This window comes from Mustelus asterias, chromosome 11 (assembly GCF_964213995.1).
Source record: "Mustelus asterias chromosome 11, sMusAst1.hap1.1, whole genome shotgun sequence".
Classification (NCBI taxonomy): Eukaryota; Metazoa; Chordata; class Chondrichthyes; order Carcharhiniformes; family Triakidae; genus Mustelus; species Mustelus asterias.
This window is the reverse complement of record NC_135811.1, coordinates 22,356,577-22,417,524: the sequence shown is the minus strand read 5'-3', so window position 1 is coordinate 22,417,524 and position 60,948 is coordinate 22,356,577. Positions and strand designations below refer to the sequence as shown.

Genomic DNA, 60,948 nt, shown 5'->3' with positions numbered 1-60,948 from the left:
TCGAATGAAGCACACAAAGAGTTGTTATTCGACCCAGGACAAAGAGAAACAAACACACTGGTAAACGCACGATATTCTCCATGACAGTGGGGAGGGACTATCCTGGGTATATATCCAGGCACATTGCATTGTCTGAGTATAGATGAAACTGGAAAATCAGCAGGGTCAGTAAAGGACTCTTGTCAAATTTTCTTACACTCTTTGATGCTTTGAAGTATGGTCATTTGAAGAGCTGAATTTGAGGCCCCTCCGGCTGTTCTAAAAGACAGATAAAAATCCCACTGTACCAGCAGAGGAATAGATATACATATCAGTAAATTTTGCTAGGTCACGCACTATCAGCAGGACCTCATTGCAGGAAATGTGAGTTTTAAAATTGGGTGCCTAATCTGTAATTGGGCAAACAATCTGTAATAATGAGGTGACCTAGCTTCTGTGTTTGGGGCAATTTCTGCTCATCTAGTGCTAGAATGCAGATAAACAATTTAATAATTTTCAACAATGGAGGCATCAAGAGAGGTAGTGGCGAGTCAGAGCTGGGTGGCATGTGAAAATGAATGCTGTACTTTCAGATGATGTTACCCAGGGACAACATGTAGATGAGAAATGGGGAGCCGGAGAGGTTAAGGATGGATCTTTGGAGGACACCAAAGTAATGTTGCACAAGCAGGAAGAGAATCAATCATCTCAATGGGAGCAGACAGGTTGTGAGGATGAAGTGTCACAGTCACATAGGATGACATTTATGAGAAACAGGAGTGTGGCCAGAAAATGCCCAGGTTAAAAATATAATTTATTTTTAATTATTTCTTTGTGGGCCAGAAGGAGGACAATTTCTCCCCCAGGACCCAGGAAATCTTGATTCTTCCGTGCACTGGGCATTCCCTGACATTCTCCAATCAAATCCTGCAGACCCTCCTCTTTACCTATTGCTGAAGTCCATTCCTGCAGGTTGCCAGCAGCAGCTTTACTGATATTCCACTCACAGCTGCTGGCCAGCTGGTGATTCCACTCTGTTCAGATAGGAATTCACACGGCAATGAAGTCTGGGGTTTAACATCTCCAGACCACATGTGATGCCATCACACGAGCTTCCCAAATGCCTGATTTCCATTCACTACTCCATACACCTCCTTTATGTTCTGATTTTAAATCAGGGTTTTGATATCTGTAGTCTATCAGAGAGACTACAGATATCACCACCAGAGAGACCGATTTAAAAAGATAAAAAATGTTAAAATAATTCTTACCCACATTTATCATTCTGTTTATTGAAGAATGTTAAATTGAAAGCATATTTAAAGTATGCATTCTGGTAGAGTACGCATGAGTGCACTCTGTAATGAGGTTGGGACGTATTGTTAGAGATCTATATGTCTCAAGTAGGATTTTATACAGGTGGGGCAGGCAATCTTGCAATTTTACTTCTAGCAATCTGAAACTTTGATATATTTTGAATTGCAATCCCATTGTTTTGGATGATTTAAAAATATATATATATCAATGTTACTCTGCCAGCGTTACCTCTTTAGTTTAACTGGGGTGAGGAACCACAATTGTGCATCCCTATACACCTACAGGTGAACACATTTGCAAAGCAGTATGTTATATGAAGTCGATTTAGGATCATTTCTGACAGTGATATCAGACCTTGACAATGCCCAAAGAGATGAGACTGGCTGCATTGAAGGTACATTTTTTTCTCTTTTTAAAAAATTTATTAGTCACAAGTAAGGCTTACATTAACACTGCAATGAAGTTACTGTACAATTCCCCTAGTTGCCACAGTCAGGCGCCTGTTCGGGTCAATGCACCAAATTCCACAATCTGCCCGGGATTCGAACCCGGGTCCCCAGAACTTCAGTTGAGTTTTTGGGTTCATAGTCTAGCGATAATACCACTAGGCCATTGCCTTCCCTTACAATAGTGACTAAATTTAAAATGTCCTCATTGGCTATAAAGCGCTTTGGGACATCCTGCAACAATGAAAAGTGTTATGTAAATGCAAGTTCTTTCTTTATATAATGGCTGCACTTTCTAGAAGAAAAATAAATCAAGACTGAACAAATTTGTTTTTCTTTCTGTCCCTGTGGGTGTGGGGGGCAGCTGACATTAACTTTAGATCAAAATGAATCTTCTCCATTCTTCATTACCATGTGCTGGTGTTCCAATATGTAACATTGTCCTGCAATTGAACACTATATTATAAGTGTGGCCTCACTAAGGTTCTATAAAGCTGCAACATGTCTTGCCAATTTTTAAACTCAATGCCCTGGCCGATGAAGGCAAGCATGCTGTATGCCTTCTTGACTACCTTCTCCACCTGCGTTGCCATTGTACATCCAGATCCCTCTGCCTATCAATACTCTTAAGTGTTCTGCCATTTACTGGGTAAATGGATAGAGGATTGGCTGACTGGCAGAAGACAGAGAATGGGTAAAGGGGTCTTTTTCAGGATGGCAGCCAGTGATCAGTGGTGTGCCTCAGAGGTCGGGTGCTGGGACCACAACTTCTCACAATATACATTAACAATTTGGAGGAAGGAACTGAAGGCGCTGTTGCTAAGTTTGCATATGATACAAAGATATGTAGAGGGACAGATAGTATTGAGGAAGCCGGAGGCTGCAGAAGGACTTGGACAGGTTAGGAGAGTGGGCAAATAAGTGGCAGATGGAATACAATGTGGAAAAGTGTGAGGTTATGCACTTTGGAAGGAAGAATGGAGATATAGACTATTTTCTAAATGGGAGATGTTTAGTAAATCAGAAACACAAAGGGACTTGGGAGTCATTGTTCAAGATTCTGTTAAGGTAAACGTGCAGGTTCAGTGGGCAGTTAGGAAGGCAAATGCAATGTTAGCATTCATGTTCAGAGGGCTAGAATACAAGAGCAGGGATGTACTTCTGAGGCTGTATAAGGCTCTGGTCAGACCCCATTTGGAATAATGTGAGCAGTTTTGGGCCTCATATCTAAGGAAGGATGTACTGGCCTTGGAAAAGATCCAGCGGAGGTTCACAAGAATGATCCCTGGAATGAAGAACTTGTCGTATGAGGAACGATTGAGGACTCTGGGTCTGTACTCGTTGGCGTTTAGAAGGATAAGGGGGGATCTTATTGGAACTTACAGGATACTGCGAGGCCTGGATAGAATGGACGTGGAGAGGACATTTCCACTGGTGGGAAAATCTAGAACCAGAGGACACAACCTCAGGCTAAAGGGACAATCCTTTAAAACAGAGATGAGGAGGAATTTCTTCAGCCAGAGAGTGGTGAATCTGTGGAACTCTTTGCCGCAGAATGCTGTGGAGGCCAGGTCATTGAGTGTCTTTAAGACAGAGATAGACAGGTTCTTGATTAATAAGAGGATCAGGGGTCATGGGGAAAAGGCAGGAGAATGGGGATGAGAAAAATATCAGCCATGATTGAATGGCAGAGCAGACTTGATGGGCTGAATGGCCTAATTCTGCTTCTATGTCTTATGGTCTTATGGTCTTATTCTCCTTCACTGGTAGTGCAAAACTCCCCCACCCCTTTTAATCCCTCTCTATCCCGCCTGAAACATCTGTATCCTGGAATGTTAAGCTGCCAATCCTGTCCTTCCCTTAACCAAATTTTTGTAATAGCAATAACATCATAATTCCAAGTCCTAATCCAAGCTCTAAATTCATCTGCCTTACCTGTTACACTTCTTGCTTTGAAACAAATGCACTTCAGTCCACCAGACCCTCTTTGATTAGTAACCACATCCTGCCTGCTGTTTCTCTGAGTCTTACTGGCCCTACTCTCTGGTTCCCCTTCAGTTAATTCACCTTTGCTTTTGTTCCCACCCCCTGCCAAACGAGTTTATATCCTCCCGTGTGACACTAGCAAACTTCCCGGCCAGAATATTTATGCCCCTTCAGTTTAGATGCAACCCGTCCTTCTTGTACAGGTGCCATCTGCCCCGGAAGAGACCCCAATGGTCCAGATATCTGAAACCCTCCCTCCTACACCAGCTGTTTAGCCATGTGTTGAGCTGCACTATCTTCCTATTCCTAACCTCACTGGTACGTGGCACAGGGAATAATCCTGAGATTACAACCCCAGAGGTCCTGCTTTTTAACTTTCTACCTAACTCCCTAAACTGCTGCTGCAGGACCTCATCACTCTTTCTCCCTATGTCGTTAATACCAATATGTACCACTTCAGAATGCTTTCTACCCATTCAGAGGCATCCTGGACTCTGGCCCCAGGGAGGCAACATACCATCCTCGAGTCTCGTTCACGTCCACAGCAGTGCCTATCTGCACCCCTAACTATAGAGTCCCCTATAACTATTGCTCTAGTGCTCTTTGTTCCTCCCTGCTTAACAACAGAACCAGCCATGGTGCCACCACTTTGGCTTCTGCTGCTGTTATCCTCTGATCGGCCATCCCCCGCAACAGTATCCAAAATGGTATACTTGTTAGAGAAGGGGACGTCCACAGGGGATTCCTGCACTGACAGCCTGCTCCTTCTAGCGGTCACATCTATCTGCCTGCACCTTGGGTGTGACCACATCTCTAAAGCTCCTATCTATGACGCTTTCCGCCACCTTCATGCTCCTAACTGCATCCAACTGCTGCTCCAACCTATCCATGCGGTCTGTAAGGAGCTGCAATTGGGTACACTTCCGGCAGGTGTAGTCATCTGAGATGCTGGAAGCGTCACAGATCTCCCACGTTTCACAAGTGCAGCACTTAACCCCACTGACCGACATTTTGAGCTCCAATTAAATTATTTAAGAACATTTGTAAAACTCTTACCTTCACTTTTACCTGCTCACAGTGGCTGTTTTGTTTTTGGTTAGAGGAGGAGGGAGGGAGGGAAACACTAATGTAGTGTTTCGGCTTACTGCTCCTTGACAACAGATTTTCTGCTTCCCACTTCTTAGTAGATGTTGCTGGGCCGACTTCAAGTTCAAGATAAGGGGGGAAAGGTTCAGTAGAGATGTGCGGGGGAAGTTTTTTTACACAGAGGGTGGTGGGGACCTGGAATACACTGCCAAGTGAGGTGGTTGAGGCAGATATGTTAGCGACATTTAAGACTTATCTGGATAGACACATGAACAGATGGGGAATAGAGGGATATAAGTGGTTGGTTTAGATAGGATAATGTGATCGGCACAGACTTGCAGGGCCGAAGGGCCTGTTCCTGTGCTGTGTTGTTCTTTGTTCTTTTTTTTCTTTGCAATGAAGTTACTGTGACAATCCCCTAGTCACCACACTCTGGATCCTGTTCGGGTACATTAAGGGAGAATTTTAGCATGGCCAATGCACCTAACCAGCACGTCTTTCAGACTGTGGGAGGAAACTGGAGCACCTGGAGGAAACCCACACAGACACGGGGAGAACGTGCAGGTTCCATACAGACAGTGACTCAAGCCGGGAATTGAACCCGGGTCCCTAACTCTGTGTGGCAGCAATGCTAACCACTGTGCCACCGGTCCACCCTGTGATAATTGTGTAGGCAGAGAAGTAAAATAGATAATTGGGTGAGGAATCCATATTGATTGAATGATAAATCAGACAGTATCCATGTGGAATGAAGATTCAATTTGCACTGGTATATTTTTGTTTACCAAAATCCTGAGTCTGAAGTTGATAATTCGATGTTTCATTCAGAGTGAGGGTTCGGTATCAGCTCTGGATTGGTGGTATGACTCATGCCTTTTGAGGTAGAGGTTTACGGGTACAAGTCCAACTCAAAATGCTTTGGCGCAAAATCCATACTGACACCTCAGAGAAGTACAAGGAGAGTGCTGCACTGTTGGAGATGCTGTTTGTCATTAAACTGTTAGTTTAAGGTCATGTTTGAGCAGTCAACTCAGGAGGTAAAAGATCTCATGGCATGACTTGAAAAAGAGCAGGGAAATTGTCTCGACCAGCGTCATGTAAAACAAATTATTTGGACATTGAGCTCACTGCTCTTTGTGGAGCATTTCTGCGTGCAAGTTGGCAGCCACCTCCATTACAATGACGACTGCACATCAGAAATACTTAATTGACTGATGAATCACTTTGGGACATCTTAAGGTGCTATATAAATGCAATCTTTTCTCAATGGGCTGACCCATCTGACTGCATGGACAACATTTTTCACAGAGCTTTTCACTTCTGCTGCAGTATTTCTGAAACAGTGGAACCCAAACTTTTCACTGTCGTGTCAAGTGTAGTTTAAGGGTATTCACCATAGCAGAGGTTAATGTGAGATGGGAAACAGTACCACCTACACTATGATGTGGAAAGGCACATGATGGACCGCGTACAGTAGTCCTCTAGCAGAAGCCACCATGGATATTGTACCGAGTCAGGACTATACACAAGAGATGTATATTGTTCTGCGTAACCAATCAACATTACTGTTTAACCATACAAGCCTCCAAAGCTATTAGTGAGACACTGAGCAAACCCGTAGAACTCAGTGGCAGCTACTAAATGAACCCAGAATCAAAGAAGCTGGTGACGGATGCTGGAGTCTGAAACAAAATCTAAAGAAACAGCAATCAGCCCCCACTGAAGTGCACCCGAACTAAAGACTCAAGTGAAGATCGAAAGATGTGCAGGTTAGGTTAATTGGCCATGCTAAATTGCCCCTTAGTGTCATGGGGATTAGCAGGGTAAATACATGGGGTTCTGCGGATAGGGCCAGGCCACCCTGTTGACAGTGCAGACTTGGTGGGCCGAATGATCCCTTTCTGCAGTGTAGGGCTTCTATTCTATCCTGTTCTGTTCTATCACTTAGAAGAAAAATCCACTGTGAAGTTAAAGGAATCCACCAGAGCACATGGAGGTCCATTATGAATCCCCATCAATTGCAGAGTCAAAAGACCTAGCACGGGTGGGCAAATATTCAGTTCTAATGCTAAACTATCCTTTAAAAGTCTTCAGGCTACCAATCAGTCAGAGCGGTCTGTTTCATCAATCACCACAGCCAGTACGGTTGAAAAAAAATAGACATTTTAAAACGATGTCCAGAGCCAAGAATTATCTTTCAATTAGTTTCCCACACTCTGAAAATGCAGCAGCTGGCCCAAACCTTTAAATCAAAGATTTGCTGCAAGCAATCGGTCCATTTGAAATCGGGCTTGCGATCATGGTGGGAGTTTGCCAAAACCTGACAAGCATGGGAAAAAGTTTTTAAAAATCTTTAAAAGTGGAACGACACCTTAGTGCCCTGTGCTAAAAGACAGCCATGAATAATAAATCAACACCACCAGATCAATTTGAGCTGATACAAGCACCAAACCAGATGCAAAACTGAGTGTTACAGAAAAGCAATAGGAAATTAGAAAAAGTCTAACTTAAAAGTATTAAGTTTGCTTTTAAAGTCTAACAATACTTTTTTTGGTGAACTTGCTGATGAAGTAATCCTAATTCAAGGCATTGATGAAGCCCCAGCCAACTCTGATGAGATATTAAAAGCCTTTGACAAATATTTAATCTACAAGTGGTGGAGCATGCAGGGAGATATAATACCCCCAATAAAGCAACAAAATGGCAAACGATTATACCCAAACAAACCACATAAGGACTATGTCATTGCAATGAAGTGCACAAAGCAAAGAGGTTGGTGCAGAAGAAGGAGGTTGCTGAGGACCAGCTGGAAGGGTTAAACACAGATCTTTTTGAAAAGGCTGACGTATTATCCAACTGCGACAGCAGGTTGCAGTGCTAAACCTGTTGCTCTGATCAAAGGGAAAGTCATTGAGCATTCCAAGCTGTGAGCAGATAATTAAGCCCTCAATAGCACGATTACAGAACTGAAACAAGCAAAAACTTCACCAGAGATAGACCGGGTAACAGTGAAACCAAAATTAAGGACAAAGACAAATCTCTGCTACAGGCAGAGAATGAAAGACAAAAATAAGATTGAAAAGCGTTCATATCAAAGGTAAATTAGAAGATTTGAAACACAAGATAAGAGCAAAGTACAAGAATACATCTGAAAACGTATGATAAATTAAAATCTTAATTGACCCAAACTGGTCAAAATCTTAAATAACAAATTTCTCAGGTGTCATAGCAATACAAGGAAGCTTTGTATGAAACAAAAGATTGAATTTTGTAAAGAATGCAATAAGTAAAAATCTAAACTGTATGCAGAGCCAATATTTATCTCCAGAAAAGCACAAAGATGAAATACCAATTCTGAATTCCGTTATTGGCAAATTGAAGGGGGAGTTGGAAGAACTCAACTAGAAATACAGCCAGGCACCGCAGCAAGCAGAAGATGTATTTGAGGAACTCGCTGCCCTGAAAAAACATGAGTTAAGAAAGATGTGGAATACTATTTCAGAAAAAGCTGTGTTGGCATCATTAGTGATGACAAAGCAATGCACTGAAGCACAGGATGAGATGGCAAAAGTTGATCAAGAAAATAAAGAACAACTGATAACCCTTCAAAATCAAATGCAAAACATAAGAACATAAGAAATAGGAGCAGGAGTAGGCCATCTAGCCCCTCAAGCCTGCTCCGCCATTCAATAAGATCATGGCTGATCTGATAGTGGGTTCAGTTCCACTTACCTGCCCGCTCCCCATAGCCCTTAATTCCCTTAATGGTTAAAAATCTAACTTAAACACATTTAACGAGGTAGCCTCAATTGCTTCATCGGGCAGAGAATTCCAAAGATTCACTACCCTCTGGGAGAAGAAGTTCCTCCTCAACTCTGTTCTAAACTGACTCCCCCGTATTTTGAGGCTATGCCCCCCAGTTCTTGTTTCCATTGTAAGTGGAAATAGCCTCGCTGCTTCTACCCTGTCTAGCCCCTTCATTATCTTATATGTCTCTATAAGATCTCCCCTCAACCTTCTAAACTCCAATGAGTACAAGCCCAGTCTACTCAATCTCTCCTCATAAGCTAGCCCCCTCATCTCTGGAATCAACCTGGTGAACCTTCTCTGTACCCCCTCCAAAGCTAATATATCCTTTCTTAAATAAGGGGACCAAAATTGTACACAGTACTCTAGGTGCGGCCTCACCAGTACCGTGTACAGTTGCCGCATGACCTCCCTACTTTTATACTCCATCCCTCTCGCGATAAAGGCCAACATTCCATTTGCCTTCTTGATTACCTGCTGCGCCTGCAAACTGAGTTTTTGTGATTCATGCACAAGGACCCCGAGGTCCCTCTGCATAGTAGCATGTTGTAATTTTTCACCGTTTAAATAATAGTCCATTTTACCATTATTCCTTCCAAAGTGGATAAATTATTCCTTCGAAAAGTGGTACATAACCCTTCAGTATCAAGAAGAAATAAAGACTGTGGAACGGAGGAACATCAGAACGAAGTTGAGGAGATTCTGTTAAATTACAAGGAAATCCAACAGGAAATAACTGAGCTCTGCAAAGAAAAGCCTGAGCTTCAAACACTCTAAGATTCCTTCATATCACAGTTTGTTCTTCTGGAAAATTACAAAAAGAGGCAGAATGTATTTAATGTCACCCTGAAAGAACTGAAGAGCCGGTTTGCACAGAAGACTAAGCAATGGTCTATATTGCAGGAGGAAGCCAAGAAAGATTGTGCAGAGCTCAAAAGGCAAAGTGAAAAGTCAAAGGAGGAAAATGCCAGGCTGCAATCAGACATCCTGGCATTGAGAGAAGAAATACAGTTACAGCACATTCCTGTTGAAGAGTTGGAGACAATAAAAATATTACTGTACAACACAGTTTTGAAACAGCGGGGGCGGGGGATGGTGGGGGGGGGGGAGGTGAAGAATGATTGTGTTCAGGAGCAACTAAGCGTAGAAAATTTGCAGCTTCAATTCAACAGTGCGAAAAAGAGTTCTCTGCAACTTCTGCAACATAACCAAGTGAAAGTAAAATTCTGACAGAGGAGCAGGAAGAGTCACAGAAACAATTAGCAGAAGTGCAAGTGTAGATTGTGAGCATGAAGAATTCCACAGGAGGAATTAAGCTCTGCAAAGGGAACACTGTTCAGTGCCGAGGACCGGTGTTCATGGACGAGAGATGAGATTCTAATGGAAAAGCGAGACTTGGTGAGAACCCTAGACTGTCACTCAGATAATAACCTTGTGGAAGCAGGTTCAACAAAAAGATCTTTAATTAGAACTTGATGAATTTCAAGTGTCAGAAGTCTCTATTAAGTATTGTGGAAATTGCCTGGAGCAGGAGAATAAATTGCGGGTGAATCAAAATGGTTGATTGAGGGCAGAATTAACAAGCAAACTGCTGAAATTCTTGAACTTTGATCCAACCTAAAGATGATGAAAAATGAGATAAAGGCAAAACACCGCGGATGCTAGAATCTGAAATAAGAGCAGAAAGAAATTGGAAAATCTCAGCAGGTCTGACAGCACCTGTGGAGAGAGAATACAGCCAATGTTTCGAGTCTGGATGACCCTTTGTCAAAAAGATGAGATGAAAGATGAGATGTACAGTATGAAAGAGCAAGTCCAGACTTTAAAAGCAGAAGAAGGAACAGATTGAAGATCTAACGAGTGAATTGGATGAGTCTAAGTAGCAGTCAGTGACCATGGAAGGAAGATTTCAAAAGGAACTGAATGCCCAGGTGAAGTTGTTATGCAGATTCAGAAGAAAACTCTGAAACAAAGACAGTTGAGTTCACCGGAGCAATTGTTGAGTTGAATGTAAAGATACATAAGCTGGAAAAAGAATTGGAAAATAAGGGAGTAAACAGAGTTCGGGTGAAATTGTGAAACAAGCGTAAATGAAGGCTTCATTTTTGAAACGTCAACTTGCAGCAATATCATGGTGGACCCAATGGAAAAAAAAGCACCAGAGTCCACTCTATGAATGAATGGAGTGAACATTTCCTCTGGATGGAACAGGACATATCCATGAAGTCCAGACAAATATGTTTTCCTGTATTGGCTGCTCCCAGGTGAACTAATAGCGCTAGGTACAATAAGGAGAAATTCAACTCCAATGAGCGCAAAAAGGATATGAGGTGGAGATAACCAAGTGACCTAAGCACTCAATAGTATGATTTTAACTCCAAACCAAGAAAATCAGCTTCAGAATATTAATTATAATTTAAGAGGTAGCACCATACATTGTTACACATTTTACTGCATTTGATGGTTTGAGCTATAAGGAAAGGCTGGATAGACTTGGACATTTTTTCCCTGAAACATAGGAGGCTTAGGGTGATCTGATAGAGGTCCATAAAATAGAGGGACATAGATAAGGTAGATAGTCAACATTTTCCCCAAAGCTAAAGGAGTCTAAAACTATAGGGGGATTGGTTTAAGGTGAACAGGGAGAGATACAAAAGTGTCCAGAGGTGCAATTTTTTCACACAGAGGGTCTGGAATGAGCTGTCAGAGGTAGTAGTAAAGGTGGGTGCAATTTTATCTTTGAAAAAGCATTAGACAGTTACATGTGTAAGATTGGTATAGAGGGATATGGGCTAAACGCGGGCAATTGGGACTAGCTTAATGGTAAAAACTGGACGGCATGGACAAGTTAGGCCAAAGGGCCTGTTCCATGCTGTAAAACCTCTATGACTCTAAATATGTACCATACAAAGCCAACCCCAATACAGCTTTACACAAATCCAATACTTTAGAAATGATTTATTGTTTCTACTAGCTATACCATCAACCGGTATTAATATTAAATGTATTATTATTTTAAATTCATGTTACATTATTGAGTGCCTTCAAATGCAAATCAAGATGGAATTCAGTAACTCACCAATGACTTGATTTTCGGAAATAGCTTGGAAATGTAATTTTAGACCAGCAAAGGGTACAAGCAAAACAAAACAATGGGCGGCACGGTAGCACAGTGGTTAGCACTGCTGCTTCACAGCTCCAGGGACCTGGGTTCGATTCCCGGCTGGGGTCACTGTCTGTGTGGAGTTTGCACATTCTCCTCGTGTCTGCGTGGGTTTCCTCCGGGTGCTCCGGTTTCCTCCCACAGTCCAAAGATGTGCGGGATAGGTTGATTGGCCATGCTAAAATTGCCCCTTAGTGTCCTGGGATGCGTAGATTAGAGGGATTAGCGGGTAAAATATGTAGGGATATGGGGGTAGGGCCTGGGTGGGATTGTGGTCGGTGCAGACTCGATGGGCCAAATGGCCTCTTTCTGTACTGTAGGGTTTCTATGATTTCTATGAATATTCAAAACCATTGTTTTTTTTTAATATGCGCCCACCAACAGCATACATTATTTTAGGAAAGTACAGCTGCATACTTATAACTACAATCACTGTTAGCAATAACTGATGTGAGGCACACAGCAACAAAGAATTTCCATGCAGAATCCAACTAACAAAATAAACTTGCTCACAAGCGACAGAAATTATGAAATGTGGTCACAGCAAAATGAGTAATTACTGCATAATTAGCTGTTAATTAGTAGAACCTCTGAGCAAGATATGTTTGTGGTATCAGTGTCAGTACTGGTTCATTTGCATATCAACAATTAATTGAACAATGTTATTAAAAAATGGGTTCAACTTGCTGATGGAAGTTTATTGCTGACAAATGGAAGTAGAGATGTCTCAAACCCGGCTTGGAACTGTGATTTTCTATTCCTGCTGTTATGAGAAATCATGTCTTTGAGTGGAATGTTAAGTTGGTTAAAGAGAGATTGATAAATTTGTATAAAGTAATGAAATATGAATATCAGTATAGCATCGCTGTTCAAACAGGAGAAAGCACACAGTGTTAATAATATCAGGCCAAAAAACTGAACACCTTAATGAATATTTGCTCCTCCTTGCCCTATTTTCCTGTATTGGCTGCTCCCAGGTGAACTAACAGCCCTAGGTATGAGACTATAAAAAGCTATCTGAAAGTGCCGCTTTGTGTGTCTCTCTGCTCATCTCCCTCTTTCTTTCATTTTGTTTGTTTCTCATACCTTGTCTCCTTCAACTGAGTCCCTCTTTCTTCTGCAAATCTCCCATTCACTGTGTACACTCAACACAGATTGCTGTACTGTTTGAATACACATGTACCTTCTTTGTTGTTAAAAACCCAGAAAATGGTGTAGAAAATGGTATCTACATATATTGTGGTTAGAAGTGAGTGCAAAGCCTAAGGGCGGAATTTTACAAAAAAGATTCTAAGCCTTCAACGAGCGAGAAAATGGGAAAGTTTCAGACTCACCTTTTTGGGTGAGTTTGAAAATGCAATTTTATGGCACTTGTGCAATAAAAGTGCCAGGATGTGATTATTGCCAGCTGTGCAGGGGATGGGAGTGGGTATTATGTAGGGCCTCAACTTGCCGGGAGTGCCGGCTGTTGAGCTCTAGGGGCGCTAGTAGTGAGAGATCTCCTGCCTCACCCCTCCACCTGTCCCGGGGATATCAGGACCCCCCCAGTAGACATCAGGATCCCCCCACAAACATGGTCACCCTCCCCCCTACCCCACCCCGCAGATTTCCCTCCCTGCCTCTGTAATCGCTGATCGCCCCCCCCACACCCCCGCAGAGATCCATCTCACTTCCCCTCCTACTGATTGCCCCCTGTCAGAGTTCTCCCCACCCCCACCCTAGCAGAGTTCCCTCCCTCCCACTCCTGCAGAGCTCCTCACTTGTCTCCACTCCCTGTCTTGGCTCCGCCCTCACTCTGGCTCCACCCTCACTCTGGCTCCGCCCTCACTCTAGCTCTGCCCTCACTCTGAGCAGTGCCAGGGTGCCCGGTGGGCAAGGCAGGTACTGCTAGGCTGGCACTGCCCCATGGGCACCACCCGGCCCTGCCCCATACCACCCAGGGGCTCAATGGCTTCTGATTCCCCCCGGCGAGGCCATCACGTCTGGTCCTCATTAATGGGGATCATACGTGATTCTTGTAAGGGTGAATCTCGACCAGTAAGGTGGTAAAGGTAAGTGAGCTTGGACAATAGCGTCCTGGGCTTGTTAGTGGCATGCAAATTGTTATTAGTATTTAAATTGGCTTTGTGCCCTTTTGTAAAACAGTGTCGGTACAATCGGGGGAGACAAAAGATTGGGCACGAACCTGATTTTTTGCCTTCTGCCTGATCCTACCACCTCACCTTGCTGGAAGGAGGGCGGGATGAGGTCATAAGATCACAGTCTAAGTGGGAAGTTGCCGTATCGATCCTTTGGTCGGAACTTTCCAGCTGTTCTGGCTACCCACGTCACGGGTGTCCGGGTGGCAAGGGGATGCGTTCAACGTGAAACCCTGTTGACAATGGTGGGACCAGAAGATCCCACCACCAACCAATGGTGGGCCATCTCTGCTGCTGCGAGGAAATTCCAGCCGTATATCGCACGTGGATGAGTTATAAACTGGTGACTCAGGTTATATGTGGCTTAATCCTGGCAGTAAAAAGTAGCCTGAACCACATTCTGATATAATTTGTTATTTATCTTATATATATATATCATATGGGAGTGAATAGTATGAATTTTATATAGCAGTGTAAATATTACATGTTGTAAACCATTTGTATAACCAATGGCATATAGTTTATACAAGTATCCTTTTCATGAAAAAAATGTAAGTTCTAAACTATATGTGCAATTCCAAAATCTTGTTAAATGACATGACCTCCAACAGGTACAAGACGGAAACACAGCTACAAAACTTCAGCCAATTCTAATACCTTCAAGTTCATCTTCCTGTTGGGAGAGCAGGATCTGTGAATTCACCCGTTAATGTTGTGCCTGGTATGTGTTCACCACACTGCCATCGTCACACATCAGATGTCATTATTCCCGGTATGAAACAGATGAGAAAAAGAGAGAAAGCCAGCCACTCATTTTCTGCTATATTTTCTAACTTTGATGACCTACCCTCTCCCCAAGGCTGCAGCCAGCAGTTTACAACCGATTCCCAACCTCCAGTAACTTCTCTCTGCAGCTATCCTCTAATTGGCTTCAAGTTGAGCCAATTTGAAATGCAACTGCATTTTACCTACATCAGATCATCATTAGCAGTGACTGATGTGAAGGGTACAGCAACAAAATATTAGCTTGTATTTTAACCTCTTCCCGTAGAAAATTCCCAGGCAAAAACAGGAACAAAACAACATGCAGTATTCAAAAAGAAATAGTTTGAGTACAGAGGCGACACATTAATAACAACTTGCATCTCTATAGCACATTTTAGGTAATAAAATCTCTCAAGGTATCTCACAGGAATATTATTAAATTAGATTTTACAATAAGCCACATAAGGAGATAAGAGACCAAAAGAGAAAATGTTGGAAAATCTCAGCAGGTCTGGCAGCATCTCGAAGGAGAGAAAAGAGCTGACATTTTGAATCCAGATGACCCTTTGTCAAAGCCCCAGCGCAGATTCCTGAGTTGTAGATGCTTGTAGTAAGGAGATATGAGGACAGTTGATAAAAAACTTGGTCAAAGAGGCAGGTTTCAAGTAGCCTCTTAAAGGAGGACACTGAGATAGAGAGGGGGAGGGATTTCCAGAGCTTAGGACTTTGGCAGCTTTTTGTAACCCATTTATAGGATAAAAACTGGCCATGGTTTATTGTCAATCCCTAATTGTCCTTGAGACGGCGTTTGCGAACTACATAAGCATACCCACAATGCTGTCAAGGGAAGGAGCTCCAGGTTTTAGACTCAGTAACAATGAAGGAACAGTGATATAAGGCAACAATCTTCTGCTCTCGCTGAGGCCTCATACTGCCCTCTTGCTATTAACCCAGCTGCCAGCAGGCCTGAGACCATGCAGCATCTACAACACGGGAACCTGTGCTGGTCGCTTGTTAACTCTGGTACAGGGAGCTGGATGGTGGTTTGCAGTGTTGTCCCTCGATCAAAGGCAGTTAGTGTCTGATCGAGGGGGTTGACAATTGGGGGAGAGGCTCCTCCTGGGGCGGGAAATAACAGCCATGGGTGGCAGGGTCCAAGGTCTCTGAAGACCATGGCTGAGGGCCTCGGGAGCATGCTCGGGACACAGCGAGTTATTGCAGAGTGCCCCCAGACCGTGGTCCAGATGCAGAGGGCCATGGTGCAGATGATGTTGGGCCTTCAGGACTGGCAGCGCCAGGAGGGGCAGAGGTTTCTGGAGCTCACCCGGCTGCCCCTCCATGCCATGGAGTGTCCTGGGGGCCCACGGGCACCCTGACGGAGGAGGAAAGAGGCCATTTCAGGGCCTCCCCCTAGGAGATGCCAGCCATCTCCAGCCCTTCCAAAGACCCCCTTCTTGATACTAGTGCATCTCATGGGCAGCGGACTGAACTGGGTGCCACGACTGAAAGCTGGTCTGGGCTCCCCAGGTCTCTGCCCTCCAAGGGACATTCGTGAAGGCATCAAAGGCAATGGGGCATGGAACACAGCAGACAACCTCCATCTCCAATGTGCAACCTGGGGAAATCACCTAGATGTATGAAAAAGAAGTTCTAGGGTCAACAAGAGGGCATGGGTGGTTAGGGATAGGGTAATATGCACTGTACAGGAGAATGATTAAAGGATACTGCACCCTAAAGCCACAACTTCTATGTCTGTGACCCGTCTCCCACAGAGAGTTTCATACCCCATCCGCACCCAGAGGGGCATAGAGTGTCGTACAGCACGGGAAGGTCCTCCAGCCCATCGAGTCTGCACCGGTGATAACTGCCACTTAATCCCATTTACGAGCACCTGTGCCATATCACTGAATGTCGTGGTATTCCAAGTGCTTGTCCAAATACTTTGTACTGGTTGTACGATAATCAGCCTCCACTACTGTCCTAAGCAGTGCATTCCAGCTCTGCTCCACCCGCTGAGTGCAAACTGTCGTCGCAAATTCTTTCTGTGACCCTGGCCCCTCATGCTAAAGCCATGAACCTCGTGGCTGCCCCTCAGCCAGGGGGGTCTGCCACACCCTAGTCACCCTGTCCATACCCCACGCACACTCACACACCTCAATCATGTCCTCCGTAGCCTTCTCTGTTCGAAAGAAAATAATCCAAACCCATTCCCATCTCTCCTTATGACACACTCGATCACTGCTTTGGAATATGCAATCAAATTCGTTAGGCCTGACCTCCCTCTGCCAAAGCCCTGCTGACTAACCCAAAGCACCCACACCGTTCCAAGTGGGGCCTGACGCTCACCATCTGAATCTTCTCTGACAGTTCCAACTGCTGATCTGCGACTCACCGGTCTGTAATCCCCCGGTTCATTCCCCGCTGACCCCCCCGAGCAGTCCCAGATATGAGGGCCATGGAGGCCTGCATGGACCGACAGCCTGGTATGGCATCCTCATCACCCACCTTACCCTGTGCCTGGCTTCCCCCTCCCCCCCCCCCCCCCCCCCCCCCCCCAATCCCTCCCCGGAGCATCAGGCTGCACGTTGGTGCCGCTGACCCTCACTCAGATACGGGCCTGGCGTCGGTGTGCAGTCAGAGGACTAGCAGGAGTCAGACTTCGGCAGCATCACAGCTTGTCTCATGGTGAGTCATCATCATCCTCCTGCCTGGACAACTCATTCGCTGACGCAACCAATCCAAGCCCATAACCTGGACGCATTGTCAATGAGACTCTTGGAGTGGGGGAGGGGGATGTGGACATGGGGTCTGGTAGGGGAGGTTGAATGCTCTCTGGGTGGCAGGGGAGGGGGGGAGTGGGTGGAGGTTGGAGGTGGGACACCACGCCTCCTGAGTGAAAAATTTTGCAGAAGTGAGGGTTTCCCTGGTACCCCTGGCATTATTATTCCAACCACTATTCATGTAAATTGAGTTTGTGTCTTTATATGCTCTGTTTGTGAACAGAATTCCCACTCACCTGAAGAAGGGGCTTAGAGCTCCAAAAGCTTGTGTGGCTTTTGCTACCAAATAAACCTGTTGGACTTTAACCTGGTGTTGTTAAACTTCTTACTGTGTTTACCCCAGTCCAATGCCGGCATCTCCACATCATGACTACCATTGACACCGCAAACTGCCAGCTCCAAGTGGAGAGGATCTCCAAGAAGATCGCGCATATCGACATAGACATCAAGTTTCTACAAAGATGCAAGAAAGCAGACAAGATACCGAAAGGACTACGGATCACGAATCCACTCAGGTCAACCTATAACACAGACTACGCTGAGAGACTTTGCCGTCGCACCTCTCACCCTCCTCAACCACCTCATACACCAACTCTACAGCAAACACCGCAGCCTGGAAACCAAGATAGAGTCCATATTCTCAACTTGCGCTCAGGATGCAGACCAGCTGCGAAACTCTGCCAAGCAGACGAAGCAAAGGAGCTACACCATCTACGTGCACACCAAGAACAGGAAACTTGAGAAACTCGGCATCTCCACCAGCAGCAACCAAGCCACCCCCCGTACCACAGTAGAAAACAGTACCACTGCAGGGAAGTCCATTGTCAACTTGTCCGACTACACACTTCAACCAGATGAAATCGAAGTTCTCAGCCGAGGGCTTAATTTTTGCCCCACCACCAAAATAGACCCCATCAGTCTCGCAGCAGACACAGAGGAATTCATCAGGCGAATGAGGCTGAGGGAGTTCTTCTACAAACCCCAAGAGGCCAACAATGAACATAATGAGACAGCCAATGAACCGGAACAGCCGACAGAGAGATCCGCAGTGCATCCGAAGAAGAAAGAGTCGAATTGGACTCCTCCGGAAGGCCGCTGCCCTCGACTTGACATGTATGCCCAAGCCGTCAGGAGGTGCGTCAACACCAAATTCATCAGCCTCACTCACAAGACAGCCCCGAACATCACCCAAGCACAACGTAACGCCATCCACGCTCTCAAGACCAACCGCAACATTGTCATCAAACCAGCAGACAAAGGAGGGGCCATCGTCATACTGAACAGAACGGATTACTGCAAAGAAGTGTACCGACAACTCAACAACGAGGAACACTACAGACAGTTACCTGCAGATCCGACCAAAGAACACACCCGTCAACTCAACACTCTGATCAAGACCTTTGATCCGGACTTTCAGAACACCCTCCGTGCTCTCATCCCACGTACTCCCCGCGTTGGAGATCTCTACTGCCTCCCGAAGATACACAAGGCAAACACACCCGGCCGTCCCATCGTGTCGGGCAATGGGACCCTGTGCGAGAACCTCTCCGGCTATGTCGAGGGCATCCTGAAACCCATTGTACAAAGAACCCCCAGCTTTTGTCGCGACACGACGGACTTCCTACAGAAACTCGGCACACATGGAGCAGTTGAACCAGGAGCGCTCCTCGTCACAATGGATGTCTCGGCACTCTACACCAGCATCCCCCATGACGATGGCATTGCTGCAACGGCCTCAGTGCTCAGCGCCAACAACTGCCAGTTTCCAGATTCAATTTTACATCTCATCCGCTTCATCCTGGACCACAATATCTTCACCTTCAACAACCAGTTCTTCATCCAGACACACGGAACAGCCATGGGGACCAAATTCGCACCTCAATATGCCAACATCTTCATGCACAGGTTCGAACAAGACTTCTTCACCGCACGGGACCTTCAACCGATGCTATACACTAGATACATCGATGACATTGTCTTCCTTTGGACTCATGGTGAACAATCACTGAAACAACTCTATGATGACATCAACAAGTTCCATCCCACCATCAGGCTCACCATAGACTACTCTCCGGAATCGGTTGCATTCTTGGACACACGCATCTCCATTAAGGACGGTCACCTCAGCACCTCACTGTACCGCAAGCCCACGGATAACCTCACGATGCTCCACTTCTCCAGCTTCCACCCTAAACACGTTAAAGAAGCCATCCCCTACGGACAAGCCCTCCGTATACACAGGATCTGCTCGGATGAGGAGGATCGCAACAGACACCTCCAGACGCTGAAAGATGCCCTCATAAGAACAGGATATGGCGCTCGACTCATTGATCAACAGTTCCAATGCGCCACAGCGAAAAACCGCACCGACCTCCTCAGAAGACAAACACGGGACACAGTGGACAGAGTACCCTTCGTTGTCCAGTACTTCCCCGGAGCGGAGAAGCTACGGCATCTCCTCCGGAGCCTTCAACATGTCATTGATGAAGACGAACATCTCGCCAAGGCCATCCCCACACCCCCACTACTTGCCTTCAAACAACCGCACAACCTCAAACAGACCATTGTCCGCAGCAAACTACCCAGCCTTCAGGAGAACAATGACCATGACACCACACAACCCTGCCACAGCAACCTCTGCAAGACGTGCCGGATCATCGACACAGATGCCATCATCTCACGTGAGAACACCATCCACCAGGTACACGGTACATACTCTTGCAATTTGGCCAACGTTGTCTACCTGATACGCTGCAAGAAAGGATGTCCCGAGGCATGGTACATTGGGGAAACTATGCAGACGCTGCGACAACGGATGAATGAACACCGCTCGACAATCACCAGGCAAGACTGTTCTCTTCCTGTTGGGGAGCACTTCAGCGGTCACGGGCATTCGGCCTCTGATATTCGGGTAAGCGTTCTCCAAGGCGGCCTTCGCGATACACGACAGCGCAGAGTCGCTGAGCAGAAACTGATAGCCAAGTTCCGCACACACGAGGACGGCCTCAACCGGGATATTGGGTTCATGTCACACTATTTGTAACCCCACAGTTGCCTAGACCTGCAGAATTTCACTGGCTGTCTTGTCTGGAGACAATACACATCTTTTTAGCCTGTCTTGATCCTCTCTCCACTCACATTGTTTCGTTTCTTAAACACTTGATTAGTTGTAAGTATTCGCATTCCAACCATTATTCATGTAAATTGAGTTTGTGTCTTTATATGCTCTGTTTGTGAACAGAATTCCCACTCATCTGAAGAAGGGGCTTAGAGCTCCGAAAGCTTGTGTGGCTTTTGCTACCAAATAAACCTGTTGGACTTTAACCTGGTGTTGTTAAACTTCTTACTGTGTTTACCCCAGTCCAACGCCGGCATCTCCACATCATGACCCCTGGCATGCCAGACCCTTCTCGCCACTGGTCCCCCATTCTTTGGCTCCTCTTCAGCCTTGTCCTCCACATCCTCCTGGTCCCTGGTCCCCCCCCTCCTCAGAGGAATCTGTATAGTCCTACTCCTCCAGAACGTCGCCCCCTTGCTGCGCCAGGCTGTGGAGCAGCAAGGGGGCAATCACCACAATGCGGGAGACCCCCTGGGAGCTGCACTGCAGAGCACTGCCAGAGTGGCCCAGACAGTGGAACCGCATCTTGAGCAGGCCAATACACCGCTCAATGATGGCCCGGGCGGCAGATGGAGCCTGTTTATAGTCAGTCTCTGCCTTGGTCTCAGGCCTCCGCACTGGCGTCATCAGCCATGTCCTCAGCGGGTAGTCCTTGGCCCCCATGAGTCATCCTGGCAGTCTGGTGTGGTCCTCGAAGACCCAAGGGATATCCACGTGCCCCAGGATGTAGCTGTCATGCACGCTCACTCGACAGCATGCACCTGCATGATGTTTAGTAGGTGGCATGATGGTGCAGTGGTTAGCAATGTTGCCTCACAGCCCCAGCGACCCAGATTTGATTCCCAGCTTGGGTCACTGTCTGTGTGGAATTTGCATGTTCTCCCTGCGTCTGTGTGGGTTTCCTCCGGGTGCTCTGGTTTCCCCCCACAGTCCAAAGATGTGCGGATTAGGTTGATTGGCCATGCTAAATTACTCCTGAGTGTTAAGGGGATGTCATGGGGATTAGCAGGATAAATATGTGGGGTTATGGCGATAGGGCCTGGGTGGGATTGTTATTGGTGCAGACTCAATGGGTCTGTACTATAGGCATTCTATGATTCAAGGTGATTGCACACAGTTTGGACATTCAGGAAGTGGAACCCCTTATGTATCTATAGCCTCCTACACATGAAGCATATTGGCGATGGCGGAAATTCCTGCAGCCCGAGCATCCTGTTGGGCCTGGCCCAGGTCAGAATGGATTTAGTGGGATGCTTGGGCGTACAGGGCATCCATGACCTCCCGGGTACGCTTGTGGGATGATGACTGGGAGATGCCACACAAGTCCACGCTTGAGCTCTGGAATGATCCAGTGACAAAGAAGTTCAGGGCTGCCGTGACCTTCATGGCCATTGGGAGCGGGTGTTCTCCTCCCCCGTGAGGTGCTAGGCCTGCGAGGCTGTGGCACAGGTATTGCACTGTCTCCATGCACAGACCAAGGAGTCTCCAGCGGCACACGGTGTCAGGCAGCTCACTGTAGGACGTGGCCTGTACAGCCAAGGTCTCCTCCGCCATCTTCATTCCCCCTCCTCGGGCCGAGTGGGCAATCCAGGCCCCAACCAGCAGCCCACTGTTGTCCTGGTGCAACCTCCATCCTGGGTTGGTCTTGCTGCAGGTGGCGACATCTGTCAGTCACTATAGCAGCAACAATGATAACTGCCAATAACCCCAACAACCCCAACACTCATGTTTCCTCTGGGGCAGTGGTGGGGGTGGAGGGGAGAGGAAGAGACAATCAGTAAGGTTATCTGTCTGGGGCCCCTCAATCCCTCCCAGCACCCCTTGTCCTCATGGAAGCTGACGACTCTACACCATCTCCAGTGCCATGTGCCACCTCAGTTGGCTGTCGACTTACCACATAATCACCTCAGCTAATGGCCTCCTAAATGGGTGTAACCTCCCTTCACATGATGCAGTATGATGCCTTCTGCATCCCCAGTCCTGTCGTGTGCTCACTAGTGTGAGGCACAAAGCTCCCCCCCACCCCGGATGGCCAACCCCCCAGATACTGACCCATAGTGGCAGACTGGGCTCAGCCCTTTGGCTCTCACATAGAGTATAATGGCGGTTGTGAGAAGGTCCTCATTGAAGAATCCGTGAAGCATAAGCCTGCGTGTGCCCACCTGGATGTATGGCGAAAACTGACTTCCAGACATGGCATCCAGGTCAGACAAATGTCCTGCCTTTCATGCAACGGGTGCCCAATGTAGGGAGCACTGCAGAATTTGCGCAGTGTGCAGAGCTGTGTTAACACCTGCCAAGCTCCCTTGATTGAGGCAACCTGGGGGCTAAACCTGGTGCTTGTAACTGTTGGTGGGGCCTGGGATGGAATGTCCGCGATAATCCACAGAGCCTTTCCAGCTGACAGGTGGCAGGGTGAATGGTGTGACACTGGTGGGGTTTGAACGCAATCTCATATGAGACCCCTCTTTCGGCGGGCAGGGAGAATGTGTGCCACACGAGCCCCAAACCAGCGGCGGCCCCCAGTCCAACTCACGCCCTACCCAAGCCCTGCGCCTATGAGGGCCCCCCCACCCAGCACCATGGCAAAGCTGACTTGCCCTCTCGCAAGCTAGAGGTTGGTGCTAAGCGGCACTCACCTCCGCGCTCGCGTTCATGACAATGGCACCTGAACCACACTTCAAAGGACCGGTAACGATTCAGGCCCGTGTGACAACCCGTCGGAGAGGTGGGAAGATTCCGGGAGGGGGAGGACAATCGATTACCGAACTCGCTAATGAGATTGAAATCCAGTCAATCTCATGCAAATTGGCCTCAAATCCAAGAAGGACATGATCTGCTTCACGGCAGTAGAAAAGGACCAGGACAATTGCAAACTGTTTGGCGCCGGGCGTGAAGTCGGTTTTTAGGCCATACACTATTTTCCAGGATTGGTGCGATCCGTGCCATGCACAGCAAGTTGGGAACTCCACCCCCAATAAATCTATGGACAAGCAACCTTAAGTTTTTCCAAGTTGCTGTCTAATATTGACACTGATTACGAGTAAAAGAGGATTCTCGTTGACTGCGTTACAAAAAATATCACGAGCTCACAACACATTCCCACAGACATCTCAAGAGATAGCTATCCCTATCAATAGCTTTCAATCTCACTCTGTTCTTTCTCCTCTCTTCTTGAGATAACAGCTCATTTTTGCATTAACAACAAGGACACGTGGCTGTTCGAGGGTAAATCCACATCTGGCATGTGGGAGTCTTTTAAGGAGCAGTCGATAGGACTGCAGGACAGGCACGTGCCTGTAAAGAGGAAGGATAGGAAAGGTAGGATTCGAGAGCCGTGGATAACCAGTGAAATTGTGGGTCTAATCAAAAAGAAAAAAGAGGCATACATGAGGTCCAGGCAGCTAAAAACAGATGGAGCATTGGAGGAATACAGAGAAAGTAGAAAAGAACTCAAACAGGGAGTTAGAAGGGCAAAAAGGGGTCACGAAATGTCCTTGGCAGACAGGATTAAGGAGAATCCTAAGGCATTTTATACATACGTTAGGAGCAAGAGTGTTGTTAGGGAAAGAATCAGACCTCTCAGGGACAAAGGAGGGGAATTATGCTTAGAACCAAAGGAAGTAGGTGAGATCCTAAATGAATACTTTGCATCAGTATTCACAAAGGAGAGGGACATGTTGACTGGTAGTGTCTCAGAGAGATGTGTTGACCCGTGAACAAAAATCTCAATTACAAGGGAGGAAGTGTTAGGTTTTTTAGGAAACATTAAGACAGACAAATCCCCAGGGCCAGATGACATCTATCCTAGACTCCTCAGGGAGGCAAGAGATGAAATTGCTGGGCCTCTAACAGAAATCTTTGTCTCTTCGCTGGACACAGGTGAGGTCCCAGAGGATTGGAGGATAGCAGATGTGGTCCCGTTATTTAAGAAGGGGAGCAAGGATAACCCGGATAATTATAGGCCGATGAGCTTGACGTCCGTGGTAAGGAAATTGTTGGAGAAGATTCTTAGAGATGGGATATATGCGCATTTAGAACTGAATAATCTCATTAGCGATAGACAGCATGGTTTTGTACGAGGGAGGTCATGCCTCACAAATTTGGTTGAGTTTTTTGAGGAGGTGACAAAAACGATTGACGAGGGAAGGGCCGTGGATGTCGTCCATATGGATTTTAGTAAAGCGTTTGACAAGGTCCCTCATGGCAGGCTGGTGCAAAAGGTTAAATCTCACGAGATAAAAGGTGAGCTAGCTAGATGGGTGGAGAACTGGCTTAGTCATAGAAGACAGAGGGTAACAGTGGAGAGGTCTTTTTCCGGTTGGAGGTCTGTGACTAGTGGTGTTCTGCAGGGCTCTGTACTGGGACCTCTGCTTTTTGTGATATATATAAATGATTTGGAGGAAGATATAGCTGGTGTGATCAGTAAGTTTGCGGACAACACAAAGATTGCTGGAGTTGCGGATAGTGATGAATATTGTCAGAGAATACAGCAGGATATAGATAGGCTGGAACATTGGGCGGAGAAATGGCAGATGGAAATTAATCCAGATAAATGCGAAGTGATGCATTTCGGTAGATCTAATGTAAGGGGGAGCTATACAATAAATGGCAGAACCATCAGGAGTATAGACACACAGAGGGACCTGGGTGTACAAGTCCACAGATCCTTAAAGGTGGCAGCACAGGTGGAGAGGGTGGTGAAGAAGACATATGGCATGCTTGCCTTTATTGGACGGGGCATAGAATATAAAAGTTGGCATATGATGTTGCGGCTGTATAGAACGTTGGTTAGGCTACATTTGGAATACTGCGTCCAGTTCTGGTCGCCACACTACCAGAAGGATGTGGAGGCTTTGGAGAGAGTACAGAAAAGGTTTACCAGGATGTTGCCTGGTATGGAGGGTCTTAGCTATGAGGAGAGATTGGTAAACTGGGGATGTTCTCCCTGGAAAGACGGAGGATGAGGGGCTACCTAATAGAGGTGTATAAAATTATTAAGGGTATAGATAGGGTAAACAGTGGGAAGCTTTTTCCCAGGTCGGAGGTGACGAACACAAGGGGTCACAGGTTCAAGGTGAGGGGGTCAAGGTTCAACACAGACGTCAGGGGGACGTATTTTACACAGAGGGTGGTGGGGGCCTGGAATGCACTCCCAAGCAAGGTGACTGAGGCGGACACACTGGGATCGTTTAAGACTTATCTAGATAGCCACATGAACAGACTGGGAATAGAGGGATACAAACGAATGGTCTAGTTGGGCACATGAGCGGTGCAGGCTTGGAGGGCCGAAGGGCCTGTTCCTGTGCTGTATTGTTCTTTGTTCTTCTTTTGTGTGATAGTGCACCTGCCTGGAGTCAACAGACAACCAAAATCAGTGCATTTTCTTGCAGAAGAGCAGCTATAGCCAAGGTGAGGGGTCTTTTAACTCTTGCAATGCCTGATCTCCCAAAATATGTCCATTAATCTACATTCTTACGGCAACTAGGAATATCTAGAAGCATAGCTGCATATTGGATGGACAGAGTGATAGTCTTGAGTCTTGGCCCTAGCCCCCGCAACGGAAAAAAGCAAGTTAGAAGTGGATATATACCAATTGCTCCATGCTAATCACATGATTCAAGACATAAAGAGCAATTATAAGTGAGATTTATTGGACATGACGCATGAATGAACCAGTTGGATGTGTAGAATGTTTTTAATGAATAGCAGAATCATTTCACAGTTAATAAACTGTCTTTATTGGCCTGGATTTTCATCCTTGCGGTGGGTGGTAGGAGACTGGAAAATTCTGGGCTTGGCTCGCCAGCCTGGCTCAGATGCCCACAAAGGTAGGATCATCATTGCCAGGGGTGGGTGAGAGGCAGGCTTGTGGGCTGAAGTCAGGCCAGCTGAGCCCGGAAGGATTTTGGAGGCAGCCACATGGGCTGCTGGGCGGTGGGGCAGGCTGTTTAAAAAGTCAACCTAGGTGCAGGGGCTTCATCCAGTTAAAAGTAAAAAATAAAGATCCTGCATCTCTCAACTCTCACATCTCCTTCCCCTTCAAACACTCCCCATGCCCCAGTCATGCCTCCTATCCCAAGCTTTTCCCCATGGTCCCTCATGTACCCTCTGCCATTGTATGGCACTTCCATAACCATTATCCTACTATACACAGCTTAGAAACTAAGAACCCTGTTGTGAAAGTAGTATGTGTTTAAAAACAGCTTAAAGAGGAATTAATTCATAACTTTCTAGTGTGTGAAAAAAAAGTATTTTCACTTTAGGTAATGAAAGTGTTGAACATCCAGACCCTTTAAAATATCAATAACAAAAGCCACAAACCCCTGAAACCACACATTATGTAAACAAACATTGTGAATTTGACAAGAGAGATCAGAGAGACTGAACTCTTAATCAAATAATGTTTTCTCTGGGGCGCAAGTGTTTCAACAAGCTAATGGTTGTCTGGCTTCTCAGACAAGCATACATGATGAGGCTTGGTTGAAAACCCAGCCATCCATTAAACTTGTTTAAACACCTGTGCCTCAGAGAAAACATTGTTTGATTGACAGCTCAGGCACTTTGATCTTGGCTGTCAATTTCACAATGTTTATTCTCACAATCTTAAGTGGTTTCAAGGGTTTGTGGTTTTTGTTAGAGATACTTTAAAGGGCCTGGACGTTTGACACTTTTATTGCCTTCCAAGTGAAATGAATTTTTTGATTTAGTGGAGAGTTATGAATGAATTACTTCTTGAGAAATTCTTTTTTCTGAAAATGTCTCAGTGCCATTATAAGGTTCTTTGGTTTTATATGGTGTATAGTGGGTCAGTGGGCATGGAAGTATCATAGCTTGACACTTAGGGCCATGGGGAGCAGGTGGAAAGGCAGAGGTTAGAATAGGGTGCAGGAAGGACTGAGGTAGGTGGGTGGAAGAGCAGAGCTTGGTATTGGAGGGCATAAGGACGACCTTTTGAACTTACCTCATAAATGGTGCCCTCATGCAGACTAAGGTTCATGACTTTGCTGAGGGGCCTTGAATCACAATTCTCTAAAGACCTGGCCTGACCCTATGAAAATTGGAGTGGAATAGGACTTGCCCATCTCTGCAATGCAGGCTTCCAGGTCAGGTGTGCTGGATGCAGGATTTTGAGTGGGACCAGCCTGCACCCTTTAAAGACACTCTCGAAAATCAGACAACTCAGAAATGGGGTCAGGAATCCTGAAATCGGGACCCACCCAATAATTTTAAACAGCCCTCAAGTCCTGTCGACTTAGTGAAAATTCAGTCGACCACTGATCTGTCTCAGAATGAAACCCGAATTATTCGATTTATATTGACTCTGTCTGTAATGTAATAAAAAAGATTCTGTACATTCTCCGTGCTGTAATAAAATGTACTCAGTTGTGTTTCTAATAGAAAATCTACTTTATTAAATTTTATATTACATTTTTTCCATCGACAAAAATATGTTAAAGGCTTTTATTAGTTGTTTTTCCAAAAATCTAACAAATTGCAGTATCCCAGTGACACGCTGATTTCTCGTGAACCATGAGCTATAAGTTTAAATTTTGGCGTTTGCTGATCTTTTTTCCCCGACACACGCTACATATTAATTTTCTGATGAAGCAGATGGTGAGGCGGGATAGGAATGCGAGTGCAGTGAGGGACTGAATGCAGAAGTAAAGGACCCACACCTTCACAATAACTGCTTTCAGGTGAAAGGGATGACAATTGACTCGATGGCCTGAATCGCCTCTACTTGTTTCTCAGTTCGAGGACAGCAACTGCGTCGATTTGTGTGTGAAGACAGATTCGACCATTCAAACTCAGTGGCGGCACAATGACACAGTGGTTAGCACAGCTGCCTCACAGCGCCAGGGATATCCGGGTTCAATGCCTCGGGTGACTGTGTGGAGTTTGCAAGTTCTCCCCGTGTCTGCGTCCTCCCACAGTCCAATGATGTGCGGTTAGGTTGATTGGCCATGCTAAATTGACCCTCGTGTCAGGGGGACTAGCAGGGTAAATATGTGGGATTAGGGCATGGGTGGGATTGTGGTTGATGCAAACTCAATGGGCCAAATGGCCTCCTTCTGCACTGTAGGGATTCTATGACTCTGGTTAAAATTGTTTAAGTCTGCAACACACAACCTGGATGGGAAATAATATTAGGAAGGTAAAAGTAATATTTCTTTGAAAGTTGCACTAAACTACACTGGGATATGGAATCAATAGATCTTTGCGGCCATCACTGAACCTGACTGTAGAGTGCATGAGTGAGAAAGACATGAATGAATTATATTGAAACTTAGAAGTGGGAGTTGTTTTTCATCATCCAGGACAAAACAGCCAGCTCGACTGACACCTCATCCACCACCTTCAACATTCACTCGCTCCACCACTGAGGCGCAATGGCAGCAGTGTGCACCATCTGCGAGATGTCACAACTCACCAAGGCTCCTTCAACAGCACCTCCCAAATCTACAACCTCTACAATCTAGAAGGACAAGGGCAGTGGATGAATGGAAAAGGAACACTACCTCCTGTAAGTTCGCCTCCAAGCCAAGCACCATCCTGACTTAGAACTATGTCACCGTTCCTTCATTGTCACTGGGTCAAAATCCTGGAACTCTCTTCCTAACAGCATTGTGGGTGTGCCTACACCACATAGATTACCAGCAGTTCAAGGAGACAGATCACCGCCACCTTCACAAGGGCAATTATGGAAGGGCAATAAATAATACCTTAGTCAATGATGCCCATGTCCTGTGAAAGAATAAATGTTGTTTTGCTAGCCAGATATAAAAATCCCACTATTCTTTAGCACTCTAGGGTATAGCTGTCCTAATTGATGGCTGTGAGGGAGTCAGCAACCTTCAGATAGATGGTCCTCCTGTTAAAGTAAGTTTTCCCACCTGAAAACCGGTAAATTAATGCTGTCAAGAAGGTAACTGAACTTCAGCCACTGCTCTCCCTGTCCAAGTGGTAAAACCCATTGTAAAAAGATTCTCTCTCGGACAACAGAGCCAAGAAATAGGATCAGCAACAAAAATGTATGAGCTCAACATTGAAGGCTTATCCTGGGAATAACATGAGCTACGTGCAGAAGAACTCTCTGACATGAATGTGAACACAGTCACCTTGAAAGGAACCCTCCTTGCAGACCACTCCATCGAGCCCACATTCTAAGATCCCAACTCATTGCAAGTAGGGATAGCAAGACATACAGCCTAGTCACCTACATGAAGGAAAGCCTCACCAAAGATCCAGAAGACCTCAAATCAGATGACCCCTACTTGATCTCCATCAAAATAGGTAAGGTGAACATCATAAATGTCTATAAGCCACCAAATGATCTGTTGCCCATCATTGTAATACAGCCTGCAGCACGTTCAACCATCTACTCTGATGACTTCAATAGTGGGGACACCCCAATAACAACTCTGCGGCAGAACAATTGTCAGCCTGGGACTCTGTGTATGACCTAAAACTTATGTAAGATGTAAAGCAGCCTGGAACATTCCATCCACCAGGTAGAAGACGGTTTACTCATCAGATCTTTGCTTCACGACCAACGACAGCAAACATGACAGCAGCAGCCGACCACTGACATGATCCTGGCATGTGCTTCCCATCATCCCCTATGTCAACATTGTCCAACCCTCACTCATACCGGCCTCAAACTATCATCCATAAACGCAAAATTAAAACCCTGCTAGAATCTGTGGAAGGGTCACCGAGATGTCTACAGCTGATACTTAGAATCCACAGTTAACTGGATCCAACCCCTCCCCAAAAATTACAACTGTCTAACTCGACATCGCAAACTGTTCCCTGGGGCTTCAGAAAAACTTCCATTCCCTGCTGGACCATGTGAAGTGAGCAATTCCTGGAGGAATACAGGGAAAATGATGGGATTTGTGGTTGTCACTTGAAGAAGATTGCGTCATAAGATTGTGAGAAATGGTGGAGAAGATTGACACATGCACTCGAGCTGAGGGACATGGAATCTCCTACACTGCCTGGGAGCAGCCAGCAACAGCCACACCAGCGGCCCAGAATCAACACTGACACGAGCAGGGAAGATAAGTGGATAGAAAAAAAAAATCCTTGATGCAGTCTCTCAGGACCATCCCAGAGCAGGCATTCTTCTCCAATCCATACACACCGGAGGCATTGGACAGCACCCTGAGGATAACCTAGTCAGGGAAATAAGCAGGAGTCAGTGGGATTTACCCAAAATTTATGAAAACCTGTACATTAATGCTGTCAGAAAGGTAACTGAACTTCAGCCACTGCTCTCCCCGCTCAAGTGGTAAACCCACTGGAAAATGAATCTTCTCAGAGCCAAGAAATAGGATCAGCAACGCAACATTAAAGGCTTATCCTGGGAATAACGTGAGCCACGTGCAGGAGAACTCTCTGATATGAATGAGGACACAGTCACCTTGAAAGAAATCTACCTTGCAGACCATCGAGCCCACATTCCCAGGTCCCAACTCATTGTAGGTAGGGATAACAAGACATGTAGCCTCGTCACCTACATCAAGGAAAGCCTCACCAAAGATGTAGAAGACCTCAATTCAGATGACCCCTCCATCAAAGTAGGTAGATGTCTACAAACCACCAAATGATCTGTGGCCAGACATTGTAATACAGCCTGCTAAACAAACTGAGTCCCACCTGGGAAAGAGCAATGCAGTGTCACGCAGGGATATTGCTGAAATTCTCCAACATCATTTGCTGTGTAAAAACTCTTAAACTGATCAACTCCACAATCAACAACTGAGAGTTCTGGGTGCACCGTGGAGATCAAATCAGCTGTCCATGTATGACAAACAATGGGCTCCCACAAGGGTCAGTGCTCACTCTGGCTTTCTTCACCATATATATCAGTGACCTCCCAACCACAAAGTCAAGGCTCTTCGCATATGCTGACAACTTGGGCCTGGTTTCCCAGGCTAAAGAACTTCAGGTCATTGAGAAACCACTCACTGAAGATTTATGTTTTCTGAAAGTCCACTTCGGAATGAGACTTCAGTCAAATATTGCCAAGACTGTTGTTTCAGTCTTCCACCTGACTAACTCAATGACCAGGGAAGAACTTCATGTCCAGTTCTGTGGCCAACCGCTCAGTCAGGACCCAATGCCAAAATATCTTGGCAGCATTCTTGATCGTACATTGGTCTGCTGGCAACACCTCCAGAACATTGGAGCCAAGGTTAAGATGAGAGTCCAAAGATGTACAGGTTCAGTGGATTGGCCATGCTAAATTGCCCCTTCATGTCCAAACTTGTGTAGGTTAGATGAATTAGCCATGGTAAATGCGCAGGGTTACGGGGATAGGGAGGAGGAGAGGGCCTGGGTGGGATGTTCTTTTGGAAAGTCGGTGCAGAGTTGATGGGCCGAATGACCTCTTTCTGCACTGGAGGAATTCTATGAACCTCATGTGGAAATGGATGGGTATTACCTGGGGCAATAGGGTCAATATACTACACATTGCTTCACTTGCCCTGGTCTACGGAACAGCAGGGTACTTCTGCTCAACCTATCTCAGGAGCCGCTATACAAATGTGGTAGATAGACATCTGGGAAGTCATGAAGAATATTTCTGGAATGTTGAGACTAACGCAGCTCGAGTGACTTCCTGTTGAACATCCTGATGTCTGCAGGGAAAATATCCACCTCAAAGAACCCCACCGATTGACAGTTGATGAAGCAGTCCCACTGATACGACCTCAAAAAAACCCCCAAGCAGTTATCAGAAATCCTGTTTTCCCTACTGGAATGTACAAACCAATGACAGGCCCGCCTCTCGATGGCACCTTCTGGCTAACTGCAGACCACAACCTGATAATTGACCCAACTTCAACTTTCCACAGAAAATCGGGACAGCCCTCAACTGCTTGAGGATGAACCAAGGAAAACGTGTGCACTTGCTCTACAAGTGGAAAAATGAGGAACAGTTCACAGTACAATTATGGCCATCAAGTCTGACCATTCGCCCGTACACTGAATGTCTGCTTTGAGAGATTCATTGCAGGTGGCATCGCATCCATTCTCACTGCGTCAGCTGAAAACATTGAATGGGTTGTTAACCTCGACATCAAACTATAACTGCTTCCTCAGCCATGTGAATAAAAAAACGATGGTTTATACTTACATGTAGGCAACTTCTAGTTCATGAACTGTGTTTTAATTAAAAAGAGAATATGTTTTATGTCCTCATAACAGCAATGGAAACTGCTTTTGACCTCAGCTTGGCCTTATAATAATATCTGTTGAAATATGTTTTCCATGTGTGTTCTAATTGCCATAAAGCTCTATGTATTGATCTAATTAACATGTACATTAAGAAGTGACTGTACGTTCTAATGACAGATATGACCATACAACTCCTTCAAATTGTAAAGTGCAACTATTAACAACCAGAACAGAAACTGGGTGGCATGCATTCAGACTTCTGTGTTCATTATACTTCACATAGTTAAGAGCTGAAAAATAAGAAACAAATGACAATATATTTATACCATGAATAATATCAGGAAGCCAACAGGGCAAATACCTGTTTACCAAAGAATGGCATGAGGGTGGGTTTTTATTTAAGGTTCTGATACCAAGGCTTCATTTCTGAGTTACTCCAGCTTCCGGACAAAAGCCAGGGTCATGTCCAATTTGCATTTGTTCGATGCAAAATGCACACAGACATGATTCATGCATCCTGTTTTCTACGTGTCCCTTACAGAGAGAGTTTGTTTCATTCTAAAGCCCCCGGCACTTCAAGGGAGCAATAATAATTGTTCAGTCCAAAGCATGACCTTGTGCTTCCAGTAACCTGTCATTCTAATTTTCCACCTCATTCTCACACTGAGATCTCTCTGTCTCTGTCCTTGGACTGTTGGGTCAAGTGAGGCTCAATGTAAGCATGAGAAACAGCTCCTTATATTTCAGTTAGTTTTAGTTTTTGGGCGGCATGGTGGCACAGCGGTTAGCACTGCTGCCTCACAGCGCTAGAGACCCTGGTTCGATTCCGGCCTCAGTGACTGTGTGGAGTTTGCACGTTCTCCTCGTGTCTGCGTGGGCTTCCTCCGAATGCTCCGGTTTCCTCCCACACTTCAAAGATGTGCAGGTTAGGTTCATTGGCCATAATAAATTGATCTTTAGTGTCAGGGAGATTAGCAAGGTAAATAAATGGGGTCATGGGGATAGGGCCTGGGTGGGATTGTGGTCAGTACAGGCTTGATTGGCTGAATGGCCTTCTTCTGCACTGTAGGGATTCTATGAGTTCGGCTTTTTTAAAGCTTTCTGGACTGAATGTTGTATTCAATAATTGCAAACCGTAAACACTGTCCCCCATTTTCTTCTCTTTCCTTTGCATGTTTCATCACACCTGCTCTAGATACATTCAGATAAAAATAAATTACTGCAGATGCTGGAGTCTGTAACAAAAACAGAAAATACTAGAAAATCTCAGCATGTCTGACAGCGTCTCTTGACAGGTTATCAGACCTGCTAAGGTTTTCCAGCATTTTCTGTTTTTGCTCTTGATACATCTTTAGTTTTTTTGCTTCTTTTCTTGCCCCATCACCATTCCCTTTGGCCTTGGAAGACTAACTCTTCTGTCATTCAATCTCTTCTGTCTCCACCCTGTCATAGATATTCCTTTTATCCTTGTCCCACTGACCTCTTGCTCAAAATCGGTTGCATCTCTAACTTTTCCCAATTCTAGTGAAAGGTCATCAGCCTGAAACCTTAACTTTGTTTCTCTCTCCATAGTTGCTGTCTGACCTGTTGAGTATTTCCAGCATTTCTGTTGATTTTAGATTTGCAGCATCCTTTTGCAACTAGTATTTCTGTAGACTTTGCTGCTGATAATTCTGAAAGTAACAAAGGAATATGTTTGATGTAGCTGTGGCAACAGGACACCATGTTCAAGGTGAATACTATAGAAATGTCACTATATAGTGAACACAGATGTCCCCATTCCTCCCAGTGACTTTTAAGTTAGCTGAAAAGTGGGTCAGGGGAGCATGCATCATGCCCATGCCAACGGCATTGCACAGAAGCTCTGGATTCAATGCCAAAATCTGTTCAATTGTCTCACCAGCACTAACACAGTAAGGGACCACAGACTATGATCTCATAATAATTACAAGTACTCTCACAGTCTTACAGTATTTCAGTATTGCATTTGAATTGCATTTGCAATTCAGTATCCCTACAGTGCAGAGGGAGGCCATTTGGCCCATTGAGTCTGCATCGACTCACTGGAAGAGTATTTTACCCAGGTCTGCCAGGCCCCACCACCCCCATCCCACCACCCCCCATCCCCCATCCCACCACCCCCCATCTCCACCCCCATTCCCCCCATCCCTGTAACCCAGTGCACTTTTACCATGGCTAAACCACCTAACCTGCACAACTTTGGATTGTGGGAAGAAATTGGAGCACCCAGAGGAAACCCACGCAGACATGGGGAGAATGTGCAAACTCCGCACAGTCACCCAAGGCCAGAATCGAACCCAGGTCTCTGATGCAGTGAGGCAGCAGTGTTAACCACTGTGCTGCTCCGCTTGGCACACTTCACCTGATTGTCCAATAAGATACACTTCTCAACATCACTTCACCAAGTCAGATCCTCAATGGTATAACACCTTGCCATTTTTTTTCCAAATGAAGTTCTAGATGATGCATGCTACTATCTTTCCAGTGTCTGTGGATATTACCCTGATATTGGCATACCATTGAGATTTGACTTTTAAATGTACTAACCCTTGTCACACATGAAAAGGTTTATATCAAACAGGAAGCAGAATGGAAAGCTTGCATTCTATCTCTATTTCTAAGGCGCGTGCCCTTCAAATACCGGCGAGCACTTTGAAAAGGAAATAATAGATTGGGAAATTGACAGACTGGCGCTAGCTCAGGGATCATGGTTCATTCCTTTAGTCTGCATCTTATTCAATCATGCATTCACTGACACAAAAGCATGGATTGAACTGGTGAGAGAATCTTGCCTACCACTAAATAGTCACAGAAAAGGAAGGAAGAAAGACTTGCTTTTTACATTGTGGTTTTTCACGCCAGATATCGCAAAGTCATTTATTGCCGGTGAAGTACTTTTGAAGAATAGTTCTAATGCAGGAGATATTTCTCTAAAACTTTTTTCCTGTCATGTAGATCTGGCAAGAGAGGATGAGGCATGGGCTGGTGAGCAGAAACATCTATAAGCTCGCAGCACACTGTCATTCAAACCCAGCCTGACAAACAGCAGTACATTTCTATCCATCCTGGGTGAGTTCGAAAGACAATTTAAAGAGTTTGTATCAGATGCAATGAAGAATATAAGAGAACAGCCACAGCTGAGGTGCTACAGGAAGAGCGGGAAACAGAAACTCCAGAGCTAATGAGGTGAGTGATTCCGATCTCCGAGATTCTGTTTAAAATAAACATCGGAGACATGGGGAATAGGAGCATGAGTAGACCATTCAGCCACCAAGCCTACTCTCCAATTAAACAGATCATGGCTGGTCATTACCTCTATGCCATTTTTCCTTATTATGCTTCTTGAGCATAAATGATTGCTGGGCTCATTAGCAAGTGTATCCACAGTTGGTGTGGACTCATAGGAATCTTGGCCTGTGAGTTAGATATATAGACTCAGAGAAATCTACAATCTCATTCCATGAGCTAGAAACTCTGCACCCTGGAGCATGTAGTAACCCCAACATTTGCAATGAAAGCCTCCATAGCAAAGACTCCAATGCCATTCTGTGTTAAATGCTAAGATTACTGCCAAACAAATCTTGGGGTTTCTGCTCATCCTACAACATGTTTACTGGCTGGGTTGTTAGACATTGTTAGAGTCTTTAATATTGTCTTTGCTGTTTTGGGGTTTGCTATGAGCGCGGTATCAGAGTCCAGGAGCAGGACATGCAAGACATGACAATGGATGACATTGCTATCTTGACCAATGAGAACATGCTCCATACCACATAAACAATGCCACACCCTCTCCTATGCTTTCCAAATGACTTCATATGGATTAGAAAGTTGCAAAAACCAAGCTTCATCCCGGCAGCAATCAAAAAATTCACCAGATCATCCATTTTTGATAATCAACATCATCAAAGCTATAGGTCACTGAAAGTCCCCAACTCTTCTTCAGAGTTGAAGGAAGCTATCAATGGACTGGACAGGTGGACAGAAAAGTGGCAATTGGAATTCAATCCAGATAAATGTGTGGAAATGAACCTTGGAAAGGAAAATGAGGCAAGATATTTTGAACGCAGCTGCTGTTACAGCTGGACAAGTCAGATCCCAGAGTGAAACCTGGCTTGAGGGATGGCACGGTTGTACAGTGGTTAACACTGCTGCCTCACAGCGCCAGAGTCCTGGATTCAATTCCGGCCTTGGGTGACTGTGTGGAGCGCACATTCTCCCCGTGTCTGCGTAGGTTTCCTCCGGGTGCTCCGGTTTCCTCCCAGAGTCCAAAGATGCGTGGGTTAGATTGATTGGCCGTGCTCAATTGACCCTAGTGTCAGGGGATTAGCAGGGTAAATATGTGGGGTTATGGGAATAGGGCCTGGGTGGGATTGTGGTCGGTGCAGACTCGATGGGCTGAATGGCTTCCTTCTGCACTGTAGCGATTCTATGATTGATAGATTCTAACTTTTATCATTTTTTACAAACTGTGGCGATGAACAAATTCACAGGAGTCTGCTGATGAATGTTCAACAAAATAATAAAACTTTTCTTAAATAAGAAAAATGAATTATATTGCACCAGACAAAGAGGTTCAAAAGATCTGAATATCAAACACAAAAAAAATGATTCATATTCACGAGTCCTTCACTCTAGCTATATCTTTACAGACACATACACATTTGGCAAGGTAAAACAATTTACAATTCTATCTTATGCTCTAATATTCAGGGTAGGTATGGGAACCAACTTGTGAACTGTGGTCAGACACATCACAGTCCAAAGTAAGTGACAGATGCGACCAAAGCAGATTCAATGGATTTCTCAACAATCTATCCTGACTCTTGTCAACCTGTCTCACTGAAACTCTGACCGGGATTTTCCAGCCCTACCGTGGTGTGACCTGCTGCAGGGGGTGCGGCTGGCTAACCAAAAATTCCATTGACCTTCGGTGGAATTGGATGATCCAGACAGCAAGCAGAGGTGGAAAATCTCACCCTCTGTCTTTCTCACAAGGCTTTCTGATCTCCACATTTGAGGAATTTGCCTTGGAATTCTCCCCAAATGTTGCTCAGACTCAGACAGTGTCAACAAGGATCCACTTCCAGGGTTTCAATCTTACATCTGTGACTCCTATTCCCTGGATCTCCAAGTATGCTCACACTTCACCTTCCAAGAACACTTTCAGATCTTCAGCCATGCCAGGAAGAACACCACTGCTGCTTCAAGTCTGTTCCTTGCAGCTCTCCCTTCAACTTGGAGCCTTACTGTTTGCCATTGGCATTAATTGCAAGGATTTACAAGTTATTAATACTCAACCTGTTTGGCTACATTGTGAACCTTGGCCATCAGGTCCTGGGACTTGAACCCAGAGCTTCTGACTCAGGTAGGAATGTTGTTCACTGCATCGCAGGACCTCTGTACTGAAGCTAAGGAATGTCAAAACGTTCTTTGGTGATGATTCAATGAGTTTCTGAAACACACAGCGCAGGAAGTTACCAAGCTCGGTGTCCACATTTGGATAGTTGAGGAGCCTCACAGTCCCTAGGCTAGTGAGAGAACTATTGAACAATAGCTTGATGACACTTACTGTCATACAGCACTTAATTAGTGATGAGTTAGGAAAAGGCAACAGGGAACTGGTACCTTTGGATTTGCACCCAGCAAGAGGCCAATGCTTTCACAAAACAGAAGGAAACAGAGAAGGCCAGGGGAAGAAAAACAGGTGTGAGAATTTAAAACAAACTGTCCTACATAACCATCCTCTGATGGTCTTCACATACTCTGTTATTTTGTCATCAGTCGTACCCTCTTGTTGTTTAGCTTTGCCTTATACTAGTTTTCCTCAAGGATATTCTGTTGTTGGCCAATAAAGGTTGGCAGTTTTGCTGAGCCGTCACCTAATTCTGCAAAGGTAAAATGCTTAGTTCTTCTCTGTCAACACCCGAGAAGCCTGAGCTGATTAATTTAAACATGCTTGGAACCGGTCCCAGAAACCTCATATCAAACTAATCTGCTATCACTGAAAGACCAAAAATCCTGTGTTAAATCTGAGATCAGTTGTACTCGAGATATGATACCTGATTGAGGAGTGCAGTGATTGTTGTCCTGAAATATCAGAAGGGGCTATCAGTAGAAGTCACGCTAACGTGAAGAGCTTAAGTGTATGCTTTGTTGGTCAGTAAATGCATTTAACAATAAGATGGCAAGGAAGAGTTTCATGAATTTCTAATGGGTACTGAGCTGGTGATCCCTTTTAGATCCCTATCTCAAACCCCCTTGACGATAGACCATAAGACCGTAAACCGTAAGACATACGAGCAGAAGTAGGCCATTCAGCCCATCGAGTCTGCTCTGTCATTCAGTGAGATCATGACTGATCAGATGTGATAATGCTCAATTCCACTTTCCCACCTTATCCTCATAACACTTGATTCCCTTAATGATTAAAAATCTGTCCATCTCAGCCTTGAATATGCTTAACAACCCAACCTCTGCAGCCCACTGCGGTAAATAGTCCACAGGTTCACTACCCTCTGGGAGTTGAAATTCCTCCTCATCTCTGTTCTAAATGGGCGACCCCTTACTCTGGGATTATGCCCTCTGGTCCTAGACTCTCCCACAAGGGGAAACATCCTTTCAGTAGCTACCCTGTCAAGCCCCTGAGGCAGACCTACAATGAAACACATCGTGCCCAAGGCACAGGGTCCCGACAAATGGGGGCAGCCCCATGCTGGTCGGGGCACCAATCAGAATCGATGGGCCTATCGGCAGCCAATGCAGAACCACATTGGGCTTTAGTTGATGGAGACCCCTTAGAGCAGGGCTTCTGCTGAGCCTCCTGAGCTGTCTGCACCGCTGATTCGCCCTTTCTGCAGCCAACTGGGACAGATCAATGACTACTACCCAGTCAAGCCTGAGCCCAAAGCTCTCCCGGGGCCTAGGCGCGGCCTCAGGCTTTGCCAGGCGTGCAGCACCGAGGACCTGTTCCCACTGCAATTGAGTCCATTACTGCAGGAAGGAGCATCGGAGCCTGGACGGGGGCATCAAGAGGCCTGTGGGCGGCTGGGTGAAGCAGCTGGCAGTTTGTCCTCTCTCAACATTCTTTTCCTAGAGTTTGAGTTGGTGATGGAGTTTGAGGGCTCAGCAGATCAGAAACTAGAAAATCTTAAGTCAGGAGTCCATGTTGGCAGCAGAGAGTGATTGTGTGACTGAGGACGTAGACAAGCAGGAGATGAAGGCCATGGCAAAGCACGAATCAAAGGAAGACCGCATCTTCACTAAGTCTAAGAGGAGAATTGCTCTGGTGTCTGATTAGGTTCTGTGTTCCTGCAGAGGAGGAAGTTCATTGTGGGTTTCTGGGGAGAACATTCCCTCCAAAACAGATATCCCCAACTGTTCATGTGGAGACTAGCGTGAATTTGAGTTTCAGGTGATGCCCCAGTTGCTTAACCATTTGAAAGTGTATTGATTGGAGAGAGTTTGGATTGGGGGACACTGTGTTTACGCCCGTGAACAAAGCTGTGACCATGGTAATGAGTACAGTGTAGAATTTCTCTGGAGACTGGATTTCTTGGCTGATCAGCTGTAATTATTCATTGTACGGGAATACAACTACCCCTGATTTAAAGCCATGATGTGGAGATGCCGGCGTTGGATTGGGGTGGGCACAGTAAGAAGTCTCACAACACCAGGTTAAAATCCAACAGGTTTATATGGAATCACGAGCTTTCAGAGCGCTGCCCCTTTATCAGGTGAATGCTTATTTAAAGCAATCGTTCTGCTCGCAACACCCCTACTTCGCACTGAAAACTGTTACTACTTATTTGGGAGCGATGTGGGAAGCTTTCTCTACTTTGCTCGCACACACATTTGATACTACAGGTTTTTAAAAAGTAATTCCTGCCAATTAAATTTAAATGTTCAATCCAAGGGAATGTCACAGTCTGAGATCAAAGCAACTGACATTTCCAGGCAGCTTTACTATCTACTTGTAAAAGTTTTTAAGTTTAAATAACATGCTGAAAAACTTTCATAGACTGTGCAGATGAATAAATGAGAACTATTAATACAGAAAAAGTGTGCAAGATTGTTTGGTGACTTTTGGAAGGAGAGAGCAGCAATAACAAGGATCTCTAAAATATTTTTTAAATCACCAGAAGCTCAGGTTTCTTAGGCAGGGCTGAGGAGGCCGGATAGCCAGGCAGACAAGTCGGGGGGGGAGGGGGGTGCGAGCTTGCGAGGGCCAAACGAAAAGCGAATTCTGAAAATATTTTAAACAATACCTGTCACAAATGCTTCTGCTGAACATTCTTTCTTTGCTCTGAAAAGAGTTATAAATGATTTGAGAAGTACGATGAGTCAGGAACTTTGACAAGTTCACAATACTGATGATTAAAAATGCGTCTTTTCAAGATTGTACCTGTGACGATGTTACTGCTGATTTTGCGAAGAAAAAGTGCAAAGAAAAATTCTCTAAATTGCCATGGATTGCAAACAACTGATGAAGGAAGAAAAATCTTAAAAATATGAACCTCTTCCATTTCCTTTTGTTTAAATTCTGTTTTTCAAAGGGGCCACTATTTGCTGGTCTGATATCATGGCTGTCACTTGCAGACAGTTATAACCAGTGAGGAACTGCCATCCCCCCATCACACTCAATATTGGTTTCATTAAATCTCTTCTGGACAAAGAACAGAATCCTGACAGACAGTTGGCAGCAAAGCCACTGGATTCCACTTGACTGGAGTATTTGCTTCTGCACTGGACTTTTTCTGGCTGATTCTGTCCTGCGCTGGCCTGTGTTGTGCTACAGTCATATCATTGGCTGATTTCTCCATCTCGTTGCGCATCAGCCAGTTCCATGTTTGCTCGCCTCAATACACACAGATTGCAATACTGACCATCTCTATCGTCATACTGACAACAGGTAGGCTTGGATTTCAATTTATCAATTACAAACTTGTTTTCATAAGTTAAAAAACATCAAAGCAGTGATTTGTCATTTGTTTATTTTTTGTATTTTTGCGGTTTGCATTGTGGATTTGAATTTGAATTCATCAACTATAGGCTTGTTTTCATCAGTTACAGAGCAGTGAACAGTGATTTGTGTACTTTTCTGTATTTTTGTGGCTTGCATTGTGTGAGCTGAGGGTGGACGTGGTCAGGAGGACAATAATGTTACTTGCCTTCCAACCTATTTTTGTGTCAGCTGCAAACTTGGCAATAGTGCATTCACTTTCCTTGTCCAAGTTTTAAAAAAATTAATTCATGAGAGCCATAGATGCCATGGGTGTCGCTAGTGGGCCGGCATTTATTGCCCATCCCTAGTTGCCCTTGAACTGAGTGGCTTGTAGATGACGTGGCTTGCTAGGCCATTTCAGAGGGCAGTTGAGAGTCAACTACATTGCTGTGACTCTGGAGTCAAATGTAGGCCAGACCAGGTACGGATGACAGATTTCCTTCCCTAAAGGACATTAGTGAACCAGATGGGTTTTTCCGACAATCAACAATGATTTCATGGTCATCAGCAGATTCTTAATTCCAGATATTTTTATTGAATTCAAATTCCACTATCTGCAATGGTGGGATTCGAACTTGGGTCACCAGGACATTAGCTGAGTTCCTGGATTAACAGTCTAGTGATAATATCACTCGGCCATTGCCTTTCTGTAAATAATTGCGGCCCCAGCACTGATCCCTGCAGCACTTCACTAATTCACTTCAGGTTGCCACCCTCAAAATACCCTCTTATCCCAACTCTATGTCTTCTATCAGTTAGCCAATCCCCTGTCCTCAACACCATGGGTTCATATCTCATTAAGGAACCTATTTCTCCAATGGAGCCACAGAATGTAGCTTTAGCGAACACTTTTTAGAAATTCAAGTGTATTGTATCTACTGGTTCCCTTTATCTAGCCTGCTTGTTATCACCTCAACGAAGTCCAATAAATTTTGTCAGGCACGGTTTCCCATTCATGAAGCCACGCTGACTCTGCTTGATTACATTATGCATTTCTAAATGCTCTGCTATTACATCCTTTATAATGGACTCTAACATTTTCCCAAAGACAGATATTAATCGAACTGACCTATAATTACATGTATTTTTGTCTCCAAACCTTTTTGAATAAGGGAATTACATTGGCAGTTTTCCAATCCTCTGGTATTTTTCCAGAACGTAAGGAATTTTGAAAGATTACTACCAGTGCATTCTCTACATCCATAGCAACTTTCTTTAATATCCTCAGGTCCAAGGGACTTATCAGCCTTCAGCCTCATTAGTTTCCATGGTAGTGATAGGATTTTGTGATTCATGCATACGTATTGCATTAATCAACTCTGTGATGGGCTCTCTAACCTTGACTGAAGTTTTGAGACGGTTAATTAATTAGCTGGAATCACAAGAAGGCTTACGTTAACACTGCAATGAAGTTACTGTGAAAATCCTCTTGTCGCCACATTCCGGCACCTGTTTGGGCATACTGAGGGAGAATTTAGCATGGCCAATATGCTTAACCAGTAGGTCTTTTGGACTGCGGGAGGAAACCAGAGTACCCGGAGGAAACCCATGCAGACATGGGGAGAACGTGCAGACTCCACACAGACAGTGACCCAAGCCAGGATTCGAACCCAGGTCCCTGGTGCTGTGAGGCAGCAGTGCTAACCACTGTGCCACCTGGACATGTGGAGTGTTGGGAAGATATTTGCACTGCTGGTCATCTCCTTCCGTTTTAATTTTCTGGCATCTATGGCTCTCATTTCCAAATAAAAGAGTCCATCTCTATTTCAGGGGAGTCTCTGTGGCTCCCTTGGAGCAAGAGGCCACTCCCTGGCCTTATCCACTCCTCGCAGATATTTTTGTTTAGCATAAACTTGCTTCTTTTCAAATTGGACTAAACAACAAGCCTGCCCCCTTAGGCTGCTCAAGGACTTTAGATCCAGCAACAACGCATAATTTTCTGCCCACGAGTGGATGAGCTCTTAATCCCAAATGTTTTCTAAGCCTGGAACACGTGAGCAGAATTCAAAATATTTTTTCCCGAGGGAGTTACAATAAATGTACTTTTATCTTACAATACTCATGCTTGGCTTCTTGAAGAAAGTTGGCTTGGTGTCAATGTTGTTTTCTTATTAAATTCTCAATTTTGTGTGGCCATATTGTTATTGTGAGCAAATTCAATATTTTGTGACATTTGCTTAATAATTGCATATTGTAACCCTGTTTGGCAAGTTAACCCTATTTCTCGTTTCTGTTCTTAACAGAATACACATCATGCAAACGTGATAGAAATATTTTACTTCGTACGTGAGTCCACTCCCATCGCTATCCGAAAAATACAGCCAATTTGCAAATGCTCTGCAGAATTGTGAGCAGAACATTTTATAAGTTATCAGCTGGACTTCCATCTTTATGTCAAAAACACAAGCATTGCTGCAGCTCCATCTCACCAATCTGTAGCAAAATAATCTAGACAGACACTGGAAATAGAATAGCATCAATCACTATTTCTCCTGCGAGTGGATTTCCCTCTGAAAAAGCAATGTTGCCATTTGAAACTGTTCCTTGTGTGCAGAAGTTTGAGCAGAAAGTATAAGTTACTGGCGTATCAATTAGACTATGGGATGTGTGTGACATTGACACTGCAATACATTTTTTCCCAGCCATAATACCATCTGGGGCATTTGTTTCTTTAAGTTATTCACTGTGTCCAATTGCAATCTATTCTCGTTCTTCCTTGCATATCTATTTGATAAAAGAATCCATCCATTATGACACTGCAGAATTAAAGCCACCTAGAAAACGGACACTGGAATGGCAGTGTAGTATTTGTTAGCACCAACACTTCAGCCAGAAACAAATTCACTTCAGAATTCTGAATGCAAATCCAATCTCAAACTTTATTTCTTCATTCTTTATGATTCTGCAGTGACCAGAGGCATATTCAAACTCTTAAATGAAATAGTTTCAATGTCATGTGTTATGACCGCAACAGATGTCAATAGCTGAGCAAACCCAATTCTAAAGGGAAAATTAGCTTACAGGTCATAGCCTTTTTTTATACTCTGAAAACAAGGAGAAAACATACTGGTCTCATCAGCAAGAAGCCCAGTGACATTTTTGGGATTTTAAAAATTACACAGTTAAAAATAGTCTTACAAAACATTCTCCTCAAAGTAAGTTCCCTACTTGATCAGATCCACATGCAACAACCTTCCAGGCTACATTCCCATATAGATGTTTTAACTATATAAATCCAGTAATATTACCCAAGGCAAAGCTGCAGTCACTTTAATGAATCTCAAACATTTTCCTATTCTACTGTGGAATCCCCAAAAATATCAAAGAACAAAGAAAATTACTGCACAGGAATAGGTCCTTCGGCCCTCCAAGCCTGCACTGACCATGCTGCCCATCTGAACTAAAACCCTCGCCCCTTCCGTGGACCATGTCCCTCTATTCCCATCCTATTCATGTATTTGTCAAGATGCCACTCAATAGTTACTAAAGTATCTGCTTCCACTACTTCCCCCGGCAGCAAGTTCCAGGCACCCACCACCCTCTGTGTAAAAAACTTGCTTCGTACATCTCCTTTAAACCTTGCCCCTCACACCTTAAGCCTATGCCCCCTTGTAATTGACTCTTCCACCCTGAGAAAAATCTTCTGACTATCCACTCTGTCCATGCCTCTCATAATCTTGTCACCCCTCAACCTCCGTCAGTCCAGTGAGAACAAACCAAGTTTCTCCAACCTCTCCTCATAGCTGATGCTCTCCATACCAGGCAACATCCTGGTAATTTTTTCTGTACCCTCTCCAAAGCCTCCACATCCTTCTGGTAGTGTGGCGACCAGAATTGAACACTATATTCCAAGTACGGCCTAACTAAGGTTCTATAAAGTTGCAACATAACTTGCCAATTTTTAAACTCAATGCCCCAGCCGATGAAGGCAAGCATGCCGTATGCCTTCTTGACTACCTCCTCCACATGCATTGCCACTTTCAATGACCTGTGTACCTGTACACCCAGATCCCTCTGCCTATTAATATACTCCCCTTTTCTGGCTTGACTGGATGGATAATTCAAACTTCACGTTCTCCCAGCCCAGAGCTGTTTCCAGGAGATTTTCCTCACACAGCCTATCCTCCCAAACCAGCTCAAAATCTCTCCTCACATATCTGTTTTCCCTTTCATCTTTGATTCCGTTGTTCTCAATACTTCTTTGAATTCAGCTTTTCCAAAATATAAAAATCTTTCATGTCTTTCCTAATACCCAACTTTTAGGATCAAATAGAATTTAATAACCTCCTCTTGTTTACTTATGAAACTTTTGCAAGCTATAAATGCATTTTACTCCCCTTTGAAAACTAACAGCTGAAAAAAACTATGGTCCTCTCTATCTCTGAGTACAAATTTCTAAACTTTACTTATTTACAGAATCCCGACAGTGCAGAAGGAGGCCATTTGGCCCATCGAGTCTGCACCGACCACAATTCCACCCAGGCTCTATCCCCATCACCGCATTTTACCCGAGCTATCCCCTCTCACAAGGGGCAATTTAGCATGGCCAATCCATCTAACCTGCAGATTTTTGGAGTGTGAGAGGAAACCGGAGCACCAGGAGGAAATCCACCCAGACACGGGGAGAATGTGCAAACTGCACACTGGCAGTGACCCAAGCCGGGAATCGAACCCAGGTCCCTGGCACTGTGAACCAGCAGTGCTAACCACTGTGCCACCGTGCCGCCCCCACTATTCTAAAACTATTTGACTGTGGCTTTATTGCAATACATGCATTTAACACATTCAGTCCTTTATCCCTCAATGCTTCCAGACAAATGGTCTCCATTAACCTTTCCCCAGTTTGAGTAAATTACCACACTCACGCTCACTCACGCTCACTCACGCTCTCACACACACACTCTCACACTCACACACATACACACTCTCACGCTGTCACACTCTCACACACACACACTCTCACACTCACACACTCTCTCACACTCACTCTCTCACACTCACTCTCTCACACTCACTCTCTCACACACACACTCTTTCACACTCACGCTCTCACACACTCTCACACTGTCACACTCTCACACTCTTCTTTACAGAATAGCACGATATTCCCCAAAAGTATTTTTGAAAATAACATCCATTCTCACATGTGTCAGTAATGTTAGTAGAACCATGGTTAATGAAGCCTATTGCAAAATCAAAATATTGCAGATGCTGAAAATCTGAACTATTAACAGAAATTACTGGAAATACTAAATAGGACAGACAGGAACTGTGAAGGTAGAAACAAAGTTAACATTTCAGGTTGGTGCACTGGAAAACATTAGAGATATAGCAAATTTTATGCTAGTACAGGACGAGGTGGTGGAGGTGGCAGCAAAAGGGAAGGAATGTGGTAGTGTGGATGCAGAAGGAGGGAGACTGTAAAAGAAGTGTCCTGGTGAAGAAACAGAAGATTGGTCAGGAAGAGCTGTAAATCAGAAAAATAGAACCATTGTCAAGAGCTACTGCCCATAAAAATGGAGACATACCTAAGGACCTGAAACTGTTCAACTCAGTCTTGAGTCCAGAAGGCTGTAAATTGATAAAATAATCAAAAGGTGAAAATGCTGTTCCTTGAGCTTAACCTTAACCCTGCACATTTCCCATGGCCAATCCATCTAACCTACACATCGTTGGAGACTAAGGGGCAATTTATCATGGCCAATCCACCTAACCTGCACATCTTTGGACTGTGGGAGGAAACCGGAGCACCCGAGGAAACCCACGCAGACACGGGAAGAATGTGCAAACTCCACACAAACAGTGACCCAAGGCCGGAATCGAACTCAGGTCCGTGGCGCTGTGAGGCAGCAGTGCTAACCACTGTGCCACCGTTACTATTAAATGGGGAGTGGGGGATAGTGGGAGAGGAAAGAAAGTGCAAAAAGGAAGCTTCATGATAGGATGGAAGGCAGGAGAGATTAAATGGCAAAAGGGATGATGATGCAAGGCAAAATGAGATGGTCATGGGAAAGGTTAAGAAACAAAAGATGGGTTGAGATGGGAATAGCAGAATCATCACCAACAACTGCTGTCTTAAAATAGGGGAGAGGTTACGATCTGAAATTGTTGAAGACTATGTTAGTTTACAGGAAGAGTTTATCTTCAAGCAAGTTTGTGCTCTCAGCAACAGTTCAGTGAATTTGTGTGTTTGTATGTGTTATATTTGCTTGCAGCTGTAGCCAATTATCATACCAGCTCATAAACAAATGAGCCAATCTGTTGACCTGAGGTAGAGAATGTTGCTTCAAAGAGCTGTAGAATAAGCATTATTTTGCAACTGAGGTTAGTTAACAGATTCATAGATGGATCAGCAAAACCTCAGTGAATAGTTATTTCCTGATGTTCAGCAAAATTTCACCCAATATACAATCACTCTTTAAAGTTGACAAATAGATCCATAAACCACCATGACGGCCCTAATTGTCTCACCTTGTTCGATTTAAAGACTCAGATTTGTTGATGATATAATGGTATCGTACATTGATAACTTGATATCCAGAAAATGATGAAAGATTACAATCTAAATGCCAATCTCATCTTTTATAAACAATTTTTATATATTCAGTTAAAAACAAGATACTGGAATCTGAAACAAAAACAGAAAATGCTGGAAAATCTCAGCAGGTCTGACAGTATCTGTGGAGAGAGAATAGAGCCAACGTTTCGAGTCTGGATGACCCTTCGTCAGAGCTGCAGAAATGTTGACTCTATTCTCTCTTCACAAATGCTGTCAGACCTGCTGAGATTTTCCAGCATTTTCTGTTTATGTTTGTATGTTCAGTCTTTCTTTTCTTGTATATGTTATTATTCTGGGAGTTGTGTAACATTGACCTATATCTTTTGGAAACACTAAACTGTCCCTCATTGGAACAAAAATAGCTCCAATACTTTGACCTGTTTGGATTTGAATAATCGTTGACTATGCTTTTTGAACATAACTGAGAATTGGGAACAGAAGGATCTCTACCTTCATTCTGCCACATTTTAATGGAACCTAGAGATTCTGGTCAGAAGGGCCCTGGGCAGATCTTCTGTCCAAACCTCCAATGACAACAAGGCATCACTGGAGTGATAGACTCTTGGAAGGCTTCAATGCAACTTACACCAGTGGAAGTGGGATAAGTCCCCAAGACTTCAAGCCTTTTTTGAGTGAGATTGATTTTGGACTCTCATCACTGTGAGAGCTGAACAATTAAAATGAAGATTGCCTTGCAGTATTTGGGCCTCTTGAGTCCTCTGCTTGGTAAGGCCTGCTGCCACTGATGTGTCAGCTAAGCAAATCATCCAATTTCAGGAACCTGGGAGACTGTATCCATACTTAAGACAGGAGGGGCAGATGTCATGCTCTGTTATGTCTCAGCCAGCAGAATGCAGCCCCAACAATTTTAAGATTGCAGTTAAGTTTTGGGCAGATTTTTGGCTGACATAAAGAAACCCAACTCCATTGTTAAGACTCTTCGGAGATGTTTTAAAGCTCCCGTTGACCCAAAATATAGTGCTCAAGCAAAGAGAGGTTAGATGGAAGTTGGCAGAAAATCCAAAATATGTGCAAGCTTAAATTGGCACAGAAGACAGGAACCATTTTGTCCACCTAGGGAAAGCCTTACTGATATCTGTTTTTCATCAAAGGCAAGACCCATCTGAAAGAATTTTTCAAATGAGACTCAGCTGTTCCACAGAAATCGAGGTTACCTGGTGGAAACTCTCATGTGGGATGTTGCAACTCTTTTCAAGGCCTGGCGTTGGGAGCTGCAATGATATTTGTTTCCTGAATGAAGGCTTCCTATGTACTGGCGACCACCTAATGATGCAGTAAGTTTATCCAAGACCTTACTTGCCCTTCCTAATAATTAGAACAGCCATTTCAAATAAAAACAATGCCTGGAATGAAAACAAAGTCCTTAGAATCAGCATGGTGAACATTAACAATTTAGCCTTCCCGTATCCCTTGGTAACAGAATGTTGCCTTCAGCTATATCCCTCACATTGGGAGTTTCATGTGAAATAAACAAGACTAATGCTCATGCATTTTATCTGAACAGCCTTCAGAATCTGACAACAATCTGTGGGAAGGCAGCTTTTATCTATTTAATTTTTTTGAAGATGGGAAGAAGTCCAAATTGATAGATCACCAAACAAAAATAAAACTGAACAACATTTCAAAGATGTAGGGTGAGATATTACGGCTTCGCTCATCCTGAAACCTTAAAATCCTGCCTGAGGTCAACAGAATTTTCCATGGTCCGCCCCTCATCTGCTCTGATTCCCGTGGAGGCGAGGCAGTTAAATTCCGGCTGTAGTTTTGTTTTCATGGTCACTTTCTTCACATTACAGTTAAAGCTGGTTTAATATGCAATGAAACCACATTGAAGTCTGATGCTATCTAATAGCAAAATCCATATAACAATTTTGGTGGAACTAATTTGAATGATTATTTGTAATATCCTTCCATTCGGTCGTTAACATCCAAAAAACAAAGAACCATAGAATCTTAGAATTCTTACAGTGCAGAAAGAGGCCTTTGATTTGATTTGATTTATTATTGTCACATGTATTAGTATACAGTGAAAAGTATTGTTTCTTGCGTGCTATACAGACAAAGCATACCATTCATAGAGAAGGAAAGGAGAGAGTGCAGAATGTAATGTTACAGTCATAGTTAGAGAAAGATCAACTTAGTGCAAGATAGGTCCATTCAAAAGTCTGATGGCAGCAAGGAAGAAGCTGTTCTTTAGTCGGTTGGTATGTGACCTCAGACTTTTGTATCTTTTTCTCAATGGACGAAAGTAGAAGAGAGTATGTCTGGGGTGTGTGGGGTCCTTGATTATGCTGGCTGCTTTTTTGAGGCAGTGGGAAATGTAGACAGAGTCAATGGATGGGAGGTTGGTTTGCGTGATGGATTGGGCTACATCCATGACCTTTTGTAGTTTCTTGCAGTCTTGGGCAGAGCAGGACCCATACCAAGCTGTGATACAACCAAAAAATATGTTTTCTATGGTGCATCTGTAAAAGTTGGTGAGAGCTGTAGCTGACATGCCAAATTTCCTTACTCTTTGGAGAAAGTAGAGGTGTTGATGGGCCTTCTTAACTATAGTGTCGGCATGGGGGGACCATTTTGGCCCATCAAGCCTACACCAGCAACAATCCCACCCAGGCCCTACCCACGTAACCCCACATACTTACCTTGCTAGTCTCCCTGACATTAAGGGGCAATTGAGCAAGGCCAATCAACCTAACCTGCACATTATTTATAATTAGCACTTTAGACCAACTAATTAAGAAGAATAAAATGCTGTTTCTGTGACAAAGTATTTCTATTAAGTACACATTTTGTGACATGAATAAATAATCTAAATTGGATTTTCACTTTAAACAATGTCATGTATTCTTAAGGAACCATTTTAATAAATTGGTGTGTTAGCGTTAATGCACTTATATTCCCAAAATTCATCCCGAAATCAGAATAATTAAACTTGCACTGATCTGTGTCAATTTAAAAAAAATTAAGAATCAATCAATGAAAAATGTGTGAATTTGTACACATGGGTATTCCAGCCGACATCATGTTGATAATAATCTTTAACAATACAATTAGATTGTTTAAAGTGAAACAAAAGCCCGCATGGGCTCATAAAATCATGCCACAAATTCTGCTCATTTTCAGAAAAAAACCCCATCACTACTGCACCAAACAAGTGACGTGAAGGTGACTGCATCCTCTTTCATTTCAAATGAATTACATTTGATTTGTTATTATATGAAGGCAATATTGAGTTGGCAGAGGCTCAGAGCAGAGTAGGAGACATTGTAAAGAACAACCATCCACACAGCGGCATGGGAACCTTAGTGAGCCTTAGATATCAAGGTGCAGAATGCCCAATGTTCCTTACTGAAGTCCAGGCAGGTGACACATAGCATTATTCACTGTGCATCAGCTGTCCCCAAGTCCTGAAGGCATTACTTGTGATTTGAACCTGACTTTGGTTGTGGGCTTCGACTTCCCAAAATATATAGCATTGATAGACTTAACGTGACACTCATTTAAAACAAAGGAAAGATAAGTATTTGAATTGTACCTTTCACACCCTCAAGACATCCAAAAATGTTTCACAGCCAATTAATTACTTTTGAAGTATTTTGTAGATGGCAGCCAATTTGTACACAGTTGATTGACAGTTAAATGATTAACGCCATTAATCATTTTTTATTGGATTGATTGAGGGTTGAATGTTGGACAGGATATTGGTAGAAATTCTTGTTCATAATTGAAAACATTCCATAGGATTCTTTACATCTGTCCATTCTGTGCCTCAAATTCACCTTTGAAATGCAGTGGCCATCTTTGCTTGATGTATTCAGTTGAGAAATCTGCCAGGGGATTTTCTATCAGAGGCGACCACAAACCTACCTTCATTTGTCAACATACATGTTGAGATTCTTACTGTTGCGTGTGCTATAAGATTGGCCTTACTGGTAACCTTGTAAATAGGGCCTGAGCCATTTGTACACTGTGCAAGCTTGATGCTGAAATTGGGTGCCTCAATGACATCATGTGGGATAGGGGCTTCCCTGATCTGATCATTGCTCAGTTTATATCAAGTAATCTCATGAATGGGCCTCAGGCTGTATGTTTGGCCCTGACAAGTGTCCTATCAAAAAACAATCACTCTTCAATCTTCTCAAACTGTCTAAAGCCTCTGAAGATGTTGGCCACACCATCCTTCTCTTATGCATCTCCCTCTGCTGACTATTTGGGTGGGACTACTGTTCATATTTATCCAGTCACAGTGCGCCTCTTTACTCTCCCTCACAATTACCTTTGGGCTACCTCAAGAACCCAACAATGGCTTCTTCCTATTTCTTGCTGACAAGCTGCTGCTCAGTGACGTGATCCAAAAGCACAAGGTTGTGTCATATATGTACATCAATGCCACGTAGATTTACCTTATCTTCACCTTGGGTTCTTCATTTTCACTGTTCCGTTACATTGCTTGTCCAACATCCAGTAATATGCCTAATTTTCTCTAATTAAATATTTGAAAGATTTAATCCACTGCCTTTAGACTCTGCCAATTCCATTACCTAGCCACAGAATCAATCTCACTCTCTGGCCACATCTGAGGTTGAGCCAGACCTTTTGCAATCTTGGCATCAATTTGACAGTGAGCTGAGCTTCCAGCCTCATATTCTCTTCGGCATCAAGACCATCTGTTTCCACTTTTATAACATTGCCTATCTCTGCTCCTGTTTCACCTAATCTGCTGCTGAAAAAAAACATATATAATATCATTTAAATGTAATCTGAAACAATTTAATCCCACCTCCCTGATTTAGTGATGCTTCCACATGTCTCTCGTACCTTTAGTAACCTGCTCAATGAACGATGGTGACTTACTTGTGACTTCCTTGACTCAGGGTGCGGGTTTTGTGGTCATCCAAGGGATTGGCTCACAGGGCTCTGGATTTGATCTTGGAGACATTGGACAGGATTTTCCTGGCCCTTCCGTCCGGTAGGATCTTCCTTGGTGGCGTGGCTGGCGAGCAATATAAATGACCATTGACTTTGGCGCGACCGAAAGCTTCCGCTGCCGGAAGACCTGCCATGGGGGCCTGCTGGAAAATCCTGGCCACTTTCTCCACGTGGAAATTTGCTGAGCTCGAACCTTGAGAGGGTTGTAGCCTGAGGCAGGAAATTCAGAACCCAGAAGTACTCAGTCCAAAATCTAAAGAGGCTGCGTACAACTTTGACAAAAATGAACCACCCTCGCTTCATGTGGCATCACAGATCCGAGTCTCAAAGGCGTTGACAATTAGGAGGCTGCCTGCAAGGAACGGGAGAGGTAGAAGTGGCAGCATGGCAATCATCTACACTATCCTTCTTTGCTTTTGAGGACTGGAGGGGATTTGCTCTCAGGCCTCCGTTGAACCCATTGATGCCACCAAATGATCTTGTGTAACGGTGGAGGGGTCTTCTTCCTGGACTTTGAAATGTTTCTGATGCTGGAGCAGCAGAAGTTCAGATTCTGGAGATTTAAACTGCAAAGCCTTCTTAAAAAGCCCGCAAGGTAGGAGAGTCTAAAACTAAAGGGCATAAATTTAAGGTGAGAGGGGAGAGATACAAAAGTGTCCAGAAGGGCAATTTTTTCACACAGAGGGTGGTGAGTGTCTGGAATGAGCTGCCAAAGGTAATAGTAGAGGCGGGTATAATTTTGTCTTTTGAAAACCATTTTGACAGTTATATGGGTAAAATGGGTATAGAGGGATATGGACCAAATGCAGGCAATTGGGACTCGCTTAGTGGTTAAAAAAAGGGCGGCATGGACAACTGGGGCTGAAAGGCCTGTTTCCATGCTGTAAACCTCTATGACTTTATGAGATGATTTCCAACTCTGAACACTATATCGACTGCCCTTTAAATGTGGTGCTGACTCCTACACGGCCAACAGGTGATATGGGCTTCCCGATGCCAGAACTGCCCGACTAGGTGATCTAGTGGCATGGGGGGAGGTGATGGCCGAATGGTATTATCGCTAGACTATTAATCCAGAAGCTCAGCTAATGTCCTGGGGACCCGGGTTCAAATCACGTCACGGCAGATGGTGGAATTTGAATTCAATAAAAAACATCTGGAATCTGCTGATGATGATGAAACCATTGCCAATTTTTGGAAAAACCTATCTTGTTCACTAATGTCCTTTAAGGAAGGAAATATACCATCCTTACCTGGTCTGGCCACATGTGACTACAGAGCCACAGCAATGTGGTTGACTCTCAACTCCAAGGGCAACGAGGGATGGCCAATAAATGCAGGCCAGCCAGCGATGCCCATGTCCCACAAATGTATAAATTTAAAAAAATTCTCATGTTATCTGTATTCATGAACGTGCCCTCACATAACTGGGCTCAGCCGAACACCACAGACCCGCAGCAGATCCCTGATGACTTCTGGCCCTCCCAGTGGGTGTTCAGACAATAGGACTAAATCTAGCCCAATATCTCTGGCATTTTATTACCAGCTTTAAGCAAGAGAAGTCTTGCAAATGTGGGGATGAAATAAATTGTGTACATTTTCATATTTCACATACTTCAAATTTAAAGTAGAATCATAGAATCCCTCCAGTGCAGAAGGAGGCCATTCAGCCTATTGAGCCTGCACTGACAACAATCCCACCCAGGCCCTGTCCCCATAACACCACATATTTACCCTGCTAATCCCACTGACGCAAGGGGGAAATTTACCATGACCAATCCACCTAACCTGCACATCTTTGGAGTGTGGGAGGAAGCTGGAGCACCCGGAGGAAACCCACGCAGAGACGGGGAGAACATGCAAACTGCACACAGACAGTCACCTGAGACCGGAATTGAACCCGGGTCCCTGGCGCTGTGAGGCAGTAATGCTAACCACTATGTCACTGTGCCAACTAATGATAAACATAACAGCAAATAGCCTAATTCTGGCTGACACTTGCGGATTTAAATTTATGAGTTGAGAAACCTGATGGCTTAGAGGGTAAACACAGTCTCACTGAGACATATGGATCAGAATATATCCCTTGGTTTCTACTGTTAGTTGTTCTCAGGGAAACAAGGCCATCAATTCCCAATCCAACTGATTTTCAAACCCTTGGGCTGGTTTGAGGGAAAAAGGCAATGTTTATTATTCAGTGTTATGTGCTGGAAATTATGTATTTTCTGAGTGAGAATGAGTTTAGACCTGCCTGTAACTCTTTCCACATTGAACTGACTGCCTACCTGGGTTTATACATGAGAACGGCTAACATTCTAAATGCTGTAAGAAGGAGAAAATATTCAGAGGAATACATGAATGAACCGATCAGTGTCAAATTACATTGTCGTGAATAGTACTTTTTGATATACGGAAAAAAGTAATTGGAATTTGATGCTATAGATTCAGCCTGTCAGAACATAAATTCAAAGTGACCAGGCCTTCACAGATTGGTTTTGAATTGCACAGGGGGTGGGCAAACCGGCATTAGTTGGCATGTGGAGTGAAAATTACTTTACGTTTTGTAATAAAAGTAAAATACAGATATGTTGTCCCTGCGCTGAATTCAGTAGAAATATTTTAAAATTTACCATTTGTCTGTATGGACATCACTGTCAAAAGCCTGTTTTATAAACCAGCTGTTGCACAGAAGTGTGGATATGAGAATTAGAATGTAACCGGTGACAACTTTGTACTGGATGTAATGTGATCAAAGGGAACAAGATCTAAGGGTCAGCTGACCCAGTAAACCATGGAACCAATTACAGAGTGATGTAATAGTCAGCTGACTAGCTGATTCACTACAAAATAAGGAACTATGTAGAATTATGGCGAGCTTGGAGTGGCCCAGGGCGAGGCCCCAAGTTTGGAGTAATGATGTTTCTTTATTAAACCCTTTCTTTGATTTATAAGTTGGAGTAAGTTTTGTTGTCTTTTCATTAGCTGCATTTTGTCTATTTCCTTCTGAAGAAACAATGAGAGGTATGCTTTTGACCGGTCTCACCTGGCAAGAAGCCTCAACTGCGATACGTTCTGTCAGAGGTTCAGCAAGTGATGTGCATGGCGCTACAACCATCTTAGTCTCCTGCCGCAATCTTGTTCACATACAATATTTTGGAAAACTGCATTTTTCTACTCTACACTTGACTTGAAATACTGGGAGGGATTAATCCATTGATCAATCCATTTCACTGATTTTGAAGCCTCCCTGTGGGACATCTATCGCTGCATTGCAAAAAGGTAAATTCTGTTTTGTATAATTTTAAGTATCAAGTGTCACCTGGATTCACCTGGGTAACATTCCTGTATCTGAGACAGAAAGTTGGGGCGGACCAGGGGACATAAAACAGGCAAACACTTCAGCATTGTTGGAGGCGCAGTCTTTCAGATGAGAAGCTATATTGAGGTCTTGGTTATGTGTTGAGGTGAACTGAATGAAAAGAATCATTGGTACTATTTGGCAAAATTCTGGCCCACATTTATCTCTCATTCAATTAACTGGCCATTTATCTCCTTGTTGTGCGTCCTGTGGTGTGCTAACTCACTCTCCCAGCTACATAACAGTGACATCATGTCACAAGTAATTAATTGGCTATGAATCAGTAAGAAAGACACAGCACATTGGAGTTATTGGAGTGTGAAGAAGAAAGCTCTCAGAAGTGATAATGGGGAGAAGAGGCCTTTCAGATCATGGAATCATGAATCATAGAATCCCTACAGTGCAGAAGGAGGCCATTCAGCCCACCGAGCCTGCACTGATAACAATCCCATCCAGGCCCTATCCCTGTAACCCCATGTATTTATCCTGCTAAAAAGAAATCTAAGGGTCAATTTAGCATGGCCTCTCAACCTAGCCCACACATCTTTGGACTGCGGGAGGAAACCGGAGCACTTGGAGGAAACCCACACCACCATGAGGAGAACATGCAAACTCCACACAGACTCTCAAGGCCGGAATTGAACCCAGGTCCTTGGCACTGTGAGGCAGCAGTGCTAACCACTGTGCCACCGTGCTGCCAAACTCAGGCTGAAAATAAAGGAGAGTTACTCGGTTTACATCTACAAGGTCTTCTAACAGGTCCACTCTGATACCGGGATCTCCAGCATGGCCATGAGCAATATGAACTCCTTTATGAATGACGTGTTTGAACAGATTGCAGCTGAAGCCTGAAGACTGACCCAATACAACAAGTGCAGCACCATCACCAGCCGGCAAGTATAGACCGCTGTTTGACTGTTGCTTCCTGATGAGCTGGCAAAACATGCCGTCTCGGAGGCTGTCACCAAATATACCAGCGCAAAATAGTTAGCAGGAATGGAGTGACGGTGCAGCAGAGCTCCCGCACACTCCCACCCCTCCCAACAAACAAACAGATGATTGTGAAAAATGTTGATCAATAAAAGTTTAACCTTTACTAGAAAAGAAAACCACTGCAAGCTCCATCTTTCTTTCTAAGCACGGACTGCATTACTTGTTAACAGTTTTGACCTGTGCACTATTCCTACATGGTGAAGCTTACACATGCCATTGCCGTGGGTGTGTCCACACCAGATGGACTGCAACGGTTCAAGGCGGCAGCGCACCACCCCCTTCTGAAGGGCAATAGGGATGGGCAACGAATGCTGGCCTTGCCACTGACACGCACCCATCAAAGAATAAAAAGACTTAATTTTAACTCCAGCACAGTTTTCAATAAGTGAGAGTAGTCTGAGTTAAACATTCACCCACTGCTCCAGAAATAAGGGTCCGGCTACCTTAGCTCCTGGACTTCATCCCAGTCTGTTCCAGTTGGGAAGTCCGCAGGATGGGCCATGAAATCATACCTGCCAGAGGTCTCCATTTGAAACCCGGTAGGTGATGGGATAGGCTGCTATGGCTCCTCTCTAGTAATCTCACAATCAGGAAGGTGGGGGTGGCGGGGAATTTCCTAAGATTTAGCTATATCCCCCCTGTCCTACCTGATTCTCTGATACACCTTGATGGTCATTCTCTTCCGTTTTGGAACAATTTTACTCCCTGAAAATCGTGCTAATGCACTTTCACCACCTGGCCGACTGTTTTGGTCTTTTTATTTGTCTGTCTGATTCAGACCATCTCGACATCATGCAGAGAGAGGTGGCAAAACTCCTGCAAAAATCAACTTTGATGGACTGGACACTGTGTCTGGAAAACTGTCTCGACCATTTTCTTTCTCAATTCTCAGAAGGCCAACGTTTCAGAGGAAGACAAAGAAAATGCTTCAAAGATGCTCTGTAGCTCTCTTTGAAGTGTGCTGGCATGGTTACTAGTCATTCAGAACGGTGACAACTTGGATCGAGAGCTGCACCATGTTTTGAATCACAATGTGTTTGTTAATGGTGAGGCAAAGCAGCAGCAGAGATGGAAAGATTAGGAGGCAAATCCAACACTCCGGATCTCACTACCTTGTGGGACATCTTGCCCCATTTACTCAAAGACCTGAGAGTCAAGAATCGGCCTGTTCAGTCACAGCAGAAGCTTACGGCCCTGCATAGACGTTGATCTAGGGACAGTCGATGATATAATATCATCCAGCAAATTTTTTTAAAACTTGTTTCCAATTTTTAAAACTTGTTCACACAAACTATTAAATGCATCAGCTGCTCCTTTGTGGTGGGAGCTAATATCAATGACCAGCATTTTTTCAACTCATAAAATTTTTGCATGGCTTTCAATTTCCAGTTCTTACAAAGGGAGTATTTAAACTATTTCATCTTTTCCCCGATCAATGCTGACAAAACAACTGGGTATTCTCAGCATTTCCTGTCTTCCTTTCAGAATTCTAACATTTGAAGTTCTCTCCCCAATTAAATGTATGACTTCCAAAGTAAAGTCTTTCTGTTTATCAGGCTTTGAACTGTGGCATGCAGAGACGCACAAATGATCAGAGGAACACTGAGAGAAGGCCAATCTTCCTTGAAGCAACTACATTACTTCTCAATTAATATCACATTTCCTATAAAGCAGTGTAGAAACACAGAGAAAGGGGAAAGAAAGAGGCCTTTACTGCATGGGATTACGCAGAACCTATAGCACAGAAACATGCCAAGCAAAGCAATTGGTCCACGTTGGTCCTTATTCTTCACTCGCACCTCCTCCCACCCAATTTCATCTAACTCTAGCAATGTAGTGATGGGTAAGAGAAAGAAAATGATAAAGCACAATCGCTTAAGTGCTGTCACTGCCAGGAGTTGAAAAATGATGTTGTGTATGGAACAAGGATGGATAAAAAAATAAGTGGGCTGTATGCACCAGTGAGGTCAATCTGACAAATTGAAAATGCAAATTTGATCTCTGCATCATAGCTGGGTTAAGCCACGTGAGAAGAAAAGTTCTGAACATAAGCAAAATCCTGCAAGATGAAGAAAATATCCCTGACACTCAGATATTTTCACTGGAGCATCACTTCAATTTTCTTAAAATATTCAAGTTCCTTATTTATTTCCTCCTTTCAAAAGATTGCTGTGTAATGTCGCCATTTTATGCACTCTCTTTCCATTGTTCCAGCATTTGATTTCTTTTCATTTTCTATATTCATTTATTAAGGTACTGCGCTGGGTTTTACAGCACCCGTAACGGTGCCGCATTCGCTGCTACTGAATGCTGGAGGGGTTCTGCAGCTTCTGGGGTGTGTTAAGTTGCGGTGGACAAAGCAACTCTACTCTCGGACTTCATTACTCCAAAGGTCAAGTCAGGATTCGGCATAACTTTGGGCTCCTTGCTCATTAATTCCAGATTAGTTACATTGAGATAATTGGCTTTCAACCATCTTCCTTTGTGCCAGGTATAACTCTAGCCAGTGAAGACTTTTCCCTCGGATTCCCATTGACTCCAGTTTTGCTACAGCTGTGTGATGCCACACACGGTCAACTAGTGCCTTGATGCTCAAGGGCAGTCACTCTCACCTCCTATCTTGAGTTCAGATCTTTTGTTTGAACCAAGGCTCTAATGAGTGGCTCTGGTGGAATGCAAACTGAATGTCAATGAGCAGATTATTGCTGAGTGAGGGCTGCTTGATAGCTTTGTCAATGACACTTTCCAGGTCTTTGCTGATGCCTGAGAGGAGGCTGAGGGGGTGATCATTGGCCAGTTTGGATTTGTCCTCTTTTTGTGGATAGGACATACCTTGGCAATTTTGTAGCTGTTCTGGAATAACTGTTATGATGTGGAGATGCCGGCGTTGGACTGGGGTAAACACAGTAAGAAGTTTAACAACACCAGGTTAAAGTCCAACAGGTTTATTTGGTAGCAAAAGCCACACAAGCTTTCGGAGCTCTAAGCCCCTTCTTCAGGTGAGTGGGAATTCTGTTCACAAACAGAGCATATAAAGACACAAACTCAATTTACATGAATAATGGTAAAATGGTAAACAGCGGTCACGGGCATTCGGCCTCTGATATTCGGGTAAGCGTTCTCCAAGGCGGCCTTCGCGACACACGACAGCGCAGAGTCGCTGAGCAGAAACTGATAGCCAAGTTCCGCACACACGAGGACGGCCTCAACCGGGATATTGGGTTCATGTCACACTATTTGTAACCCCCACAGTTGCCTAGAACTGCAGAGTTTCACTGGCTGTCTTGTCTGG

At 44.4% G+C, this 60,948-nt stretch overlaps 1 pseudogene; it reads left to right on the top strand.

Annotated features, from left to right (window-relative positions):
* The first annotated feature begins 553 nt into the window (after positions 1–553).
* LOC144500855 (programmed cell death protein 2-like) lies at positions 554–40,362 on the top strand (annotated as a pseudogene).
* The last annotated feature ends 20,586 nt before the right edge of the window (positions 40,363–60,948 follow it).